Source organism: Molothrus aeneus (assembly GCF_037042795.1).
Source record: "Molothrus aeneus isolate 106 chromosome Z unlocalized genomic scaffold, BPBGC_Maene_1.0 scaffold_55, whole genome shotgun sequence".
In the NCBI taxonomy this organism is placed as follows: Eukaryota; Metazoa; Chordata; class Aves; order Passeriformes; family Icteridae; genus Molothrus; species Molothrus aeneus.
This window is the reverse complement of record NW_027098762.1, coordinates 433,266-502,127: the sequence shown is the minus strand read 5'-3', so window position 1 is coordinate 502,127 and position 68,862 is coordinate 433,266. Positions and strand designations below refer to the sequence as shown.

The 68,862-nt window shown below is 54.7% G+C and overlaps 3 protein-coding genes across 4 annotated transcripts; 2 read left to right on the top strand and 1 right to left on the bottom strand.

Moving 5' to 3' along the window:
* Window positions 1–23,135: 23,135 nt before the first annotated feature.
* ST8SIA3 (ST8 alpha-N-acetyl-neuraminide alpha-2,8-sialyltransferase 3) lies at window positions 23,136–30,887 on the top strand. The gene is made up of 4 exons (XM_066569916.1): window positions 23,136–23,363; window positions 24,197–24,319; window positions 26,110–26,667; window positions 26,862–30,887. Exons 1-4 carry the CDS (start codon window positions 23,185–23,187, stop codon window positions 27,142–27,144), a joined length of 1,143 nt encoding a protein of 380 aa, XP_066426013.1. The 5' UTR covers window positions 23,136–23,184; the 3' UTR covers window positions 27,145–30,887.
* A 3,369-nt stretch (window positions 30,888–34,256) lies between these two features.
* Window positions 34,257–43,999, top strand: ONECUT2 (one cut homeobox 2). Of its 2 annotated transcripts, XM_066569924.1 has the most exons (3): window positions 34,314–34,418; window positions 34,485–35,403; window positions 43,365–43,999. In XM_066569924.1, the coding sequence occupies exons 1-3, from the start codon at window positions 34,314–34,316 to the stop codon at window positions 43,649–43,651; spliced, it is 1,311 nt and encodes a 436-aa protein (XP_066426021.1). In that variant the 3' UTR covers window positions 43,652–43,999. The 2 variants fall into 2 exon arrangements, with proteins under 2 accessions (XP_066426020.1, XP_066426021.1); XM_066569923.1 differs by having other exon boundaries at window positions 34,257–35,403.
* A 14,744-nt stretch (window positions 44,000–58,743) lies between these two features.
* FECH (ferrochelatase) lies at window positions 58,744–68,646 on the bottom strand. The gene is made up of 11 exons (XM_066569909.1): window positions 68,568–68,646; window positions 66,045–66,150; window positions 64,606–64,725; window positions 64,146–64,294; window positions 61,858–61,992; window positions 61,527–61,633; window positions 60,730–60,828; window positions 60,515–60,622; window positions 60,018–60,182; window positions 59,560–59,619; window positions 58,744–59,309 (listed from the first exon to the last, which is right to left on the bottom strand). The coding sequence occupies exons 1-11, from the start codon at window positions 68,614–68,616 to the stop codon at window positions 59,175–59,177; spliced, it is 1,233 nt and encodes a 410-aa protein (XP_066426006.1). The 5' UTR covers window positions 68,617–68,646; the 3' UTR covers window positions 58,744–59,174.
* Between the last annotated feature and the right edge of the window lie 216 nt (window positions 68,647–68,862).

The window sequence follows — 68,862 nt, the reverse complement described above, 5'->3', positions numbered from 1 at the left end:
CAGCTCGCCCGAAGCTCATCCCCGATATCGAGCTCACGGAGGGCAGGTTTCCATCCAAACCAGCCCGGCCCGTCCCTGGCATCAATAATGGATGGAGGCGGAACTGCCGCGCCCGAGGAGGAAACACTTCCAGGAAAGGCGGCAGAGGAGCCCCCGGGGAGCGGCGCGGAGGGAGCGCGGCTGTCGCTCCCTAACGGAGCCGAGCAATTAGCGCGGCTCTGCCGGGAAGGGCGGCGGCGCTGCCAGCCCTGCCGAGCGCGGGAGGGGCTGCCAGCCTCGGGGGGCTGCTGGGGACCTGCCGGGACCCCGGGGCGCGCAGGGCACACAGAGGGACCCAGGGCACTCAGAGGGAGTCAGGGCACCCCGAGGGAGCCAGGGCATGCAGGGCACACAGAGGGACCCAGGACATGCAGGGCACCCCGAGGGACCCAGGGCACTCAGAGGGAGCCAGGGCATGCAGAGCACACAGAGGGACCCAGGGCACCCCGAGGGAGCCAGGGCATGCAGGGCACTCAGAGGGACCCAGGGCACTCAGAGGGACCCAGGACATGCAGGGCACCCCGAGGGACCCAGGGCACTCAGAGGGAGCCAGGGCATGCAGAGCACACAGAGGGACCCAGGACACTCGGCACTCAGAGGGACCCAGGGCACCCCGAGGATGCAGCCGTGGATGAAGCAGCACTGGCAGAGCAGCAGTGCCGTGCTCTCCCCTGTTCCCACAGCAGGGACCGAGTCCAGCCCCAGGCCGAGCTGTTTGCCCTGTTTGAACACGGGCCAAGGGGTAAAATGCAGATTTGTTTATTCTGGTTTAGCCCCCAGAGGAAGGGGAGGGAATAAGGAGCACATTCCTGGCTGGGAGGGCGGGCAGGCCCTGGCACAGGTGCCCAGAGCAGCTGTGGCTGCCCCTGGGTCCCTGGCAGTGCCCCAGACCAGGCTGGGACAGTGGGAGGTGTCCCTGCCATGGCAGAGCTGGCACTGGATGGGCTCTAAGCTCCTTTCCAACCCAAGCCATCCCAGAATTCTGTGACTTGCAGCACAGCCCACAGGCTGGCAGAACATCACCCCACGGGGAGGGTGCTCCAGGAGAGACACGGCCGATCACCGAGCTCGTTTTCCATATGGAAGGATCCATACGCCGGTGACATTTCTAGGACACGCTATTTTTGCCTTGTGAGGGGGCTGGAAACATCAGAGTGCCTTTCAAGAAATGAAAGCACCCTATTTAAGCTGAGAAAATTGTTCTTGCTGATTAACCTCGAGCTTTTCCACAGTGTCTCTGGTGACACAATCCCACAGGATCTAAGGCAAGGACGGGTGTGGTGGAGCTGCTGGGATATGCAGCGGGGAAGGGTCCAAATGGGGTTTGGAAACCTCTCAAGCTGCTCCATGGGGATGTGTTGGGGTGCTGAAAATGGTCACTCTGAAAAGTAACCCCCCAAAACTGGGGGTCAGAGGCTGCTCCTCAGCAGAGAGCAGTGGGACACGACAGCTTGGAAGTTACAGAAGTAATTCCCTGATGGAAAGCAACCACAGATTTAGGTGGGCAAAGGGACAAAAGGGCAAAAAATAAATTCCCATAAACTTATTGTACTTCATTTGCTCCAGAGTTTGCAAAATTTCTCAAGTTCATTGACTTTTTTTTTTTTATGCAGGAAATGCCATGAAATTTATGACAATTCTAGGAGGTGAAAACCAGCACATCTCTGGGGGCGTAGATCCAGTGGGGGGGATTTAGCTCTTCCAGCCTAGAGACATACCAACTGCAGTGTGGAGAGGCTCCCAGACTTTCTTTCCCTTTCTTTTTTCCCTTTTTTCTCCGTGGGGATAATAATAACAGTGTCAAGGACACCATTCAAGCTGATGCCTGGAGAGCTATTCAGTCCAGGCCTATTTACGGCCATTATAAAATGCCTGTGGATAGTTCAACGACCGATTTTCAAGAGTCTTTCTCTACCTTTTGAAGGCTTAGGAAAATCTATCAAACTGCAGAAATTAAGCTATTTTTCTTCAGGGGAAGAGAAACAGAGCAGGGAGCTTCTCACATTAAAATGCTGCCGTAGATTCCCGATGAATGAAAAATTGCCCGGCATAATAATGAGCTGGGAGATGGATTTTGAACCAGCTTAAAGCTCTGTGGCAGCAGTGCTGGGGATTTGGAGGTGAAAGATGGCCCATCTCTGGGAGCTGCTGCTCCCACATCCATCCAGGGCGTGAGGGTGCAGCCAGGCTCAGAGCACCCAGCAGGGCACAGGGATGGAGGATGGGGCTGTGCAGGACAGCCCTTGGGATCAGTGGTGCAGATTCCCTGGCTGTGCACCCACAGGGACAGGGAGGCTGTCCCTGTCACACATGGCTGTGCACAGGTGTCCTAAAGGCCCAAACCCACTCAGGAAGGGGCACGGCCCAGTGCGTCCTCACTGTCACCCTGATTTCCTCCTGCCTGCTCCAGCCACTCACCTGCATCCCTGGAAAACAGCACATGGAGCAGCTTGCTCTGGAAAACGGGGCGTTGGAGTGCTGTGTGCTAATTCTCACACAACAAAAGCAATCCGTGTGCTGAACAAGCAGCTCTCCCCCAAATGAGCTCCCAGCACGATCCGGTTCTCAAAGCCATCCCAAAGCCACAAATGGAGCCCACTGGCTTTTCCAAAGCCTCCAGTTACATTTCACTGAGTGGGAAGCACGTTTATTTTTCCCTTACAAGATGCCAGCTCCCTCTTGTGTGTAACCACAGAGCATCATCTCCCTGTCCTGCAGGCAGAGCCCAGCCCACTGCCCACTGGGAGGGGAGGGCCAAACAATCCAGGGGCACCTCCTTGCCTTGGGGAGCAGCACGTGCTCCTCCAGCTCTCCTCCTGCTCCTGTTCCCTGGGAGCAGAGCCCGATGCCTGCCCAGCTCCATCCTGCTGTCAGGGCGTTGTGGAGAGCCAGGAGGTCCCTTCTGAACCCCCTTTTCTGCTTGTGCCCTCTGGAGCTGAGGGGTGGAGGGGCACTCCAGGGCGGTGGCACATCGCTGGCAGCCTCCGAGGGCCCCTGGGAGCTGCCATGGTGCCACTGCCCTGCCCTGCTGTGCTACACCCCAGCCATGCCATGGGGGATGCCCTGCCCTGCCCTGCAAGTCCCTGGACAGCACATCCTGCTTTCAGGGCCTGCTGTGCAAGATCCCCTCCCTTCCCAGCCCATCCCAGGTTCCCTTTTTGTGCTCTCCATCGACTGTGTCTGCCCGAGCTCCCAGTCTGTACACGGGAATATGAATAAATAATGCCCTGGGGATGGAGGGGATTTGGAGCTGCCACGTGCTCCTGGGGTAAAACCCTTCCCTTCCAACAGCCTGTGCCACTCCTGCATTTTCTTTTCTGCTGCCGAGGCTTTTGCTTCCCGTTAGAGCAGGAGCTGTGTCCAAGGCACTCCTGAGGGACAAGAGCTCGGCTGCTGAATTTCCAGGGCTGACTCGATGCTATCAGTGCTCCAGGACCCTCTGCTGTGGGGTGGTGCTGCGAGGCAGGGGCTTGGTTTTCAGCAGCAAGGAGGGATTTGGGAAATGCCGAGTCCCTCTGCTGGGGGAGCATGCCTGGGGCGCTGGCTGGGGGTTGTTCCTTGCTGGGGCACAGCAGAGGTGCCCAGGAAGGTGCCAGGGGATGATGGGACACACCTGGGGCACACCACACGGCTCAGAGCTTCCAGCACCTCTGAGGCCCACACTCCTCTGACCCGGAGGGACAGGGAAAGCCCTTGGAAGAATGTCACTGTGCCCAGGAGCTGCAGGAGCAGCCCAGAATGTCACTGTGCCCAGGAGCTGCAGGAGCAGCCGGGGCAGCCCGCAATGTCACTGTGCCCAGGGAGCTGCAGGAGCTGCAGGAGCAGCCGGGAATGTCACTGTGCCCAGGAGCTGCAGGAGCAGCCGGGGCAGCCCGCAATGCCACTGTGCCCAGGAGCTGCAGGAGCAGCCAGGGCAGCCAGGGCAGCCCGCAATGTCACTGTGCCCAGGAGCTGCAGGAGCAGCCAGGACAGCCAGGGCAGCCCGGAATGTCACTGTGCCCAGGAGCTGCAGGAGCTGCAGGAGCAGCCCGGAATGTCACTGTGCCCATGAGCTGCAGGAGCTGCAGGAGCAGCCCGCAATGTCACTGTGCCCAGGAGCTGCAGGAGGTGCAGGAGCAGCCCGGAATGTCACTGTGCCCAGGAGCTGCAGGAGCAGCCAGGGCAGCCAGGGCAGCCCGCAATGTCACTGTGCCCAGGAGCTGCAGGAGCAGCCAGGGCAGCCAGGGCAGCCCGCAATGTCACTGTGCCCAGGAGCTGAAGGAGCAGCCGGGGCAGCCCGGAATGTCACTGTGCCCAGGAGCTGCAGGAGCAGCCCGGAATGTCACTGTGCCCAGGAGCTGCAGGAGGTGCAGGAGCAGCCCGGAATGTCACTGTGCCCAGGAGCTGCAGGAGCAGCCGGGGCAGCCCTCGCTCCTCCTCCTCGTCCCAGCGCAGCGGCGCTGCCGGAGCCGGCGGTGCCGGGCCGAGGCTCAGGTGTGGCCGCGGCGCCCCGGGCCCCCGGCAGCCCCCGGCAGCCCCCGGCAGCCCCCGGCAGCCCCCGGCTCCCGGCGGGACGCGGCAGGACGGGACGGTCCCCGCGGGCAGCAGCTGCCCGCTCCCGTGGGAAAGGCGCCGGGCCGGCCCCGCGCCGCTCCCGCCGCCGCAGCACTTTGTTCTTTGTGAAAAGCGGGAGCTGCAGCCGCTCTTTGTGCCGCCGATTTGAATTTGACCCTTTCCAACACCAAAAATCGATATTCCCGGGGAGAAGCAGTGGGTGCTATTTTTTCCAAGCCCTGTTTACAGCGGAGCGGTCCTCGAGGCAGATGTTATCTCGCGGACTTTACCAAATTTTACAAAGCATTTTCTGAGCACATAATGACAGTATTATCTTTGTCCACCTGCTGAGAGGAGCGGTGGGCTCACAATAAATATCGGCTTCCGAGACGGGCGAGTCGGAGTCCGTCTTATCTGTCCAGATGGGGGGAAAAAAAGGCCCTAATTTACATCCCAGAAAGCAGTGGGGTGTGACAAAGGTCATCGGCTGACACTGTACCCTCGACTGGGATGAAAAATATATGAGTCGAAGCTGCATTGTGTGAGGGGGACCCAGTCCCTTCCCGCGGCTCCTGCCCGCTGCTCTGCTCCTGCCCGCCGCGCCACCCGAGCCGCGGCATTCCCTGGCTGGCAGAAAGCTCCTCCGGGTTTCCCACCACGGGCCGGGCTCACGCAGCTCCTTACCCCGAGGAAGCACCTCCCCGGCACTCTCAGCGAAGCTGGGAGCGCGTCCACGGCTTTGGGTCCAGGTGCCACCTCCCACGGAGTCTCCTGGCTGGGCGACTCCCTGCTTTCCCTCCATTTCCAGGATATTTTCTGGGTTTTACAAATACCCCACAATTAGTGAGTTAATGAGCTAATGAGGGAATTCTAGCCAGCTTCCCTCTCATCTGAGAGCCCACGGGATCCTCCCTGCTCAGCGTCTCAGCAGCAGATCCTGGCTCATCCCGGGGGGCACAGCCCATTACGGAGTGACAGATTCCTGGAATTAGCCATTAGATTAAGGTACACGGCCCTGGAATTAGCAAAGGCACGTGTGATGCTGAGCTGGTGCCACAGGAGCTCAGTCAAACCAGGGGTGAGTGCTCTGCTCCGAGGGGCCAGGGAGGCTCTGGCCGCTGGGGTGTCACCGTGGAACCTGTCCCACTGCCCTGCCAAAATGACAAAGAAAAATGAGTGGGGAATATAAAATCATTAACACAGTGCCTAATACAGTGGGAGAAATGTCAATGGGGACGCTGAGCTAATGGGCTGGTCTCCTCCAGAATTTTATTATCTCTGAAGTTTTAAATAATGCATCACGCTCGGATCCCCCTGTCCCTCCTGCCGTCAGTCCGTGATTCCCCAGCCCAGCACAAGGAAGGGGGAAATCAGAGACACTCACCCTTGTCTACACGTTCTACAGGTAGTGATTGAGCCAAGACTTATTTATTAGTCAGGCTGTGATTGATTTAGAGGAGATTTGCTGGCTGGAGTTAATTACAAGCAATAACTGGCTGCGCTGGCTGCCGCTGCAGGGCCATCCTGACCAGTGCCTGCTCTGACCAGGCTGTCCCAAGCTGTCCCCCAGGCTTGGCACAGCTACCTGGGGCAGTAAAGCCAAGAATATTCCCCTTGATTTGAGCAATGGCCTATCCCTGGAAGTGCTCGAGGCCAGGGGGAACAGGAGGCAGGAAAGGGAGCAGAGGAAGGGCCGCGCTGCCCATGGCCCTGCCGTGGGGCAGCCACCGCCTCCAGGGCCCGCAGCTGTCCCTGCCCTGTCCCCAGGAGCGTTCCAGGATGTCCCTCCCTGCCCTGAGCCTTGTTCCGGAGCCAAACACGCTGGGGCACAAATGGCTTCTCCAGTGGAAAAGGAACAAACTACTTTAAAAACCCCAAACAAGTCAAAAAACCCAAACAAGTAGAGAACCCAAAACAAGCGCTTCAAATTTCATCTCCCAAGGCAAATCCTTTAACGTCAAGCGTCAGTCCCAGGTTTTTTGTGCTCATTATCACCCTGTAAAGCCCCTGCTAGAGGGATGTTTCCTGCCTGGCACTGGGGTTTGTCGTGGAACAGCTGACCCAGCCAGAGGGAGCTGGGAAAGCATCCTGCCATGAGCATTCCAGGGGCACTGCCTGCGCGGTGCTGGCACGAGTGGCACACCCCAGGAGTGGCATGTTCACAGCCACCAGTCTCTGCCCCTCCGCCGGCTCTCAGGGTGTTAATTAATTAATTAATTAATTAATCAATCCTCTCTCCCTCATTGGCTGTTTGGGTCAGGCTCCCTGCGCCCATCACAGTGAGAGCACCCCGGGGAGCCCTTTGTTCCACAGAGGTGAAAAATTGTACCCACAAAAAGAGTTCCCCCTGCGATCAATTCCCTCTAACAACTTTATTGATTAGCTGCAGTAACATCTCCCATTTATTAATTATGAAGAAGATGTTCCAGTGATTGCTTAAAGTTAACTGTTGTGCTTTCCCTCTGCCCTCAGGCCCCAGCCCAGCCAGCACTGCCCAGAGTAGCATCCCCATCCCTGGAGGGATTGAAAGCTTTGGGGATGTGGCACTTGGGAACATGGGGCAGTGGTGACCCCGGCAGTGCTGGGGGAATGTCTGGTCTCAATGAACTTGGAGGGCTTTCCCAGCCTGTAGGGACTCTATAATTCCTCTGTGCCCTTATTCCAGAATGCCAGAGCTGGCGCCTGGCCATGGATTTGTGTCCCTGCAGCACTGGGACCAGAGGGGTGCTTTGTCCCAGATCCTCTGCGCAGGGAACAACCAGGATGTCTCCATGGCTTTGGCTGTTTGGAATTACTGACAGCAGAGGTGACAAATGCCAGCACTGGGACCAGAAGTCCTTTACACACAGGGAAGGGATGTTGGGGTGGTTTCAACAGCCCAAAGGAGAGATTGTCCACCTCCTTTGCTGTGGAGCTTTTCCAGGCAAATCCAGCCTGGCAAGGGGCTGCTCCCACCTCTGCTCCATCCTCAGGAACATTCCACCCCAAAACGCCAATGTCACCAGGGCTGAGGGGGCTCATAAACCACGTTCACACGTGAATTAAATGAAAGAGTCAAGTGAGGGCAAGGAAGCCCAGGAGCAAGCTGGAAGCAGGGGTAAGGAAGGAAAAGGAAGGTCAGAAAGAGGGTAATTAAGGAAATGCAGCAAAGAGAAATTATACAAGAGAGGATTAGAAATGTACAATTGGTGTCGCTACCCGGGGCCATAAATCACCCGCGGTGGAAGGAGCTGCTGAAGGAAGCCCAGGGTGATGCTGGACTGATTATGAGTTTGAAATATGGCACGTTGGCAAAAAATCCACGGCGATTTATCTTCTGTCACCAACCATCCCAGGAAGGTGGCAGCCATCCCCACACAGCTCTTCTGAGACTGAAACTCCACTGCTGAATTGATTTCTGAGCCTGCCAGCCTGCATTCGTCTGAGCGGGTAACAAATAACACAGGGAGGGAAAAATTGGGAAATCAAAGAGATCACAGTCACGGCAAAACGAATGGATGGGGGCAGGACAGGGATTTGGGTACCTCAGACTCTATTTACACCCTGCAAGCAAACAGAACCCCAAATAAGCCTTTAGCATGGTGTCCTGGATATGTAAAGATTTAATAACTCAGATTTGCAGTCCTACCCACACAGAGTGATTGCCAGCCTGAGAGAAGGGTGAAAATCTATACTTTTAGTAAATATCTAGGTCTAAAAATAAGAGGGGGATACAAATCCTAGCAACGCAGAGGGGTTGGTTGGGAGGTGAATGAAATCCCTGCATTAAAACATGTGCTGTAACTACAAACCCGATCCCAGGCTCCCAAGCCCCTCCATGGGCACAGGGCAGCAGCAGGGCTGGGAGCCTGCCAGGAGGGCCTGGGGGGGCTGGAGATGCTGCAGTGCCAGTGGGAGGCAAGGCAGGAGACGGAGAAAAGCTCCAGAAGGATCTGCTGGCAGGAAGCATAAACCAAAAATAGGCAGTGGCAGGAATCAAGCCGAGAGTGGGGAAAATGGAGACGGCGATCAATACCTGGAGACCAGAAACACAGAGAATGTGAACAGGTTTTATTCCTGACCTGTGCTACCAGGGGCTGAACTGAAAACCTGATTTCTCTTAGAGAATTCACAGACACAGTTCAGAAATTACTAAAAATGAAGCATGTAAATGAGGGCATTGACTGCAAGGTGTCCCTGTGCCTTTAGCACTCCTGAGCTGCTCCCAGAGGCTGGATGGGGGTCCTGACACAGGGAAAGGGGACCCGGGGGCATCTCTGCCCGACCACAGGGGCACAGCCCAGCTCAGGGATCAGGGAATGTGCCTCTGTCCCCAGACAGTGACTGCCTGCTGCTGCTGCTGCTGCCCTGAGGGTGCTGGAGGGGGTCTGGGGCATCCAGAGTGGATGGCAGACATCCATTCTCCAGCTCACCCATGGTGAGAATGGAATGAGCAGGGAAGAGCTCAGACCTGGAGATGCATCGTCCCGCAGACAATAATCCCAGCACGGGGCTTGCTCCTGAGCACCTGGATCAGCCCCACTCGCAGGGCAGGCCCAGACCTCCAGCCTGGGATCCACAGCCTCTCCAGGACACTTCACCACCTCACCCCTGGGAGAACTGCCCCCATTTCCTAAAAATATTGACCTAATTGGCCCTTGCACTGCGTTTCCCCATGAGAGCCCAGCAGCAGAGCAGCACCGCAGCTTTCCTGCTGCCCCACTTCCACCCTGGGACACAAGGAGGTCACGGGAGCAGGATGGCCACGGCCTCACTGCCATGGGATTAGAGCAGGGAGTCTCAGGGCTCAGGGTCCTCCCCTAAGCACCGGAGTCCTGCTGGAAAACAGATGGTGAGGAAAATGATTGGAGGAGGAGATTAATAATAACACTGATAGAAAACCAGATCGAAGGGATCAGGGCGTAGCAGAGGGGCTGAGCGATAATTTGGTGCCTTGTGGGAAATGAGGGGGACAGATGCTTGCCTAAATTTGGGGATTAGATTTTGTAGGCTAAAGAAGATAATAAATGAAATGATTATGGCATTAAAGGGCTGGTCCCTGTGGACAAGCAGGCTGGGAAGACCCTTGGCATTAAGAGCCAGGGATGAGGGGACGGGTCAGTTTTAGGGCACCCTACCAAAGGTCATCTCCTGACTGCTGAGAGCTGCTTTAGCCCAGGGGAAATTCCTCCTTCAGGGGATCTATGGAGCACAGGACAAGGATCCTGTGGTCACAATTTTCCAGGAAACTTTAGCAAAAAAACCCACTTTTTTTTTTTTTCTTTTTAGCTGGCTCATGCACTTATTTGGGCTTTGGGAAAATCATGGCATTTCAGTGGGACAGAGTTCCAGGGCCATCTTACTGGGGCGGCTGGGAGGGCCAGGATGAGTACAGCCACCAAGCCCAGGCTGCACTGGCAGGGGCACCTCAGCTCAGCCGGCTCCACACTCAGAGCTGCCCTGAACAAAGAGGTGCTTTTGTGTGTTCTGGGGATTTCCCCTGGCTTTTGTCCCCAGCTCGGAGCCCGAGGGGCACCGGGGCTGACCCAAGGAGGGACCCCGGCCCGTTTAGGGCTGCCTGGGGCTGCTGGGGCCCGGGGGCTCCCCCGGGCGCGGCAGTGCCGGGGGCGGACGGCGCTGGCCCGGCTCCGGAGGGACCATCCCTTGATCCCCGCCTTGCTCTCCCCGGGAGGGTAATTGGCGCTCGGGCTGAGATGAAGATCCGGCGCTGCCTGGGGTCCCTGCGCTGCGGCCCCGCTGTTTATCCGTGCTCCAGTTAAAGAGTTTCCCATGGAGAAATGGCTAATGATGGCCCGGAAAGATGAGCAGGGAGGAGGAAATGCAGGCGCTCCTCGCCGAGCTGCAGCCCCTCTGCCGGAGAGGGAAGCGGCGTGGGAGAGCCCCGGAGCCGGGGAGGAGGAGGAGGAGGAGAGGGAAGTGCTTTACGAGGGGAGCCTCTCCTCTCCCACACAAATATCTAAAAACTATTAATTTCGAGCAGCAGCTAGGAAGATATACATGAAAGGGAAATTGATTTCTATTTAAATGGTATGTTTTCATCACCTTTTTTCAGAGCATGAACATTCATCTCTGAGTACCTGTGCTAATTGATTTCAAATGCAATTCAACACAATCACTGTAGAATAATAAATCTGGGGGCCAAGAAGGGGAAGGAGGGAGATCAGCACGGCTGGGAGAGGGAGAGCCCGCGGGCACAGGGAGCAGGGGAGGAGGCGCATCCAGCCTGGAAAAGGTGGCACAATCCCATTAGAGCCGTCCCTGGGGGATCAGCGAGGTTTACGGATAACACAACGGGACCTGCTAATCCACATAAACTCTCGGAGAGAGAGATTACGAGGGAGATGGGACACAAGCCAGGAGAGGAGCCAGGGCTGGGAGGGACCGTACAGACAATCCAGCCCCACCCTGCACCCTGGAAAGGGACACCTGCCACTGGCGCAGGTTGCTCCAAGCCCCATCCTGGACGGCTGCAGGAATGCAGGGAGCAGCAGCAGCAGCAGGCAGAGGAGCAGGGGACGCTGGAGGAGCTGGGGGGCACCAGGAAAAGCTGCAGCTGGAGATCCAGGGTCACCTGCCACGTCCCCTGGGGGGACACCGCAGAGGAGACCGCTCCGGGAGCAACAGCTCTGAAAAACATCCAGCTTTTAGGTGTTTGTCCTCAAATAAATAATGGAACATGATACCCAAAAAGCTACTGTGGGAAAATGGGCTAATGGAAGGCCTGGGTAAATGCAGGTGAGGCAGAGGGGAGCTGCTCCTGCCTCAGCATGAGGCACTTGTACCCAGATATTGCAGTGCTACAGCCTGTTGTGGTACTCAGGGCTCGAGAGGATGCTGGAAACTGGGGAGAGAACAGAAAATAGCCATAAAAATTACCTGCAGCCAGAAAGACACTGCACAGCAACCAGCTGAAAGAGCCTGACATGTTTAGCTCATCAAGGAAAGAGGGGAAAATGCCCTGATAGCCGGATATGGGAACTTGTGCAGGAAAAATGATGGGATAACAAGGCACCTTTAACCTGAGGCTGCTCCATAAGGAAAGAGCCCCCAGACTGGAGCTGGGGGAAGCTGTGCAAGCCCTCCCCACTGACACAGGCACATGCTCTTGGGCATAAGTAGGATTAGGGAGTGAAATTCCAAGGCCTCTGGTAAATGAGCAGTGTATGAATTCAGTGTGGCGCTGTAGGATAAAGCTCAATAGCAATATTCATAGGGAGTTAGCCCCATTTACCCTGGCTGGTTTGGCTCCCAGCTAATCTGAGCCATTTCACATACCGCTGGGAAGGAAAGGGGACGGATGTGGACACTGCCCAAAATGGAGATGATGCTGCAAATGCTCTGTTCTTTTGCTCTCTCCACTGTTGGGACAGACACAGGCATTTTTGCTGGACTTCTCTGAAGCAGTTTTTATGGATATCATCTTTTTCCAGGACATGTAACCTTGCCAGGGAGAGGGTTCGAGCTCCAAACCCACCTCCAAACCACTTGGAGCTCTTATATTGATGCAGCTGGGACTGTAAGCAAAATAAAGCCAGTGAAATAATGGCCAGTGGACAGGCAGAGACCGTGGAAAAGATATTGATTGGAACAGGGTCTCTTTTCTGCACAGCACACTGAGCTCCGGAGGGCTGAGCTTCGGGTAATTTCTAGCAAATAATGTGTTGTACACTGTTATTTGTGGATCCTGGAAATCAAACTGGAGCATCCGGGGCTCTTGTCTAACAAGTCCCTGTAGCTAGAGCCAGTAGCTGGGGCCTTGAGAGAGGAATAAAAGCAGCAAATCAGAAATAAATGGGAATAAAATAAAACCCAGCATGTTTGGCAGCGGTGGAACACCGGGTGCACCCCCAGGCGGCAGCACCGTCCCTGGGTCCGTATGTAAAGCACCCAGGAAAACCCCAAGGAAGCTGAATGGGATGAAGTTTTCCAGGTGCGGAGGTGCACGGTGGGATGGGACACGCGGCCACAGGCACGGGGGAGAGCCGGGAGCAGCAGTCCCTCCCTGCCATCCCTGCTCCAGGGCCGTGGAAATGGATGTATTTGTTTGTAACATTCACTCGAGCTGCCAGCCCCTGCTGCTGAAGGATTTGGGGGCACAACACAGCCGGCCGTGGCAGAAGGGGCATCAGGAGCCCTGCCAGCCCCGGCAGCGAGCCCGGCTGGCCTCGCTCCGCCTGCCTCCTGCACGGGTAACAAAGAGATTGCAGCACCGGTTCAGAGGTGGGGAATTTGATAAACTGGCTCATATTTTTAAATGAACAAATGACACTTCATCGTGGCCGTGACAGAGGGCTCGGCGCTGCTTTACAGTAATCTATGCCTTCTTTAACACACGGCTGCGATCCTGGCCGCCGGCAGATGAGGGATGGAGGAGCAGGCAAAAGGTTAATAGAGCATTGGGCCTTTTTTAATTGAAAAAATGACTGAGGGACCATGTAGCAGAGCGAGCAGTAATATTATTACAGGCTGTAAGTACTGTTCCAGAGACTTACTGTTCATCTGGGAGCAGAGTAATGAGCACAGCCGGGCTGCTCCCGCCTCGGCCGGAATGCCGATGGCTCCAGCAGGAACTGGCTGCCTTGGGAAAGGGACAGGATCGCCTAAATGTTTGTGTTCCTTTGCAAACTTTCAGATTCTCCAGGAAAAAGTACCCTGGGTGGCTGGCAAAATTGATTCCTCCACAAATTCATTCCTCCACATGATGCCTCAGCATCGGCGTGCGAGGGGCTCCAGCTGGGCTGGGATTTGTGGTTCAGGAGAGAGGCTGCAGGGAGCTGATCCAGCCTGTGTGGCACAGGGTAAACCAGCACAGCCGTGTCCAGCTCAGGAAGGGACAGACCTTTACACCTCCATGGATGGGCCCTGTGCCCTTCCCTGGCACCGCTGGTGCTCCCTGCTGCGAGTCTGGCACAGGGCACAGCATGGAGCATCCCTGTGCTGAGCATCCCTGTGCTGAGCATCCCTGTGCCAGCTCCTGCACTGGGGCATCCCTGTGCCAGCTCCTGCACTGGGGCATCCCTGTGCTGAGCATCCCTGTGCTGAGCATCCCTGTGCCAGCTCCTGCACTGGGGTATCCCTGTGCTGAGCATCCCTGTGCCAGCTCCTGCACTGGGGCATCCCTGTGCTGAGCATCCCTGTGCCAGCTCCTGCACTGGAGCATCCCTGTGCTGAGCATCCCTGTGCCAGCTCCTGCACTGGAGCATGCCTGTGCCAGTTCCTGCACTGGGGCATCCCTGTGCTCCTGCCTTGGGTGCCCTGGTTGGGATTTACAGCACCGACCTCAGCACATCCCGGGCAGCTCCGTGAGCCCGCGGTGCCATCTGCTCCAGAGGTCAGGAACAGGGATGAACGGCTCATGGGAGAGCCCGCAGGAGAGGGAGCACGAGGGGGAGGAGGGTGTCCCGGAGAGGCTGGCAGACAAGGGCAATGGCCCGCAGCCACGGAGGGAAGGCATCCTCGCAGACAGGGCGATGGCAGCAGTGCAGGGAGGCCATCCTCGGAGGAGCTTTATCGCGGGGCAGGGTCAGTGCCCGGCTCAGCCGAGCGGCGGCGGGGCCCAGCGGTGCCGACAGGGCTAATTGATGAGGAATTGCCAGCGGAGCGCTGTGTCATCCCGAGGAGCTGCACTCGGGGCCGGGGCAAGCAGGCTGTTAAACAGGCTGTGGCGGCACTTTGGGCTGCCAGGATTTATGCTCCGGGGGAGCAGCTCTATCTGTCATCTGTGAAAAGCCTCATTTACAGAGAGACTCCGTCAGGAAAGGCAATCAGCCTGGAACCTGCTATGCTGGGAATTTATAACTGCTGTGCCAGGAGAGCTCATCCCTCCCTTGGGCAGGAGCTGGGGGAGCTGGCCTGTGCCTAGGAATGGGTGTTTGCTCCCCCAGGGAATCCCCCAGCACCCTCAAAGGGCTCAGGGTCTGAGAGTGACACGGTGATGGGGACACCCATCTGTGGCACAACTGGAAACGCTTCTGGTAGGAATAGCAGACCTGTCTCTGATGGGCAAAAGGGAATACTCATGGAAAAAAAGCAGGGGAAAGGAGGCAGGTTTGGCCTCACCTCTGGGCCTGGTGATGCTGGGGCTTTGCCTCTGGTGTGGAGGAGCATTCCCAGGCATGGGAAACCAGAGAATCCCAGAGTGGTTTGATTTGGAAGGGGTCTTAAAGCCTATGCAGTGCCACCCCCTGCCATGGGCAGGGCCACCTTCCCCTAGCCCAGGTGGCTCCAAGCCTCTCCCCACAGCCTGGTGTGGATGTCCTCTGCTTCCCAGGACCCTGGGAGCCCAGCAGGGCACAGCACTGGGGCATCTGCTGCAGTCCCCCCATGATAAAGGACCTCAGAATAAAGGCCCTGACCGAGGGATGGATGGCTAACATCATCATTTGCACTGCATTTTCCTCTCCTGGGGAGGATGAGCTCCAGTTACTCCCATCCATCTCATTCTTTCAAGTCATCTTCATTCTGCAATTTCCCCTCACCCCGAAAAGAGCCAAAGATCGATCAATTTCTTTCCAATTTCAGCTGGGAGAGGGAAGGAGCCTGAGGAGAGGCAGAGGATGCCTTTTGCCTCCCCCAGCATGTGCCTGTCCATGTTTCTCCACGTTCAGAGTGGGAGCACGGCTGGCTGGGTATTGATCCCTCCCTGGGAAGTGCTGCAGCCCGTGCCCTGACCTCCTGCTCACCTGCCAGAGCCAAAACCAGTCAGCTTTGTGTCTCTGCAAGCACAAAAGGAGTTTCTCCCTCAAAAAGGCGAAGGGAGTCCCAGCCAGGACAGCAGCCACTGCCGCTGTGCAGCAGCACAGAAAGGAATAAATCCTGGCAGGAGGAGGGTGAGCCCTGCCCACATCTGCAGAGCTGTGTTTGCTCTCAGCTGCTCTGCCCGTGGCCAGGTGGGACCCTGAGGATGGCAGCAGGGGATGTGGCACTCAGACACCCACCCTGAAACACGACAGACCCGAACATCTCTGCCACAGCAGGGTCACTGTCCCACTGAGCCCTCACTCCAACACCGCCCTGTTGAGCCCCTTGCCATGTCTGGTAACAAGTGTGATTTTAGGTGTCATGCAGCAGGTGTTTAATTACCAGAGACAGGGCTTAATGGCATTTGTGTCCCAGCAGGGAGTAGTTTGGATGCAGTTTGAGCCTCCAGTGCTGCCTCCCAAACTCCCTCTCTGATAACAGGTGCTTTTACAAACATTGTTAAATGAGATGGATTCAAAATAGGCCTGGTTTTCCCACCTGATCAATAGATCTGAAAGGAACAATGCCAAATATCTGGAGTTATTGTGCAGCACTGATGGCTGTCAGGACAACGGGCAGAGCAAAGACGAATACACACCTTTGCCTGGGTTATTACTTTAAGCCTGTTATTATCATTATTATGGGTGATTAAAAATCCCATTAATCAGATGCTAAACAGATTAAGCCCTATGAATTAATTTTCTGGAAATAACTAAGATAAACATTCTGTGCAGAGCTCATTTAATGAAATAGAAGCTGTTTATCTGCAAAATTAGGGCTTGAGCTTCAGCTGGAAAAATCCACTGTGGTGTGGGCATGGCGGGCACAGGCTGGAGCCAACGCCGATTTTTTACCCATTCTAAGTAAAAGAAAAATCTTGCTGTAAGTAATTTATGATACATTACACAAAGAGCTCATTAGTGAGAGCTACAAAATAAAATTACAGTCAGTTAGGAAATAATTCCTTGATTTAGTGTATAAGGAGAGGGGGCTGAAGGGCAGAGGCCCCATGTGCTGCTCCTACTAGCAGTTAAACAAGAGGGTTCTTACCAGCTTTGCCATTAATGATATAGGAAATGAGCATTAATTGATTTTTCACGACCCTCTTTCCCTTCCACAATTATGGAGTTGCCTCTGAGAGCAAAATATTGGAACCAATGGGGTAAAGCAGTTTCACTGTGGTGAAGTAAATACGAGAGCTGTGCAGCTGTGGCAGTGCCCTCATCCTGAAATTATCCAGCTGTTCCTGCTGCTATCCCAGCCCTGGGCTGCCTGACATCCCAGTCTCCAGGGCATTGCTCTGGTTCCTTTTCTGTTAAAAGGAGCTTCACATCAGTATCCAGCCCCTAAAGTGTCACCAGGGACAAGTGGAGCTTCCCTTTGCATCCATTTACAGCCTTCTCCAGAAATTGCCTGTGGAATTGCTGTTTCTTGAGTCTGTTTTAATAAATGGGTGTGTTTGCTATTGCTGTTGAAAGTTCTGTGTTTGGCCTTTTTAAGTCATTTGATTAGGAAGTAGAGAGAATATTTTAGCAGCAGAGAAGGCTCTCGCAATCAGCACTAGGAGGAATAATCCAATTTTCTTGGCAAAGAAGGGCAAGGGTCCTCCTAGGAGGTCAAAGCTCCCTTAGCACAATTAGAACTTTAATTGATGAAATTGGTTGAGCCTCCACCTGCAGAAGCAGTGTATTTGTCGAGCTCTGGGAGTGGAGACAGCAGCTCCCTGCTGGCTCTCCTGAGCACACCCCAGGCCCCCAAATGCACCCAGACCCCACCATGCATTCCAGAGATGCAACTTTGGGGCTCTTGGTTGGACGTTAAGAGCGAGATTGGCCTCTCCAGCAGCTCTGTGAGGAGCAGCACGACTCACCGTGTGTCCTGCTGTTCAGACATGCTGTCTGCAATTAATATTGCATAATGGCCTCCTGATTCCTAAATTATGTATTTCTTCTTCTCAGCATCGTGTGGTTTTTTTACAGGGTTAATTATTTTCCATCATTCTGCCTTTAGCAACAGTCGTCTTAATTAAGGGGGCCAAGTTCCGCTCTCGTTGCTGCCTGGCAGATCCTAATGAAATCAATGGAGCCGTGCGGTGTAAATGGGAGGGACGCCAGCCCTCCAGTAAAGTAAAACGTTCCCTCTCTTGTTGATTAATGCATAAAATTAACCCAGCCTTAGTGTCCAACTCCTGACTGAGTGAATCACTGCAGAGCCCCCTCTCGGGCTGCTTTTCCACCAGCAGTTCTGACCTTGTTCATCCCGTGTGCAGTGCTCTGCCAGCAGTGCTCTGCCACCACAGCAGCACGTCCCGGGTGCCCTGCCTCTGCTTTTGGGTTGGAGAAACACGGCGCAAGTCTGCAAGCAAGACTCCAAGTGACTGTCACCTCTCCCTCCAGTGGCTCCAGACAGGGCTGAGCAGGTGGTCCCTGTCCCTTTGATCGGGTCCAGGGCTCCCCCAGAGCCATGTGCTGTTCTCTGCCAGGGATCAGACTCCTGAGGCAGGGATTTAACTCAGCCCAGAGCCCCCTCCCCTGGCTCACTCCCTGCCTCTCCCCTCCCACCCTCGCCTGCTGGCACCAAAAGGGCTGATCCCCAATTATTCCTCCCTGGGTTGCATTTCCTGACAGCCCAACATTAAACCAGGCCCAGGCAGCCATGCAGGGGAGGCTCCAATAAGTGGATGCACATGCAATATTCATGGATGGCTTCAGAATAGTTACAGATCCATCACACTTGGCAGCGGGATGGGGATGGCGTGCTCTCCTAATGCTGGGCTTAAGCACCTTCTTGAACCTGAGCCCTGAGGATGGATGAGCGCCTGGAGCCGGGGGTGCCAGCATGGCCCCGCTGCTGGCGTGTCCCCGTCTGTCCTGCCACAGTCCCCTCCCACCTCGGGGGGGACAGCCTTTGGGACCTGGGCCTGCGGGCACCCCTGGCCACCCCATGATGCGCTGCTCCTGCACCCAGCTGGAGCTCGGGGTAAAGAGCAGGGAAAACAAGGGAGCCACTGGAGCTTAATGCCCTCGCTCTGGGAAAGGTTTGTTTACCAGCTCCTGGCCAGCACCATACTGCAGCTCCAAACCTGAGCTCATCCTCCAGGATTAATTTTTACACAATCATTCCGCAGTCTATGATAATCACTCCATAAAAAAATGAAGAGATTTGGGATTTTTTCCAGCGCGGAGGATTAGGTCTAAAGACGAGTAATCTGCAGGAAGCTCAGCTGCATGCACACCACTAATCGCTCCGCACTCTTCCCAGCTTTAGCTCTTTCATTAGGATTTTCCACAGTGGGCTGGCTGTCCTTGCTGGGGCCGGATGCCACAGACAGGCAGACACATCCCGAGGGATCCGGCCGTGTGCCAGCCCACGGGGCCACAGCAGCAGCCTGGGTGAGTGGCAGTGCCACGAGTCCCTGCGGTGCCACGCATCCCTGTGCTGCTGCGCATGCCTGTGGTGCCCTCCAACCCCACAGTGCGGGGCACGCCTCATCACCTCTTTCTCCACTACAAACAGGAGCCCCTGGAACCCGCTCCCCACTCTGGCATCTCTCCAGCTTCCTTGGGAAGGAGGTGAAGCAATTGGCACTGCAGACATTAATGCAGCGCAACAAACCAGGTGGTGGGATGGTTTCAAAATGTAATAAACTATTAAAGAAATAATCAGCTTAAATCTGAAGCCTTTAGTAAATTCCTGGTGGTTTAACCAGGTGCAGAGTGAATAATAACCTGGAAAGTGGCAATTTCCCTGTTCCAGGAGCAGCCATGTTCTCCTGAGCACCCAGAAACCTCCTTTGGCAGCCGGCCTGGCCAGGCCTGGCTTAACTAACCCTTGTCCTGCACTAAGAGCAGCAGTGAGTGCAGGAGGTAGCAACACACACCCCAATCCCTACTCACGGGCACACCAGGACTATTCCCATTGTGTCCCACTGAGGCTTGAGACTGAATTCCCAAAGATTCCTGATGGGATGTGACCCCATGCCAGAAGGGTGAGAGCTTACAGGATGAGAGAAACCACTGCATGTTTTAGAGTCAGGAGGAGAGACGTGCCCGTTGTGCCCAGCAAGCATTTTTCCAAATATAATTAAAATGAGTACATCTCTACGACGTCTCTGACCACAGGGATAAGGATGCAATGCCAGGTTTTTAAAACAAAATAACGTAAGCACTTAGAAAAGGACTCGAGCAGACTTTGGGTACTTATGTTCAAAATAATTGTCCCAGGAAACCCGATTCAGCAGCCACCCAGGCTGAAAGCACTTAGGCACACGCGGGCAGGCGTTCAACAAAGCATTTAGTGACCCCGGCGCTGCATCAGCAGGAACGCGGGGCTCCGGGCAGGGAGTGACTCAGGGAAACCGCGGGGCTCAGGCGCACGAGGTCCCACCTGGATCCCCTCTGGGTCCCACCTGGACCCTGACTGGCTCCTGCCTGGGTCCCACTATGGTCTTACCTGGTCGTGCATGGGTCCCACTGGGATCCCACCTGGTTCCAGCCTGAATCCTGCCCAGCCCTCACTGGGGTCCCGTTTGGCCCCAGGCATGCACGGCAATGTCCCCTCTGTGCCCCGTTTGGCTCCTGCCTCCTTGGCTGCTCCCACTGCCTTAAGGGCCGGCCTGTGAGGGTTCCTCAGCCCAGCAGGGTGTCCCAGGAGCTGCAGGAGCTCACTCCTCACACCCTTCCCCAGGGAGTACCTTTGTGGAGCTGCTGTAATCCAGCATACTCGTGGTAATAAATACATGGATCTTCACACCCCAGCAGGCTGACAAGCACCTGGTCTTAAAGAGACTTTAAAACCACTTGGAGAGCTGTGAGGCAGACTGAGACCCCCTTATGCTTGGAGACCCCAAACACCAGCTTCAAAGGAGGGAGGGAAATTGCAAAGATAGCCTGGAAAATGTGGATTTCAGGGGGGACAAATCTTCAAAGCACAAGTTTCCTGTGCTGTTATAAAGACCGTGTACCTTTTGCATGAATAAGTCAAAAGTGGGAACCTTTCCTAAGCACTCACCCAACCTGACAGGTGGTTCCTCTGCTGGGCTGTGAAGTGATCGATGCTCCAGGATCCTTCTGTTCTTCTCCTCGATGGGAGCCATCCCTCCTGCAGTGCCCGGGGACTCTGCCCCAGGACAGGGTGTCCATGGGTCTGTCCTGCTGCCCAGCTGAGGGCTTTCACACACGAGGCACATTGGAGAGCCTCAGATTTCAGCTAACCAGATTTCCTGCCTCTGCCACTGCTGGATTTTCCTGACCTTAGGGCCGATGTTTCTCACCAGCTGAGGGCTCGGTGTACCTGGGGCTGTCCCAGGAACTGGTGGGAAGCTGCTGACAGCCTGGGACACGTCCTTCCAAGCTGCCCCTCGTCCTCAAGGCATCTTGCAGAGCAGCCTGTGGCCCTCTGGCTCCTGTGGAGCTGCCCCCAGCCCCGAGCTGCCTAATTGAGGCGGGAGCGGTACCTGGGCCTCCCCGCTCCTGCCGCAGCCTCCGGCGAGCCGAGCTCTGTGTCAATTACAGGAAAATCAATGAAGATACTGTTCAGGACTCCTTTTCACCATTCAGCACGGATGATATCCTTCACTTTCTAGCACTGATTCATTTACTTTCGGCCTCTCCAGGGGCTCCTGACATATTGCTATCTCTGAAGAATCTGAAGCAAGAACTGCCTTTGTTTCCACTGCAACTTGTTGGTGGGGCTGGAGCTCACTGAGGGTCAGGGGAGAGGCTGCAGCACACGGCAGGGTTTAAACATTTCTTACCAAAACACCTTCCCAAGGTCCTCCCAAATCTCTTTGGCATGGGCAGGATCAGGGGAAAAATGGGTCCAAACACAGGACCAGAGTGCCATCAATGTCCTTGCTCTGGCTAAGCTGTCCCCAAAAGCGGTGACACTGCAGCAGTGCTGCTTCTCTTGTTGGCCATGTTGGATTGGAGCAACCTGGTCCAGTGGAAGGTGTCCATGGCAGGGGCTTGGAACTGAATGGTCTTTCCCAGTCCAGCAGCTGCAAACTCTCCTGCAAGAGAAAAGCCAGGAGAGTGAACAGGACTGTGACACTAGGGCTTCACAGTCTCAGTCTGGGGTTTATTCCCACCCCCAGGACTCAAGGTCAGAAACTACAGGAGACAATATTAAATGTTATAGAGCTGATTCCTAAAATATTTAAAGCAAAAGTCTGCAGTTGGTTTATCCTGGGAAGCCTTGGATTCCACTGGGACAACACTATCCATGTTGAAGCTGGGGACACTGTGCGCTGGGTGGACAATAAGGGACGTCAGGTGACAGCCACATAAAATGCCTATGTCCTGTCTTAAACCACTGATATCTTCTGCATTCCCAGCCTTTCCTCTCGCTCCACCAAAGCCACAGGCATCCCACAGCAGTTGGATATAGACCTCAGGCTGTACTCTGACCCAACTCCCACTGCAGGCAGAAGAACCTCACTGATGCAAACCCCAGCCCTGTGAGCTCCTCGTGTTCCTGCTCTTCAAAGAGAGCTCCGTGCATGGAGAGCAGTAGGAAATAGCCCAGAGCAAGGACCGGGCTACAAAGACAGGATCTATTATTTATGAGGCACTTCAGTGAACTCGAGGCTTGGAGGCAGAGTGGGCTGGGGGGGGAGACCTTTGTGAGGGGAAAAATGGAGTTTGAAGAAACACTGAGAGGGATGCAGCATGAAGGGGTCGTGCTCATGACAGACATCCCTGGGAGTGCAGAAGGCTCTCTTGGAGTTCACATGGGATTTGCTCTGTGGTATAGGGGGCAGTTTAATGACCCATGCTCCAAACGCCAGGCTTTTAAAGAGCAAGGGGTCTTCTGAGCCAGCTCAGAGCATGCACTGCCCAGCATAGGCTCCAACAGCTCCGTATGTGCCACCCGGGATCTACGGTGTCACAGGGAAATGGGAGCTGGGCATGATGTGCACCCACCCAGACATGGGTCCCCAGCAGAGGCACAGGGTCCCCAGCAGAGGCACAGGGTCCCCAGCAGGGGCACAACGTCCCCAGCACAGGAACAGGGTCCCCAGCAGAGGCACAGGGTCCCCAGCAGGGGCACAGCGTCCCCAGCCGAGGCACAGGGTCCCCCAGCAGAGGAACAGGGTCCCCAGCACAGGAACAGGGTCCCCAGCAGAGGCACAGGGTCCCCAGCAGGGGCACAGCGTCCCCAGCCGAGGCACAGGGTCCCCCAGCAGAGGAACAGGGTCCCCAGCACAGGAACAGGGTCCCCAGCAGGGGCACAGCGTCCCCAGCAGAAGCACAGCGTCCCCAGCAGCCTAGGCCCCCCATGGCTGAGCCATGCTCAGCCCTCATGCATATTTGGGGGCTCCGTGGGCTCCAGGGGTATGCCTGTGGCTGCCAGAATGGGACACACAAGGCTTTTGAGGGGGTCATCTGGGCACCCCAAGGCAGTGGGAAGGGTGGTCTGGGCACCTTAGGGTTGCTGGGGAAACAGTGGGGATGTCAGGGTGGGCACAGTGGGGAGGGAACTGCTGTGGAGGACACCCCGGGGCTGTTGCAGGGTGCTGGGGCTTTCCGGGTGGCCCTGGGGCTTTTGAGGGCACATTGGGGACGTTGGGGGGAAACCTGGTGCTGTCGGTGGGCCCGCTGAGGCTGGGGGTGGCACAGGGCCTCGACGGGGGCTCGCCGGGCCTGTCGGGGGTCACCGGGGCGCCGGGCTGTGCCCGAGGCCGTCCCGCCGCGGCTGCCGGCGCGGGGGGAGCGGGGGGGCCGTGCGGGCGCTCCCGGCTGCCATTTCACCGCCCCGTCCCTCCATTTTCCTGCGAGCGCGGCGGAGCCGGCCCGGCCCCGGCCCCGCCGCCGCCCCCAATGTAGCGGCGCGGCCGCCCCGCACCCGCCCAGCCGCGGGGCCGCCTCCGGCATGCGGAGCTGCAAGATGGTGCGGGTGGCCAGCGTGCTGGGGCTCGTCATGCTCAGCGTGGCGCTGCTCATCCTGTCCCTCATCAGCTACGTCTCGCTCAAGAAGGACAACATCTTCGGGGCGCCCCGCGCCGCCGGCGCCGCCGGGCCCCGCATGTACATGTTCCACGCGGGATTCCGGTGAGGCGCGGCCCGCCATGGCGGCCCCGGGCCCGGCCCGGCCGGGCAGCCAGGGGGGCGCGGGAGCGGGGCCGCGGAGCGCCGGGAGCGGCCACCGCGCGGGCCGGGCTGCGGGGCGGCGGGCGGCCGGGGGACGCCGGCACGGCCACGGCACGGCGGCGGCGCCGGGCGCTCTCCGTGGTGCTGATGGCGGCGGCCGCGGGGGCGGGTCGGGCACGGCCGGTAACGGGCTGCGGGGCTGCGGGGCTGCGGTGTGTGTGTGTGGTTTGTGTGTGCACGTGTGTTGTGTGCTTGCGTGGGCGTCCTCATGGGTGCTGCATGGATGTGTCTCTATGTGTCTCTATGTGTGTGGGTGTGAGTGTCTCCGTGTGTCCCCGTATCTGTGCACGGGTGTCTCCATGTGTGTGCACGGGTGCCTCCATCTGTGTGCACGGGTGCCTCCATGTGTGTGTGTGGGTGTCCCCATGTGTGTGTGGGTGTCCCCATGTCTATCCGTGGGTGTCTCCATGTGTCTCCACGTGTGTACATGGCTGCTTCTGTGTCTCCATGTGTCCCCATGTGTGTGCATGGCTGTCCCTGTGTCTCCATGTGCGTACATGTGTGTGCATGGGTATCTCTGTGTCTCCATGTGTCCCCATGTGTGTACATGTGTGTCTCTGCGTCTCCACGTGTGTACATGTGTGTAAATTGCTGTCTGTGTGACTCCACATGTCCCCTGTGTGTGCATGTGTGTCTCTGTGTCTCCATGTGTGTACAGGTGTGTAAATTGCCATCTCTGTGACTCCACGTGTCCCCATGTGTGTGCGTGTTTTGGTGTCTGTGCCCACCTGCAGGTCTCAGTTTGCACTGAAGTTCCTGGACCCCTCGTTCGTGCCCCTCACCAACTCCCTGGGCCAAGAGCTGCAGGACAAGCCCTCCAAGTGGGTGTTCAACCGCAGCGCCTTCGCCCACCAGAGGTGAGCCAGCACCTGGGCAATGGGCAGGGCCCAGTTGTGCCCTTCCCAGCAGCAGCTAAGGGAATGCAGCACCCTGCTAAGTGCTCTGAGCTCCAAGGAATTTGCCAGCGGCAGAAGACAAAGGCTGAACCAGAGCTTTCCCCCAGACACTTGCAGCTGTCCCGAAAGACTTGATTATTTCAGAGCAGGACACCAGGCTGCAACACACATTATTGTACTAGAACGTGACCCAGTTTCCTGGTGTGCAAGTGGAATTGTCATTACTCCAGGATAAATAGCTGTGGTTTAAGAGTGGAAACATTTGGCCTGTAACAGCCATGAAAGGCTGTGTTCATGGAGGCCGAAGGCACACAGAGAAACTTCCCAGCTGCTGGCAGTTCTGAGCAAGTGCAGTGCTGCTCCTGCCTCCAGCTCCGCTCCAGCTGCGGGGGCAGGCGCAGAGCTTTGTGCTCTTTATACATACATCTATTTGCTGATTGCATATATTCAGCATTTCTATAAAAGAAAATAAAACCATGTAGCCATTTAGGACAGCTACTGCCATCTTGGACGTAATTTTGTCCTGCCAGATGCCTGCTGTTTTAGGGGCTGCCTCATGGCTCTGCTCACATGTCCCACCTGGGGAGCAGGAATCTGGCTCTGTGGCCAGGCAGGATGGGGCTGCTGCACCTCTCAGTGCAGGGTTTGGGCTCTTCTCCTCCCTTCAGGCCGCAGTCCAAGGACAGCAGGACAAGTACTTCCCTTCCAGTGCTGCCACACCTGCTCTCAGGAGCTGTGGGCTGCAGCGAGGATGGGGCACTTAGTCCCATCTTTTTCCAGGACCACCCAGGCTGTGTGACAGTGACAGTGGCCACCCTCAGCGTTGCTCCATCCCTGGCACCAGCAGCTCCATAGGCCTGCTCCTGTGCTACCCCTCCGATGATTTTAGCTGATGCCTCAAGGAGCTGCCTTTGCACTTGTCCGCCAGCCAGAACCCATAATTAGGGCACCCAGTGGGACTCCATTAATGCTCAGACATTGGAGGATGTGAGCTGGAGGAATGGTTGTTTGTTTTCCATAAACATAAGTAAATAAAGTCCTATTCAGTTTCTAATTTTATGCCCTGCAAGGGAAATTCCCAAGCAGGGTTGGTTTTGTTTGCTTTCTAAGTATCCCTAATAACCCTCTTAAAAGTGCCGCTGTGCTTGCCCAAATATGAATTAAGGAACTATATTTGCATAGATGGAGACAGTGACTGTCGCTTGGTTTTGTGATTGGAAGCTTGTTAATGAAAACATAAATATATATATATATATATATATATATATAAATTGTCTCCTGTTAATTCAGTTGGATATCCTGGGTTTGTTTCACGTGCCTTGCGGCTGCACCAGCAATGAGAGGCACAGACAGCCCCAGCAGAAAGCTGTCCCTACGCTGTGTCACAGCCCAGACAGGGCAGTGCAGTGCTGGGTGGCTGTGGGGGTGTAATGCGGGCTGCACCCCTTGCCCTAAGCAGCCAATCCCATATTTTAATCCTGACACTATTCCAAGAGGCACAGGCACAGCCTGAGCTGGCATCAGTAGGGACCAGCCGGTAAATCCAAGTGGAGCTCTAAGTGAGGAGCCAGCTCCCTCATTCCCATCTATTTATATTGATTGAAAAGCCACTGCATCATGTTGCTCAGGAAACTACTTCAGTACACTTTAAATTAAAAAAAGGAAAAATATAAGTCTAGGTGGAAAACAAATCCACTGCAAAAAAGGGCAATTAGAACTCCTTGTTTTCTGTTATTTTGCTCTTGTTTTAGGCAAGAAATCCTTCAGCATGTTGACGTCATCAAAAACTTTTCTCTGATCAAGAGCAGCGTTCGGATCGGGCAGCTGATGCACTACGATTACTCCAGCCACAAGTATGTTTTCTCCATCAGCAATAACTTCAGGTCTCTGCTTCCTGACGTGTCTCCCATCATGAACAAGCACTACAACATCTGTGCTGTGGTCGGCAACAGCGGGATCCTGACCGGGAGCCAGTGCGGGCAGGAAATTGATAAATCGGATTTTGTCTTTCGCTGCAACTTTGCTCCAACCGAGGCTTTCCAGAAAGATGTTGGAAGGAAAACCAACCTTACCACCTTCAACCCCAGCATCCTGGAGAAGTATTACAACAACCTCTTGACCATTCAGGATCGCAACAACTTCTTTTTAAGTTTGAAAAAGCTTGATGGGGCCATTCTTTGGATCCCTGCTTTTTTCTTCCACACATCGGCAACAGTCACGAGAACACTGGTTGACTTCTTTGTTGAGCACAGAGGGCAGCTAAAGGTCCAGCTGGCTTGGCCAGGAAATATCATGCAGCACGTTAACAGGTGGGTGGGCTTGCCTTGCATTTAACTGGCCAAATATATCTCCTAACTGATTTCCCCCTCGTGCCTGATGTGGGAGGCACATCTGGCTAGTCAGGACCACTTCTTGTCAGAGCCACTGCCGTTTTGTGGTTGCTTCAGAACAGCCTTCAGCTACTTCTGAGCAGATTGGTTCTGACTCCCTCTTGTCTTCCCAGGTACTGGCGGAACAAGCACCTGTCCCCGAAGCGGCTGAGCACAGGTATCCTCATGTACACCCTGGCTTCAGCCATCTGTGACGAGATCCACCTGTACGGATTCTGGCCCTTCGCCTTCGACCCCAACACGCGGGAGGACCTCCCGTACCACTACTACGACAAGAAGGGAACCAAGTTCACCACCAAGTGGCAGGAGTCCCACCAGCTGCCTGCAGAGTTCCAGCTGCTCTACAGGATGCACGGTGAAGGACTGGCCAAACTCACCTTGTCGCATTGTGCCTAAGAACCTAAATCTTGAAGTGCCAAACAATTGTCTAAAAAAGTGCCCAAAACCAAATTAAACATTCTTCAGATAGAATTCTAAAAAGGAAACAAACACACCCTAGAATCTTTTCCATAATTTAAAGATGCTTTTTAGCTACTGCTCATCCAGGGTTTCAGTGTATTTAGCGGTGCAGAAGCTTTTATCATGTTCTGTGGATGCGATTTGTGCAGCTGCAAAGTTGAAACATTTTGCATTTCTAGATAAGCCACTCAGTATGTTTTAATATCTGTTCATATTTTAGCATTCTGCTAAACACCCTAAATAATTTTATTGTTCCTTGCCATTAGAGCTAGAAATGCTACTTTTAAAAGGTTTTGCTTCTTTTGTATCTGTTGCTGTCAATAGCTCAGCGTTGCCGTGGCCGCTGGAGGAAGCCACTCGGAATTGCAGCGCGTCGTCACACGCAAGTTCCTCAGTGTGGATCCTGATTTCCACCGCTTGGGTATTTTCCTATTTACTGAATTTTACATTTTTTAAAGAATAACAAGAAGAAGGTCACAAAGTGGCTCATACCTTAGCTAGGTGTTTATATCACTCTTGGAATACTTCAGTGTTTTAATTCCTTTCGGGACAGATCCTAGTCCAGACTAGACAGATGGAGGCATGTTCATTCCCATCCAGCTGATGCTATTCTGTCATTTGATTTTAAACTTAAACCACCACAATACATGGAATTAGGCTTCTCTGGAGACATGGTGAGAAAAGCCCCAAACCTCATCCCTCTGCTTGGGCAGGGACTGGCAGGATGGGCAAAAATGGAAGCCAGGTGCTGGGATTTTTAAAACCAGTTTTTGTAGGGAAGTGAGCAGAGCTGGAGTGCAGGGAAGAGGCAATGCCATGACCAAATGTGCCCATTTATGTGTGTAACTCACCAGTCAGCCAGCTGGAGCAGTGTCCCCCTTTTCCCATCACCAGCAGCACTCCAAGGCAGACAGGGCAGCTGCTTCCTTGGCACCACAGGAAATCCAGCTGTCTGGGGACAGGACAAACAGTAGGGTCGCTTACAGTTGGGAAGTGTTGGCCAGTACGTCTCAGGATAAAGGAGCCTGGGAAATAACTGGGTTTCTTATGAGTATGCTGGCAAGTATTTAACAATTTTTTACTGTTCTAACTGAGAACTGACCCCACAATGACAGAAGATGCAAAATCCGGTGTTTAAAATGGCACAGGTTAATTTTCCTTAGCTTCTTTACCTGTGATCAGACATAGGAGATGAGGAAGGAGATCTCCAGCACAGCACCCAAGCTGAGCAGCCCAGGCATGTCCTGGTGCCCATGGTGCCCACTGTGGCACTGCAGCTCTGCTGGCCCTGCAGCCAGGATGGTTGTCCCCCCACACCCCTGGGTGGAGAAGGAGCTGGTGGCCTTCTCCTTCATTGGAAACATCCCACATTTCCCCGCCTCGCTTTTCCAAAGGCTGTTTAGGGCTGAGCTGGGGCTTGGATCACCCCCTGCTGCCCCAGCCACTGTTGCTGGGGCTCTGGCCAGTCCTGTGCTCCTCACACTTGCTCAGCAGGGTCCAGCTGGAGTGCCTGTGCTCCTGGAGTCACAGTGGGACAGTGGTGATGTCCCCCCAGTGCCAGCAAGGGCTGTGGGATCACTGCCTCTGCGAGCGGTGGGGCTGGCAGTGACCGGGCACCACGGGTCCCAACAAAGCCTGCAGGGACCCTTCTCCACGTGCTGGAGCACACAGATGGTTTAGCCCCAAACTAGAAATTGCACAGGGAAAGAAGAGCTCTGCTCTGGGCACTAATGAAGTGCAGGAATGAATAATTTCTGACATTGTTTCCTATGGAGCTGTACAGCAGCCGTGCTGGTCACTGAGGTCCACGGTAAAGCGGTGCCCAGCAACTCTAATCCTAAAGACAAAGAGCCCACGGGGGCAGAAGGGTCACCCCAAAGCCTGAGTGACCCTTCTTGGCTTCTCTGAATGCCAGATATTTTTATCAAGAGGCCTTTTACCAGTTTCCTGTGGGGACCCATCACTTCTCCTCAGCAAATTCAAGAAATGAGAACTATTATCATTATATTGGCATGAAAGCGGGGAGCAGTGTGCTCCATACAGTTTCTGGAACCTCCCATGGCCCTGAAGAGGGGCAGAACCCCCTGCCAGTCCTGGTGTCACCACCAGAACTTTCCAAAAGCACAAAGAGGCACCAAATACAGAGAAGGAAGCACAAAACTGACTGCAAATATTTGGAAATGGGAATACAGAAAAATTATTGACAGAACGCCATATTACATCATTGATTTTTAAGCAAAACTCCCCATCGATGCTCCAGACCCACACTGAACATTTCAGAATCATTGATTTTAATGGGGAGTTCTGCCCCGTGATCGATGGCACAGCACAGCCCAAAGTAAATTGCTTCTTAGTATCAATATTCTTTTGCCCAAGCTTATGCAAGGTGGAAAACCATCTCACAGTGTGCAGCTCTCGTTTTGCCAGGTGGGGTCTGAGGGAGAGGTGAGGATGGCAGGGGATGGACAAGACAGTGGCTGAGGAGGAGAGGCTCTTTGGGGCTGCCTCTCTCCAGCACAAATGCCTTTGCATTAACAAACAAGTATCTTTATTATTTATTTAATAGTTATTTATAAGGTGCTGGGGCTGCCCTCCTTGCTCAGGACAGCCAGTGGCCCCTGCAAGTGGCATCACCTCAGCTGGGCTCTTCCTTCCCTCTCTTTGGCCCCAAACCTTCTGCCTGAATTCCTGATGGTTCAGGGAGAACTCTCCTTCCCATGACTGAATGTCTGGACAAGCCAACAGAGCTAATGCAGCGTGGTCAATACCTGTAAGTACAAAACATTTGAGGCTCCAAAATCCAGACAAGTCCTCCTGAGCAGCTCCCTCCGTTGGGAGACCCTGCTTGGCCCTGGGCTGCCAGGACAGTATCCAGTGGCAGCCACATCCCTCTCCAGCCCCTTTGCCAAGGTGCTGGGGGTGTACATAGGACTGGGAATACGTTTCCTCTCTTCTTTTATACATCTTGGGTCTCTATTTTTGTTGCTTGCATCTCCTTGGTGAATGGTAGCAAGGCACACGAAAACAGGCATTGGGCTACCAGGTTTAATTGTAGGACTAAGCCAAAAAGCAAGAGTTTGTGAAACAGAGCTACTGTGAATGGAGGCTGCAAAAACAGAGCAAACAGGAAAAAGCAGGTTTTCTGTAAATGAATGTGTCTTTATTTCAATGGCTCTACAGTTCAATGCCTGATGGAGTTGTTTTCGATAAAAAAATATAAACTTAAAAAAAAAAGAAAAATGCCATAATTGTAATAAAGGTTTCATTAGTAAGGGCCATACTAAAAGCATCATTTATTTTTAAAAGGCTGATGTTCATAAAGGGCCAGGGCACCTCTCAGGTGAGTGGCGGGAAGGATGCTGCACGTGGAGCTGCTCCAGCCCCATGACCACGGAGAGCCTTGGGACAGGGGCAGGGGCTGGCACCAGGCTGTGTGTGTCCCCAGGGCTGGCACCAGGCTGTGTGTGTCCCCAGGCTGTGTGTGTCCCAGCCCAGGCTGCAGCGTGCCTGCACAGCCCTTGGTGCCCTGGCTCCCCTCAGCACAAGCATTGGGGCTCGGGAGCTCTCAGTGTGATCCCGTGGTGTGATGTGCCTGCAGCATTGACTCATGTGCCATAACCTGATATTGAATGCATTGTTTTTAAATAAAATGGTTTCTTGTGCATTGGGAGTCTGTAAAACTCCACTGCCTCTGCCTCTTCCTTATTATTATTTCCCAAACTGCTCAGGGCCACTGATAGGTTTTACTGGAAAACTTCACCAGAGGAGTTGCCAAAAGTGATGCTTAATGCTGCCTATATTTAATTATGCAGCGCAACAAGCTTGGTGTGATGGATCAAATTCTGCACTCCTGTAAAATACGTGAAGATAAAAAGTGTGGGAATCTCGGCACTGATTGGCTCAGGGTGTTTGCTCATTAAGGTGAATTACATCCCCAGGAACATCTTACAGCCCACTGCTGTTTCTTGTTCCAGGTGACCTGCTGCTTGCTCCAGCACTGCAGTGTCCTCACTGGCAGGAATTCTTGTTTTTAGGAGTTCACATCAACTCCCAGGACAGAATCCCTCAGGCTGGCAGGCACAGGAGCAGAGCCATGCCAGATCCTCAGTCTGTGCTGTGTGCTTCCCACCACTAATACCCACTACAGCTCATATATTTATCCTTGAGACCATCCTGGCAGAGAGGCAGGGATTTATTGCCCTATAACCCAATCTGGGGATGGGGATGGGATAGGAAAAATCCTTTCCTTCCTCTGCCTCTGGTAAATGTGAGGAAGGCTCTGCTGACCATGGGTGCTGGGGCTGGAGGGTGCCAGTGGCCAGCATGGGTTGAACCCCCTGCCCCATGTCCAGCTCTGTCCTGAGGGGCTGAAGCTGCTCCCTCTGCAGAGAATGCACTTGTGACAGCAGCTTCAAAATGCCAAAGAAAACACTTGCAATGTTTGTTTAAAAGCAGGTGAAAATGACAGGCCCTGGCCAGCTGCTTTAGAGGAGAACTCCCTGTGCCGTGTCCTGCACTGAGGAGTCACCCTGGGGTCACCCCTTCTTTCCTGCATGGTTTGGGTCAGGTGCCAGGTGCGGGTGCTGCAGGACACTACAGAGAACCCCGGAGAACAAAAGAGGAGAGGAATTAAATTTCATATTCCCAGGGGAGCCACAGCCCAAACCAGAGGGATGCTGGGCAAGAAAGCTCAGCCAGGCCAGGTCAATGTCCAGGCTTGTCCCAACCCACCATCCCTGGACACCCCACCGCTGCCTCTTTGGGGGGAGCAAGGGCTGTGGCAGGGGGAGGCCCAGCTGCAGGCAGGCAGGAGAAGGAAAGCTAACAAAGAAACCCCCTCCTCCCTCCCCCAAGAGCAGAGGGAAAGCCTCTGGCAAAGGCAGCCATGCAGGCAGGGAACGCTGTCCCGCTGGGCAGCCCAAGCTCGCTGGGCTGGAAGCAGCAGCAGCAGCAGGCACCCGGCTGTGGCACTGCTCTGCCCACCGTGCCCAGCTGCCAGCTCGGCTGCGCCCTGTCCTGCCTGGGTGACAAAGGACACCCGGCACCCTCCTGCCTCTGAGGCAGGCACTGCTCCATCAGAGCGGTACAGCTGCGCCACACAGGGATATTTACACCTTGATTCCCAGGAAACTTTTGAAATTAACTTGGAAAGACACCAGACTTAGACACTACGGTGTGTAACGAAACATCCTCAGGGGACACAGCCATCGGGTGCAGGTTTGGAAAGAAAAAGTCAAAGACCTGATGAATTTGTTGGAGAAGGAGAAGGCAAGGCAAGAGAAAAAGAGAGGAAAAGGGAAGAATAGAGAGGAAAAGGGAGGACACAGACACCAGCTCATCTGCGGCACCAGATTCCCATCAGGGCCTGCCCACCCACCCTCCTCCCGCCTGCCCACAGAGGCACCTCCGTCTCAGGAGCGCTGCACTCGCCTCTTTCTTCCCCAAATCAACCGCAACTTTTGCCTTCCTTTAGGAAGGACAAAAAGATTTCACGCCTAAGTTGCCCTGAACAAAGGCACCTCACGCCAGAGCTTTCTTTTCTGTCTTCCTTTTTTTTCCCTCACCACAAGCTGGCAGCGGGAGGAGTAGCTGGGGTGGGGGGAACTCCACTTTATACCCGCCTGATAGTGCTAAAAAGCAGCTCAGAAAACATCGTGAGCTCCAGAGATGCTGTGATGACAGCATGGGAAGAATTGATCATTATCCTTTGGGATCTAATCTGTAGGGAAACTGGGTGCTGTCATACACAACCTGTTTGCAAGGAGATACCAGGTGCTCTGGAGAGTGAGTGACCTGATGATCGAGGGTCCAAAAGATGACATTTCTCCCCACTTCCCTCTTTTAGTTAGGAAAGACCCAGTGGAGGTGGGACTTCCACAAATACGGAGACGGTTATCAGAGCCGAGATAAGGACGATACAAAACTCAAGGACACTCAAGGCTGCTGTTGCGGCTGCTGATTTAAGGAGCGGGGAGAAGCAGTGAACTGCACAGCTGGGAGCAGCGGGCACAGCCCGACCCGGTGTGTCTTGGCACGGGTGCCCCGCACGGGCTGCGCCATAGCAGGCAAATCCCCGCTTGCCAGCGACATGCCAAGGTGTGCTGTCCCCTCGGGGCCCCCGTCCCTGTCGGCTCCCATCCGCCCTGCCCCTGCCCACAGAGCCGCGCTGCCAGCCGCACGCCCTGTGCCCTGCGGAGCTGTGCGCTGCCCCTGCCAGCCGCGGGGCTGAGGGGCGGCCCGGGGAACCGGCCCTTCCCTGGGATGAGGGGAGAACGCCTGGCCGTGTGTGTGTGCACCGGGAGCGGGACCCCACAGCCGTGTGCCAGCGGGGTGGCACGGGGACGGCGGGCTCCTGGGACTCACCATCCACCCCAGGGTGAGGTATGTCCATCGCACCTTATTAATGAGCCCGAATTCAGCCGCTTTTAAGGCAACTAATAACCAATAACCAACAGCACAGATCAGCGCTGTACCTTGGTTTGCAGCAGGGCCGGCTGTGAGCAGCGGGGCCCTGGGAGCCGCCGGCTGAGGGCTGGGCTGCGGACCGGGGGATGCGGAGCCGCTTGCCAGGAGGAGAGCCGTGCGGCCGCCGCGCAGCCGGGACCGCGGATCCCCGTGGCGGCGGTACGGGAGAAGCCCCGGCCGCTGCCGGGGCCGGTTCCGGGCCGATCCCGGGAGCTCCCGGTGGCACCGCACGTTACAAAGGGAGCGGAATCTTTAACGGCCCCGCCGTCCCCTCACGTCCCCTCACGTCCCCTCACGGAGGCCACGCCCCCCGACCCTCAGCCCACCAATGCTCCCGCGCGCCCGCCTTTCCCGCCCTTCCCGCCGCCCTCACGCCCTCACGCCCGCCCGCCCGCGGCTCAAGCCCGGCCCCGCGGGCGCGGCCGGGGCGGAGCGGCCCCGGACAGCTCCCGCCGCCCGCAGACGGCGGCGGCGGCGGCGAGGCGAGGACATGGCGCGGGGCCGGCGCGGCGGGCCCGGCTGAGCCGCCGCTGCCCGCGGGGCGGGCGGCCCCGGGCCGCGGCGGCCGCCTCCCCGATGAGCGGATGAGGAGCGGGCGCGGCGGCCGGCGGTGCCTGGGCGGGGAACCGGGTGCGTGCGCCATGAACCCCGAGCTGGCGATGGAGCCGCTGGGCAGCCTGCACGGGGCGGCGGGGCACGAACCGGAGATGATGGGCAGCCCCAGCCCTCACCACGGCGGCCGCAGCGCGGGGCCGCTCCGGGTGCCGCCCCCCCCGCCGCCGCCGCCGCCGCCGCCGCCGCCGCACCAGGAGCTGCCCCCCGCCGCCCGGCCCGCCATGGTGCCCAGCATGGCCTCGCTGCTGGACGGCGCCGCCGAGTACCGGCCCGAGCTCTCCATCCCGCTGCACCACGCCATGAGCGTGCCCTGCGAGGCCTCGCCGCCCGGCATGGGCATGAGCGGCACCTACACCACGCTGACGCCGCTCCAGCCCCTGCCACCCATCTCCGCCGTCTCCGACAAGTTCCACCACCCGCATGCCCACCCGCACGCCCACCACCACCACCACCACCAGCGCCTGCCGGGCAGCGCCGGCGGCGGCTTCGCGCTCATGCGGGACGAGCGCGGGCTGCCGGCCGTCAACAGCCTCTACGGGCCCTACAAGGAGGTGCCGGCCGTGGGGCAGAGCCTCTCGCCGCTGGGCAACGGGCTGGGCCCGCTCCCTGGCTCCCAGCAGGGCCTGCACGGCTACGGGCCGCCTGGCCACGACAAGATGCTGAGCCCCAACTTCGAGGCGCACGCGGCGATGCTGGCGCGGGGGGAGCAGCACCTGCCCCGGGGGCTGGGGACTCCCCCGGCCATGCTGCCGCCCCTGAACGGCGCGCACCACCCCGCGCCCCCCGGGCCGCCGCCGCCGCACGGCCCCGCGCTGCCCGCCGGCCGGGAGCGGCCGCCCCCCGCCGCCGGCCCGCAGGGGAGCGGCGCGGGGCAGCTGGAGGAGATCAACACCAAGGAGGTGGCACAAAGGATCACGGCGGAGCTGAAGCGCTACAGCATCCCGCAGGCCATCTTCGCCCAACGAGTGCTGTGCCGCTCCCAGGGGACCCTCTCGGACTTGCTGCGGAACCCCAAGCCTTGGAGTAAACTCAAGTCCGGCCGGGAGACGTTCCGCAGGATGTGGAAGTGGCTGCAGGAGCCGGAGTTCCAGAGGATGTCTGCCCTGCGGCTAGCAGGTAGGTGCAAGCCGGTGCCAGGCGGGGAGCGCAGCGCGCCCCTCGGAGCGCAGCGCCGAGCGGCCGGCCGGCCCCGCAGTGCGTCCTCCGCCGGCCCGGCCCGGCCGCTTCCCCGCTCCGCCGTGAAAACCGCGGGGCTGTGCGGAGCTAGCCGGTCCCCGCAGCACCGCGCACCCCGGCTGTGTCCGGCTGGGCGGTGAGGGGCTCGGGGGCGGCGGAGGGGCGCGCTCCGCTGCCACCGCCGGGCGGCGGGGTCGGGGCTGCTCTCCAGGGCCGGGTGCTGAAGGTGCGCACTCCGCACCGCACCGCGCTCTCCGTGAGCATCCTTCCTGCGGCTGCCGGCGCTGCCGGGCGCACCGGGGGGGTCGGGCGGGGGCTCCGCGTCCCGGGACAGGCGGGGCCGGTGGGAGCGGGCGGGGGCCGGACCCCGCGCAGCCCCCGCGGCCCCGGCCCGGCCGCATTGTCCGCGGAGGCCGCGCGGGCGCCCCCTGGCGCGGTCGCGGAGCGCCGCAGCCCCCATTGTTCTGCGGGGGCCGCGGGGGGGGGCGCGGGCAGCGACCCTCGGTACCGACCCCCGGTACCAACCCCCGCACCGACCCCGCACCGCCCCCGGCGGCGCCCGCACCCGAGGTGAGCGGCACAGACCCAGCGAGAGCTGTCCCTGCCCTGAGGCCGTGCGGGGCGCGCCCGCGGCGCGGTGCGTGCCCGGTGGTGGCCCCCCGGCCGGTCCCGCGAGGGTGAGGACCGGGCCCTGCCGTGGAGCACGGCCGGGGCTGCCTTCCCGCTCCCCGGAAACCACGATGCCGTGGACGTGGGTGAAGAAGGACACGGGGGACTATGGCACGGGCAGAGACGCGTGGGACAAACCGCAGCATGGGGTGGGGGCCAGGGGCCGGGGCGCTCTGCTCTGACAGCGACGAAAATCCCGGGATATTTGTGCCACCGAGTCCGCCCTTCTTTTAGTTCAATTGATCCCGACGAGGGCAGAGCGTTTCCCAGTGGGCAGGTACACAGCGGGCTGTTCCCAGGGCTGCCCGCCTTGCCGGCACAGCCGGAGGGGTCTGAGGGGCCCCGGGGGTCTCTGCGGTGGGGAAATGGGCACAGAGATTTCCCTCACAAGGGCAGCTGCCGGAGAGGCTGGGATGCGGCGGAGCAGGGCGAACAGGGGCCACGGATGATTGATGGCCCTAATCCCTGGCCGACCTCTAACCAGAGGTGCTGCGGGTTAAACACCCGCGGCCTGGGGTCTCCAGAACCCCCGCGGAGAGTGCTCGGGCTTTCCTGAGGTGCGGGGCAGTCCCGGCTCGGGAGAGAGACGCAGATGCCCTGCTCGGCTCTAACGCCGACTGCAAACTCGTCTGTCCCTTCCAGCACCCGCGGGCATCCGGCTCTTCTGTGCTTGCAGCCAAAGGAAGGTGCCGGGGTCTGACAGGGGCCTCGGAGGGACACAAGGGGTTCGGGTATTTTGCCGAGCACGCGGCGATGTCGCCTTCACAAGCAAACGTGTATCGAGAGGGAAATCGATGCAGATAATGTTTAGAAGATTAAAAGAGCATTAATGCTGGCAACAGGAGCATCAACGCGTGGACCCAGTTTTCATTGATCTGGAACCTGAGCCGGCTCATTTCCAGTAACGTGGCTGGTGCTTTTCCTTCCCAGCACTGGTCCCGGGTGGGGGTTCCCCGTGGAGTCCTGCATATAGAGCAGAAAATCAGGAATCACAGCTGCATGCAGAGTTATGCCTGTATAATTCTGGGTCTCTGCTTTACCAGGTCCCCTGAATGCCTCTGCATCCAGGAGTAAAGTTTGGAGAGAGCTCAGGTGCTAAGTGGCCATGGACTCCCCATGGAGCGGGAAAGACCTTTGCAAATTACCTTTCCCTTCAGGAAATCGATTATTTTAATTTCCTTTTATTACCACGTGTGAATATGCGGCCCCATCGCCTCAGTGCTTCCTTCTCCCCCTTCGCTCGCTTGCTTAAATCCCTCTGAGCATGGGGAAAAAGCCACAAGTATTTCAGGTTTTTAAAAACAAAAAATACCCACCAGCTACCCACCCCAAGTGTGGTGCAAATCTGCCGTCCTTGGAGGGAAATCCCCCTCTCCTGTGGGAGCAGTAGCAATGCGGGTGTGATCAGTATTTTTTCTTATTATAGAAGATATATAGTGTTGCGTATCCTATTCTAACGTCATCCAGTGTAATGTTATTATTTCTGTGCTTGTTGTCTTTTCTCGGGGGTCTGTCGGAGTCCTCTGTCGGGGGCGGCGCTGGGGGTTCTGTGCAGGGCAGCTCCGCGGGCACCGGCCCTGCCGGGCTCCCCGTGCCCGTGCCTGGCTGCGGCTGCACCGGGACAGCGGGGCCGCCCTCGGGACCCTCCCTGCTCCCTCCCTCGCCGCCGCGGGGAGGTTCCGGGAGAGCCCCGAACGCACAAGCCCTGCACTTCTGCGGGGTCAGCAGAGCGCTCCGCCGCCTCTTTACCTTCTGCGGTGCCTTATTGGTGATTAAACACTTCTGTACCGAAGCACCGTCCGCGGCTCATTAGCGCAGAGCTGCCCGATCCCCGCTCCGTGCTCTGCGCTGTCAGTACCACGGAGAGCGGCGGAGAGGGGCGAGAGCAGGGGCGGAGGGAGGGAGGGGAGGAGGAGAGCGGGAGCGAGACGAGGCCGCGGAGTCGCCCGGCGAGCCGTGGGTGGCAGTACCAGGAGCGGGCGGCGGCAGTGTCACATCCCGGCGCTGAGCCTGCACCCCCAGGTGCTCCAGCCAAGGAGAGGGGTCTCGCAGTGAGCAGTGGGCTGCGCACACTTGTCCACCCATCCTCTGCCTCTTTGTGCCCTACCAAATGTTTCTTCCCTGGATTTGGAGAGTTTTTTGTTGTCTGCATCCCCTAAAGTTAAGGCATGATAACATCTGTATCAGGCACGTCACCTATTTATAAAGCTATTTCTTAGCATTGAACTAAATATACAGGTATGTAAATGTTCTTTGAAAGGTGCTTGGTGGCTTGAAATATTGGTGCTCTCTTCAGCTATAGATTAGTGGTTGTGTTTGAACAATCCATGCGGTAAATTGTGGTGCTGGCTGATAAATTGTATTTCTCATGTACCAACTTTCCGAAATCATCCCCTGCCCCAGCTCTTTGTTCCACATCATTTCGAAGGCATTTCTGCCACACAGAAATCTGAATCCTGTTTTTGCAAAGCAAATGAGTTTTATCAGTTTCTTGATTATTTGATGAAGTTCATTCTGAGTACATTTTGGCTTAAATGCATTTCTGTATTTTCTCCCCTGCTTTTTAAAAGAAACAATTAATTGGTCATCAAGTGTTACTCGTTCTGAAGCTGTTTTCCTTAGAAGAGTTTTCCCCCTAGCATCTCTTTTTTTTCCCTGTACCTCTTGCCCATCACTGTTTGAACCTAAATATGCCAATCTCAAGTATTCCTCTCTGGCTGAAAATTGCCACAATTTATTTGTGGCGAGGGGAGAACATTTTTGCCAACAGGATTATTTCCCAGTCACTGGTGTCAGTTCTTCCCACCCACCCTCTGTTAGGAGCGTTTTTGCTCTGCGCTGTGGCCCTGGGTGCTCATCCTTGGTGCTCCTCCCTGGTATTATTCACAAATCCTTGTCCTGGACGTTGCTGCCATCCAGCAGCTGCAGGAGCTTTTCCTTCCCTCCCAATTAGCCATTACAGGGAGATGACAAGCTTCCTGCAGTCCCCAGCGCGGCTGTGCCAAGCCTCGGAGCACTAAAGCAGCCGCCTGCTCATCAGAGCAGCTCCCCTGGAGCTGCCTTCAGAGTGCACACGGGGCTCTGCAGGCGTGCAGAGAATGGAGTGCAGAGGGAAGGCAGGGCTGAAAGGGACTGCAGGCCTCACTTGTCCTGACAGTCTGCCCCCTTCTTCAGGATCTCCAGAGGGGGATTTTTTACCTAAGCGATCTCTTCCAGGGCTTACAGGTACAAAAAAACCCTTAATGACTGGCCTTAATCTCACTTTTTGTCTTTTAAACCCTTTGCTTCTCATCTTATCCCCACTAGACACAGCGAAGAAGAGCACTCCCTTCCTTCTGATAGCAATCTGTTTGTATTTAAGGCTCCCATCCTGGCTCCTGTCTTCTCTGGAAAAAGCCCATCATACCTGGGCAATGAATATGCAGAGAAAGCACTATATCCAACGGGACAGATAATACATCTCTTTTTCCAAGGTAAAAGATTTTCTATCCAGCTCTATCAATCTTGCAGACTTTTACATAAAAGGCTCTCTGATTTATAGAGGGGTTTTCACACAGAAATCATACCAAACAGACTAATCTCAAATGGGTTTGGTGATAACATCAGCCAGACAACTCGCTGATGGCAGAGAGAAATGCAATCAAAAAAGAAATTGGAGCGTTTTGGGGTTGTTTGGGGGTTTTGAGCTATAAAATCAAACTGCTCCGTTGTGAAAAAAGGGACTCAAACCACTGGTAAATGCTGCTCAGAGGAATTATTAGACAAGCGATAGAGGCTGGCAGGTTCTCAAAACACAAATTGTCTCCAAGACCAAAATATCTCTCAGTAAGCAGGGAACATATTTATGAGCAGCGGTGATTTTCCAGCAGTTCTCATCCCCTCATAATGGGATGGGAGCACGGGGCCTGTGCCGAGGCATTAAGCTTTGGCAAGCAGCACTGGGCTGCAGGAGGTGAAGGGAGAGCAGAGCAGGTCTCCTTGGAGGGCTTCCCACACACCTTCTCCTCTGTGTTGAGAGGGAGAAATCAGGGGGGTACCAGGAGAACACCTTCCTGGCTGGAAACAGCCAGCTGTGAACTCCTTTCTCAGAGCATTGCAGGGATCCTGCGTCTCCAAACAGGGAGCACCTCACCATTGCAATGGATGAGCAAGCAGATCTTCCCTGGAAGAACAGAATTAACTTTGTGCTGCGCATCCAATCTGTTTTTCTGGATAAATGCCATCAAGGGCATTCCTAGGGTTTCAAAAATTAGGAGTTTGGTGTGCGTGCAGCAGCAGAGATGAGCAGCACTGGCTGCCCACCCCGACAATGTGATTATTTGCATCTTCATTCTGATTGCTCCTTGTTCCATAATGATTTTGTACACAGCGGAGTACTTAACCTAATTTGTATTGATCTCAATCGCTCTCATTCGTGCATACTTAATTCAGAGAGGTAATCAAATTGATTTCTGAGGCCTAGTTTTTAAAAGATTGTAGTAACAGGGATATACAAGGGGTTGCTTTAAGTGAATCACAGCAAAAGAAAACCATTTTAAATCTTTAGAAAATGTTTTGATGGTCATTTCATTGTGTTCAGTATTACCAGAGTAATTACATTTCCCTCACATTGAGTCCTCTCCAAAATCGAATAGAGGAGCAGTTTTAGTTCCATCAGACAGATAACTGGGTTTGGGTGACTTTGCACCCACACAAGCCACACGGGCAGGATCAATATTCACCGCTTGTCCTTAGGAGCAGTGGGGACTGAGGACATACTGCTGGATTAAGGGAACATCGGTCTCTGCTTGGCTCCTTCTTAGCCCCTGCTCTTTGTTTCGTGGCTGCAGAGTCGCTTTTGCTGCTGGTTAAAGCACCCAGGGCCAGAGAGGCACCGGAGCTGTGTTGGTGATGTCTCCAGTATCCCGGCACGTATCCCGCTTTTCCTGGGGCTGCCTGGGCACTGCTCCACCCCCGGGACCCCTCCTGGGCCTCTTCCTCCCTCTGATGCTGGTGACCTTCGTGTCCTCATCTCTGTCTCCCTCCTAGGAGCTGATGGGGGCTCCGGAGCATCCCTGCCCCATGCCTGAGGGCTCACAGGGTGGGACTGGACTGAGCACTAGAGCTTCTAGGCATTTTTCAGGATTTCTGGCTGTTTGGAATGCCTGGGCTGGCTAGGTTCCTCTCCTATGGGGAAGAAAATAGCAAATCAGAGTTATTGTTGCAGAAAGTCAGGCAAATGGACTATTAGTAGGGAAATTCAGTGTGATGATACTCAGGGTGTCACAGTGCAGCGTTGGGTCCCTGCACCCTCTTAATGCCCTTCAAGTTGTGGGGCTCCACTTTGGTCCATGCCAAGGGAAGCAGCACTGACCCCAGTTCTGAGCAGTTCCTGTGTTGTTTCTATTGAAGAGCATCTTTAATCCAATGCAGAAGAAAAATATTTTCTTTTATATTTTTATGTATATTTTTTTCCACAGTTATGGTTTTCAGTTCTTGCTGGTTGTCCATTTTCTTCCATAAGATATGTTCAGGTTTAACCACAGCTAATAAATCAAATTGTGCTTAGAATCCAGATGGTCTCTTCCCTTCCCTCTGCTGTTAAAACCTTTCTCTTTCTTCCCGGAAAATCACTTGATTTTATTAGAGTGCTCACCCCATTTTTCTCTGCTGAGAGATGCACGTCAGGTGCAGCGTTTGCCTTTGTGGGGCCTTTTCAAGAGCAAACTCAACAGTTCAAGGAAAGTATTTACTGAATGCATCAAAAAGCACATACCTCTGCATTATTTATTATCAGATACCAATAACTGTAAAACGCAGAGTATCTCAGGACATAAATTAGTGATGGTAGGAAACACTCCACTCGTCCCAGTGTCCCGGAACCGATTAGGAGCTGCAGCAAAGATGCTGCTGCTCGTCATGTCCCCAGCACCAGGGACATCACCTCCTGGATTCTGGACACGTGGCCAAGTGAACCCAGCTTATCATCTGCTTTTTCAGCTCAGACCGGCAGCTGGCTGTTATCTGTGCAGCGTCAGGGGTGCAGTCAGAGAGCCCAAACCCTCCCCTCCTGCTCCTCTGGGATAATGGCCTCGGAGAGGCGGGTCTGGCCACTGGGGCCAGGTGCGGGCTCACCTCGGTGCTCCCAGGAGCACCCCTGCTGCTTCCTGCTGCCGCCGTGGCTGTGCTGGGAGCGTTCACCACAGCCCCTGTCTGCGCTCAGCCCGGCTCCAGGACCAGCCTTCTCTTGTGCCTTGAGGTCTGACCTTCACCTCCCTCCCAGAGGCAGCTCTGCTGCAGCCCCAACTGCAATTTGGCAGCTGGGAGGGGTCAGGGTCAGGCACCCCAAGAAAATAGCCCTGTTTCCTGCAGAAATGCTGTGAGGTCCGGTCCCTGCACAGAAGGAGACAGTCAGTGCCACAGTGGCTGGGCCAGGTTCCACACAGGTACAGCCCTGACTGGGTTAATCACAGACATTTCCACAGTCTGACTTTTACTTTTGGGCCAGCCTTATTTCACGTTCCAGACCTGCAGAATTATTTAACAGGGCTGCTTAAAACCCGCCCGCTTATCAATTCTCTGGGCTCATTTTGTCCCAGCACATTACCTAACCATGTCAACATATGGATTTTCTCTCTGTGCCCGCTGCAGACAGCCTGGGCAGGCTATTTTTAAGTGTGGGTGTGCTCCGGCAGCGGTATTGGTTTCAGCACTTGCTGTTCTCTCTCTGCTAATAAATACAGAGCAGCTATTAATACGAATGGTGTTTAGGATCCATTAGCAGGGCTCAGCAATGGCCCAGCACTGCTGCCCTGCGTGACCTGAGCTCTGAGGCTGGCTTCACCCTCGGGACATGCCCCGGGATGGGGACAGGCATGGGAGCGGTGCCCTGGGGCGCTGCAGGGGAGGAGCAGGGCAGGGCCGGGTGAGCCAGTGCCTGCTCCACCAAGGAGCTCCCCGGTGCTTTTTCCCCTTGGTGCTCACACAAAGTTGCTGCTACTGGAGCTTTGACTGGGGTTTGCTTTGGAGTGTACGTACAGCTGTTATTCCTGGCTATTGAGAGGTATTGGGGATGTAGAAGCAATGCAGCCCCTGGATTCCTCTGGCAGCTCTCCAGTCCCAGTGCCAGCGTGGTGCTGGCTCAGCTGGTGACATTGCCTGCACCGTGTGACAGTGCCTGCCATCGGGGTGGCTGGCGGGCTCTGTGGGCACCACCCTGACACTCTCTCTCTGTCTCTGCCACCCCCTCCCAGCCTGCAAACGCAAAGAGCAAGAGCCCAACAAAGAGCGGAACAACTCCCAGAAGAAATCCCGCCTGGTTTTCACGGACCTCCAGCGCCGAACGCTTTTCGCCATCTTCAAGGAGAACAAGCGTCCCTCCAAAGAAATGCAGATCACCATCTCCCAGCAGCTGGGCCTTGAGCTCACCACCGTCAGCAACTTCTTCATGAACGCGCGCCGGCGCAGCCTGGAGAAGTGGCAGGACGACCTGAGCTCCGGGGGCTCCTCCTCGGCCCCCAGCACCTGCACCAAGGCGTGAGGGGCGCGGCACGGCCGGCACAGCGCGGAGAGAAGCGCGGCCCCTCTCCGGCGACTAAAGCACAATCCCCCGCAACCAAGCCCAGCCCAGCTGGTCCCGAGGACATTCCTACGGCTTCTCTCAGTCTTGGCAGGCGCAGGCTCCACTTCAACCTCTCTCCACACAATACTATGCTCAGGACAGGCGAAGCAGGTCTGAAACGTAGGGGAGTCGTTCTTGAGGCAGGTTTCTCCTGAGCCCCAGGTTTCCGTGGCCGACGGGAGCCGCTGCCGGCCCGGCAGCCTCCCGTGCCCGGCGCCTGCCGTGTGCTGGCCACACCACCCTGCGGCCACACGACAACGGAGCACAAAGTCGGATACTAAAAACCCAAGACCCTGTTTTTAAACTCAGGCATGGTTTTTTGTTAAGTGTTTTAGGGAAAAATCAGATTTAAGGTTTTTTTGGTCGGTTTTTTAGTTTAATTTAATCAGCTTGTTCTTGGATCAGCAAAGTTCAGTTCTCTTGAGCTCAAAGTATCAAGCACAAAGCCGGTAGCTGCAGCCACGGCCCGGCCCTGGGCTGCCCAGGGCGGCTGTGCCAGCTGCAGCCTGACATCCTGGGAACACCGCACGAGCCTCAAGCACAGCTGGCAGTTCCTCACAAGCTCTGTGCTTGTACCTAATGCACACTCAGGAGGTCGATGGAACTGCTACAGTTCATGGAGCAAACACAATGTTTTGGAAGACGTAGATTAATTTACCTTATTACATCCTTTTTAGTTTCTGGGAATCTGGTTTCTCCTTGGCAACGGCTGTTACCGAAACCTTTTCAGCGTTCAGTGTATTTTTGTTCATTTTGTCAGTATTTTATGGTACTTTCAAGCAGGAAAAGAAACAGAAACAAGCCCTTCAGATGCCACTGACCGTTTCAGATGTGCCGCGTTTAGCTCTATCGCATCCCTAAGTTCCTTTTCCCTGCCAGCTCCCCGAGCCGGCAGGAACACAGCACACCAAAGAGACAGGATTTCTGCAAGCCAAAGATGTTTATACCTTGCCATTTCTCCTTGTGGTCGCTGGTGCGGGTGGTTGGCCGGCGCCGGGGGAGCCTGCGAGCCCCACGGCCTCTCTCCAGCTCCGCGCAGCGGAGCCGCCCTGGCGGCGGCCGCCGGCTGCCGACCGGCCTGCGCGGCCGTGCTCCGCCACAGACACTTGAGACTTTTTTATGTACTACTTAATCGAAACCAAAGAAACGTTTTCTGCACCTACTTCTTCTGCAACAAACTATTCCATTGAAAGATAAAATTAAAATTAAAAAAAAACAAAACAAGGAAGCATGTCAGGAAGCAAACGAGTCCCCACACTGTGTTCTACAAACATCTCGGACATTTTCGGAAGCAGATCTCAAAGAAAGGGTTGGCAAGAATGAGAATAAAGCAAAGCCAGTACAATTGCTGCTTCATTTGACAACTCAAGTCCTCTTAAAGTTGAAGATTGTCTTTAATTTGTGCCTATGCAGTTTTTTCAAAAGAACAAGGAACAGAGCAACCAAAACCTCAACAGCTACAATACCAAAGATGAGGATTCTCACTACTTGTGTTTCAGTTTGTTTCTCCTCTTGCACGACTAATGCACATAACCCCACCGATCTCTGGACAGGTAACCACTCGCGAGTCTCTGTGCAGCCAGAAGGGTGGGTTCATTTATGTTTTCCCTCTTTCTGCCCCACATGGCACCTCTCAGAGAGCTGCATGGACTCCAAGTGCAGGATGTTGGGAGACTGCCCTGGTGCATCTCCTCCCTCCAGGAAACACTCGTGGGTTGGCTGTGACGTGTGTGTTGGTCTCCTGTGTGTCTGGAGCCGTGGACAGCCGCCCTCCTGCACATGACATCGGCCCAGTGACCCCCACCCTTCTCTCTCCTCCCCAGGGATAAAGCTTGCAATATGTGTGTTCCCATCTCTGTCACTGTGAGTGCTGAGCAGCCCCGCAGCCCGGCTCCAAACCTCCACCTGAACCAAACCCCAGTAGTATTCAGCAGTTCCTGGGGCACTTCAGGAGCTGCTGCTGACATATTAGCCTTGTAACCTTCTTTGATCCAGGTCATGATGATCCAGATCATGACTTGTCCAAATTTATCCTCAGAGCTGGAGCACATCTTGCTCCTCTCTGCCTTTAAACATGGGCTTCGTTTTAACTGCTTCACACAACTGCTGCAGTCACTTTCCAATTAAAATAGAAAAAAAATCAAGAAGCTGCATCTGCTCAGGACAGGAAAAGTTTCTGGAAAGCAGGTTCAGGATCCTCACAGCTAAATTGACAGCATGTGCCTGCTCTGGGGATCAAAGGATCCTTTGGCAGATTCCAAGGAGATTTGGAGAATCCTTGTAGCCAGACATGGAATAAAGTTGCCCAAAAATGGTCCCAATCTGTATGGATGTATCCTGAGGGCTTCTCACCCAAATGCCAGATGTTTGAGTGCAGAGTTTGGAGCCAGCAGGCTGTGGAGCAGGGCCCAGCTGAAGTTTCACTTTCATTCCCACCTGAGTGTCCATCAGACCAGCCCCTGGTGCATTTTGAGCTCGGCTTTGCCCTCAGGGGAGCTGTCCTATGCTGAAGTGTCCCCCTGCAGTCTGCAGTGGCAGGGGATGACACAGGACCAGTGAAAACCCCAGTGCTCCTTCCTCAGCTCCCCTTCCTGCTGTGTATCCCACAGGGAATGAGCCCCAGGCATCCTCTGAGCTGTGGGACACCCCACTGAGGCTCATCTCACCCGAGGGACACTCCCCTGAGGGCCATCCAGATGGCCACAGCTCTGCCTCCCACCTTCCCCGGAGCCAGCGGGAGCTGACCACAGCTTCTGGCGGAGCCTGGGAGCAAAGACCTGGCCTTTTTCCTCCTGCTCAGAGCTCATCCAATGGCCCCAACACAAGGGAATTTAGATCAGGCACTGAATTACTTACAAATTTCTCCTCAGTGAAATTCTCTCCAAATTGCGCAAGTGCAGCATTAGAGAGGAGCAACAAAACGAGGCTTCTCTGGGCTGGGGCCTCAAGCCTATCAAGTCCCAATGCATTTTCACCCGAAGATCCTGCTGCATTTGTTATCCCTGCATCTCTCCTGGCCCTGTGTGTCTTCCATTTCACTGTCCACTCCCTTAGGCCTTTATGTAGCAGCTCCCTGAGACGAGGAGCGTGGCAGCCAGACTGCGGTGAGGTGTTTGTCCTGCCCACACCGCACCAGACCCCAGCAGTTGTGTTCCACCTCCGGGCCCTGTGCTGATCAATATACAGAGCTGTGTCATGTAACTTGTTGCTTTATTTATTGTGCTGCCAAAGACTCGTGTGTACAGAGAGTATCCCAGCATCTTCTGGAGCAGGAACTTGGAGCCACAGCCTTGGGCACAGCCAAGATGAATTCAGCTCTCGAGAAACCTTGGCTATTGCCGGGTGTGCCGTGCAGGAGCAAAGAGTGTGCCCACTGACTTGGGTTGCAAAGCTTTCCTGTGGATCTCTCGTACCTACAGCTGAAGCCAAAGAGCTGCGAAGCGCTCGGCCGGCAGAGCTCGCTCCGCCCGCCGGAGGGCAGGGCTCTCCTTTCCCCAGGGAAGGCGCGGCATCGCCCGGACTGCAGAGCGGGCTGGCTTCGGACCCGGCCGGCGCTTCCCTTGCTTGTCACAATTCCCGAGTATTTGTATGGGATGGGGAAACTTTCTACTTGGCCTCCTTTATATTTATTATAGGGAATTTTTATCGTTTAAAATTTTTAAGAAGGCAAAGCTTAAAATGGTTTTATTTTTTTCCAGACACCTGTGGGTTTTAACCCAATATATTATCTATCAATAATGTAATTTATTTAATTTAGTCTTAGGGCAGGTCCTGAGATCTCTGTTCAGTCTGAATCGCATTGTGTTTCGGTTTAGCTTTTGGAGTTTTGCCTGAATGTAGATGGGGGGTCAGGCTCTGGTCTTAGCCATTTGTGTCTATTTAATTCAGCCATTTGCGAGTTCATTTGGGAGTAACTTTGCTTATTTATCTGCAGGACTATTGTAGCGCATCGGGGATGCGAAGCCTGTTAGTAAATACACTTCAGAGCTGCTACTGCTTTGTAGAGCAGCCAGCTTCTGTCACGCAGGGGAAGAACAACTCGTTCCCTTAAGGTCTAGTTTAAGTTCCCTCTTTTAATTCATTTTATTGTTTAAATATCAACGTTTAAATTATTTAAGTTATTCTCTTCCCTCCTTGTTAGAAAGTGTGACATACCTTTAGTATGGCACATGAAGCCTTCATAATATAACTTATTTATTTAACTTATTCATCGTCACCCGGGGATGCCCTTGTAGAGTTTTTATTTTTTAATTAGAGTTATCTATAAAGCACTACAGCTGATTTCCTGTAAGAGCAGCAGAGTGAACTTTGAGGACAAGCAATGAATATTCAACCTAAAACTGTGCGTTCAGAAAAATAGGGGGAAAAAAAGACAGTGGGATACTTTGCCTGAACTTTGTGGCTTCTTAAAACTTAAGCTGGGGGGAAAATAATCCATGCCAAGCAAAAAGAGAGAAACCCTTAAACTAGCTGCTTCCAAGAATGAACTTCTGTGTGTGGAAAAAAAGAAGAAAAAGGAAAAAAAATGAAAAAAAGAAAAAAAAACAGAAAAAACCTTTCTATTTCTAGTGAGAACCAAAGAGGCTACCTCACTGACTTTTCCATTTGTAATTTTAATCGTGTTGATGATACCAAAGATACCAAAGATTTCTTTCTCTGTGCGGTCTGCATTCTGCTTGTGCTCTCTGATAACTCCCACTGTTCTCTCCTACACCCAGAAACGTCCAGCAGAGCCCAGATTCCCAAAGAAACGCTACCCTGGAAGCTGCCAGTTCTGGTGATGCCCTTTTCTGTGTTCCTTTCTCCTTCGTGCCAGCCGCAGCCGTCCGCAGCCGTGGAGCGTTCCCACCCAGGTCCCGCCGGGTTGTGTGGAGCTGGAGGTGATTCCGGGCTTTGTCCACCCGCACATTCCCCGGGGAATCTGCGGGCGCTGCCCGGGCCGCTATGGGGCGTGTTTGCAGCAGCAATTAGCATTGCTAATTATTATTATTATTCTCGTGCTCGAGCAGAGCCCAGGGCCGCTGTGGGGCCGCAGAGCCCGGGGCAGGGGAGGAGTTCGTGCACACATCCAGGCGCTGCTCCCTCTCCTCACCTTTGCTTGTTGTTTACAATTACCGTTTTCAGATAAAAATCAATTAATTACTTTTCTCAAGTTAGCAATGAAGTGAGGCTACATTAAGCTCCATTAGCATCACGTTCCTGAGTGATTACTTCCAAGCTGTTTGGTTGTTTGGTTGGGAAATGAGCGGTGCCCTTTGGCACTTGGGTTTGAGCCTGTTCTGTGCTGTTTATGGGCTGAAGCAATGCTCTGAGGAGCCGAGCCCAGCCCTGGGCACTGCTCCTGCCCCGAGCCCCAGCCCAGGCTGGCACAGCTGCTGCAGGGCCCGGGCAGGAGGAATCCTGAGGATTCCCTGAGGAATCGCCTGGGCCGTGCCCTTGGAGTCACAGAGTTACCGACAGCTCCACACAAACGCTCCGCTTCAATTACGTGCTGCCTTTTATTTTGTGCTTCTTTGGGGGTTTAAGTCTGTGTTGGAAACGGTAGGACTTGACAAGTGTGCTTTTCTCTCAGTCTCTGTGTTCCTTCAATACAAAGCTATAATAATTCTCAGGATGCCTTCTGGGCGGGGGTAGCCGGTTGTCCCTGTGCCCTCGGACACAGACAGTCCCCAGAGCTGGCAGGGTCCCCGCGGCCCCCCCGACTCCTGCTTCACTTGCAAAGAGTGATGTTACCACGGGACGAGTGCCTTGCTTGAACCAAAGCAACGATTTTGCCAGTCTAGACCTCTCTGTGCTTTTTTTTATTCTTCCTGTGAATACCTCAGCTTCGACTGGGCCGCCGAATCGTTCCTGGTGGGCTTTTGTACTGTGGTGCTTTGCAATGCAGCCCTGCAAAGAACAGACTCCTGATAATACCAAAGGCTCTCCTCCTCCTCCTCCTCCTCCTCCCCCCGTCCCTGATCTCTCTTTCTCCATGGTTCCAAAGCTTTATTACGAACTGGGCATGTTGGCAACGCAGACCGTGCAATCCCTTACCGAATTTTCTCAGATATACCTCATAGAGAATAGCTGTTTAGCGTAATGTTATTATAGCGTATGTAATAAATTATTCACTGTTTCTTTTTGGTAACTGTGATTTAAAAGAAAAAAAAACAGAAGAAGAAGCTTTATATGTTTTAGGTTGTGCTTTTGTACTAGACGGAGAAGGTGCGCTTAAAAATGTACGTCGGTCTTTCTTCCCATTGGGTTTTTTTTGTTATTATGGATCGGGGAAAAGTTGCAGAATGAGCCCAAAGTTTACAGTTTCATATTTTGCTGAAGAAACAATCTGTGTTCATTTGCTCTGTTGGAAAAAAAAAAAAAAAAAGAAAAAAAAGAGGAAAAAAATTATTTTCTACATTTGTGCTACTTGGTCTGAAGAGCTGATTGTCCTGTGTGACGGTGTAGTATTATAATTAGCAACTGCCAATCAGCGCTCCCATGTTTATGCATGAGGCAAACCCTTAGCAGTGTGATGCATCGTGGTTCTTAATGGCAACTTCTTCCTTTGGGTTTGGGACGAGCTCTTTGGCTTGGTGGTGTTTATTTATGCATGGAGCCTGTTAGCTGTTCGCAGTCGTGGCGCAGTTGTGTTTGCATTTACGCTCTGAAATCACGCCCGGGTTCGCCCCGCGCAGCTCAGCACTGCTCGGGGCGGGTGTCCAGATCAGCTCTGGTCTGTCCCTGTGCTAAACAGACCCAAATTCAATTCCAATGAAATTGCCATCTGGGGAGAAGTCTGGCCAGCTGGCAGCTTCTCCCCAGCGATTCGATTCCCTCAGTCCCCTGGCAATACATGCCCTGCTCCTCTCGGAGGCTGCCGAGTGTTTTTCCCAGGGTCGGGAGTTCCTTTGGCTTTATGGCAGGCCCTGGGCACAGCAGGGACCACCCTGTCCCTCACCTGCTCCTGCCCAGCCCAGCCATCGCAGCTGTTGTGCCAGCAGGGGCAGGGCACAGAGCCTGGGCTCGGCAGCGCTGTCCCAGCCGTGCCACCTGGCCCGAGCCCATCCGAGCACTCCAGCAGCCCCTTGCCCACGCCCTGCCCTGGGCCAGGTTGGTGGAGGTGCTTTATCCCCCTTTGATTTGTCCAGATTCACACTTGAGCCCCCTGTTTAAGGATGGGTTGTGTTTTCTCTCCGGGTCCAGCTTCGGAGCCCGACGTGCCCTGCTCCCAGGCTGTGCTGGACATAAAGCCAAACCAACTGCTCCATGCCCCGCACTCTGCGTGGAAAAGCAGGCCTGGGGAGGGGCAGTGGCAGTCTGCTGAGGAAGCCTCTGAGTGCTGATATGGTCTGTCATTAAGGGTATTTTAGAGATGTGCTCTCATTAGTGCAAGGAGACCTTTTCATTTGGCCTTACTCGGTAGGTTGTGATAATAATGGAAGCTGTGTAATATAGCCGGGTTATTTTCTCTCCTGATTTCTCTGCCAAAGACAGTAACAGACACAAGAACTTTAAACAGGGGTTTTTGTAAGACAGTTGATGATTGTAACAGTGGTTCATCTTCCAGAACTTTCCACGTTGTTCCGCCATAAGCAGAGCGGGATGTTGGGCAGAGCCCTGCTGGCAGATGCCACCACTCCTCACCGACACGCAGTTGTTGTGACCCAGGCCGAGTACACCTGCATTCCTCAGCCCAGAGGCCACCAGGGGTATGGGAGGCCATGGCAAGGGCACGGCGGGGCTGCCACGAGCTGCTCCAGCTGGCTGGAATTTGCCAAGGTACTTGTATTATGAAATTTAAGGTCTATTTTATTATGTCATTTTATGTCATTTTTTAACTTTGTGGAAGGTGGTATGTTGAACTGAGTGTAAGCTGAGTTTTTCAGACAAATAAAGTAGCTAAAGAGTGAATGTTATTTTATCATTAAAGGGTTTTTACTCACTGATTTGTGCCAATAGATGTCCTTTATCTCAATGACAAGTATTACATTGCTTTCAAAGTTTTATTTATAGCTATTGATGTAAAATCCACACACACATATTATTTGCCAAAGTTCAATAAAGGAGGAAAACAATGCTTTTGCTTCCTTGTGCGATCAAAAGTTCCTGATTTTTCCCCAGGGTTTTTTCCACCACAAGCCCATCCCACAGCAAGGGGTGCAGTGGAGCCAAGGGGGGCTCCGGCTGCTACAGCTCTCAGGGCTGAGGAGAGCTGACCACAGGCCCCAGGGTCAGACCACATCCCAAAAATGCCACCTGGGACCAGGGGCCTGGCCAAGCGTGAGCAGCAGCACTTGGAGAAGGATCTGGCACCTTCTCCCACGAGCACAGCCTGTGTGGCTGTGATATTACAGGAGAAACCACTTCATGTTTGTGTAAGTCATGGAATTATGTGATGCAATGTAATTACTGTAAAATTATGTTAGTTTTTGCACTTTCTTTCCCTGAAGCAGCTTTATGGGAGGAGGCAGGAGGTTCCTGGAGCTGAAATTCCATGGCAAGGAGGATGTAGCAGGTTTTCCTTCATTCAGTCAGTCAGTCAGTCAGTCAGTCACTTACCCTAGCTGTGGACAAATCTTGTTTGTTTCATTTCCTCGGAAAAAAGCAAAACAAAGTGCACAAGAAAAGCACTTTGTTGTATTTGTGCCTTTAAAAACCAAACAAAACCAGCCCTTTCTGGCCCTAACTCACTCCTCTGACCACCTGGAGCAGGGTCAGCCCGGGGAAGGCATGGGGGGCCCCAGAGCCCCCCTAGCACCATGTCCCAGCCCCAGAGCAGTGACAAGGCCCTGCCTTGGGGTTTATTGGCTGGGATCTAACCTTGGCACCAACGTCTAACCTTGGGGTTAATAAACTCACTGAAAAATTTGTTTTCATGCTCATTCTCTTTGTGTCCCTCTCTCGACACCGAGCCCGATTCTGCCATTAATTAAATTTACACTGCTTCATTTCACTTTGCTGAGTGGCCATGGGCGCAGATAAAGGCAGAGCTGCCTCCTCAGCACTTTGTGTGACAGAGCCCAGGACGTGGCTCTTGCAGCCTCCTTTCCTTCTCCCTCTGCTGGGGCGGGCTGCAGAGGCAGTGCCACCAGGCACAGGAAGGGTAAAAACCCTTTAACAGCAAAGAGGCGAGAGTGGTGACACCGAGACTAATGCAGCCACGGCAGGATTGTTCCCCCGGGGATGCATTTTCCAGGCACTTAGCAGTGGGCACAGCTGGAAGAGGGAAATGGGACCATTTCATTAAGCTGAAGGATGAGCTGGGTGTGTGGGAGGATTGCAGCCGGGCTGGGATGCTGCATCAGCATCAGCTTTTCCCAGTGCCAGGCTGTGCCCCTGAGCTCGGCTCCAGGGCCAGCTCTGGACCCATGGAGCTCATTCCTCAGCTCACGGTTTCCTAACCCTGCCAGGAATCACAGCTACCCCAGGATAAAGTGCTGTAAATCCCCCTCGGGAGCAGACACCGCTCCGTCCTCCTCCTGCTCCTCCTCGGGCAGTGCATCTGTCAGGATGAACTCGGCAGTAATGAGCTGCCATGTGGGACCCGCCCTGAGCACAGCACGGCTCCCTCCCGGCTGCAGATGAAGTGCTGGCAGCTCTTCTGATCCCAACACTCCGCAGCACTTGAAACCCTGCGGGAATTCCCTCGGGAAACAGCCCGGCATGCAGCCTGCAGGGAAAACTGCACTCCAACAGCAAGTCAGGGTGAGGCAAGTGGGTTTCTTTTGGAGGAAAACAGCAGGAGCTTTTGCAATGCCACTGATTTTCAGCACTCGTGGGATGGAAGTGCTGAAGGAAAACAACCAGGACAAAAATACCACCTTGGAATAGGCAGCGTGGCAGGATACCACAGTGGGATCATCAGGTGGGAACATCTGTCACCAATGCCCACGCACAGAGAGAACAAGCCAAGGCCGGCTCTGCCCGCCACAAGCTGCACCCACTGGAAGCTGCCTTCAGCCTCTGCACACAGCAAACCTCCAGGAGCGACTCCAGGGTCCAGCTCAGAAAGGGATCACGGCAGGAAGCCATAAGATATTAAACCAGCAGATTAAAACATACAAGACCACTTTGGGCCATGTTACACCTCCCTCCCCTCCTGCCTGACAGCACAAGAACTCCAGGGCAATAAAAGAGAACTGTAATGGCCCAATAACTGCGGGATAGAAGCGCTGGGGAGCTGGCTGTGAGGAGCCCAATAACTGCAGGACAGAAGCAGTGGGGAGCTGGCTGTGAGGAGCCCAATAACTGCAGGATAGAAGCAGTGGGGAGCTGACTGTGAGGAGCCCAATAACTCTGGGATAGAAGCGCTGGGGAGCTGGCTGTGAGGAGCCCAATAACTGCAGGATAGAAGCAGTGGGGAGCTGGCTGTGAGGAGCCCAATAACTGCGGGATAGAAGCAGTGGGGAGCTGGCTGTGAGGAGCCCAATAACTGCAGGATAGAAGCGCTGGGGAGCTGGCTGTGAGGAGCCCAATAACTGCGGGATAGAAGCAGTGGGGAGCTGGCTGTGAGGAGCCCAATAACTGCAGGACAGAAGCGCTGGGGAGCTGGCTGTGAGGAGCCCAATAACTGCAGGACAGAAGCGCTGGGGAGCTGACTGTGAGGAGCCCAATAACTCTGGGATAGAAGCGCTGGGGAGCTGGCTGTGAGGAGCCCAATAACTGCGGGATAGAAGCAGTGGGGAGCTGGCTGTGAGGAGCCCAATAACTGCAGGACAGAAGCGCTGGGGAGCTGGCTGTGAGGAGCCCAATAACTGCAGGATAGAAGTGCTGGGGAGCTGGCTGTGAGGAGCCCAATAACTGCAGGACAGAAGCAGTGGGGAGCTGGCTGTGAGGAGCCCAATAACTGCAGGATAGAAGCACTGGGGAGCTGGCTGTGAGGAGCCCAATAACTGCATCATAGAAGCAGTGGGGAGCTGGCTGTGAGGAGCCCAATAACTGCAGGATAGAAGTGCTGGGGAGCTGGCTGTGAGGAGCCCAATAACTGCAGGATAGAAGCAGTGGGGAGCTGGCTGTGAGGAGCCCAGCCTGGGCACAGAGCCCCCCCGAGTGCTCCCAGCATTATCCCTTAAGTGCTCGTTTAAGCTTCCTTGGAAATGCCCCTGCTCGCTGGAGAAACGCAATTAGGCCTCAACTGTGGGTGATGTTCACACGTTATGGATCATCCTTCAAGATGACAGGAGACTGCAGCCTCTGAATTCCCTCTGCGTCATTCCAGGAACTGCCAGGCTCCAGATCTGCATCCCTTTCCCTGCCCTGTGAGCCATGGCACACAGCAGCACCTCCAGTGACTCACAGCACCCCAGGCTGGCGGGAATAGAGCTTGAAGACATCCCAGGGGCAGGGACAGCTCCCACCAGGGCAGTGCTCCAAGCCTGCTCTGCACAGCTCTGGTGGGAAGCAGCAATTCCTCCTTCCCTCCCCACCTCGTGGCCTGGTGCTCTGCTGGCCTTTGGGGCTCAGGTGTCACCAGAGCAACCTCTGAGCCCAGGGATCAAAGGCTGTGTGTGTGGAGATGATCCCTCTCTGGACAGACAATCCATCTCCAGAGTCATGGGAAGGATGCTCGTCAGCCAGGCCAATGGACTCAAATTAAATAACCTCTTCCTGGCACTTACTGCTGAGCACAAATTTAGTAGGAAGACAAAAGGCAGGTTTTAGACCTGGCCCAAATTTGCAAATCCCTGTCCTCTGCAGGCAGAAGTAGAACCTGCTCCCGAAGGCTTGAAATGCTGATTGACAACTAAATCCCTCACCCAGGATGTGCTGTGGACACAAGTCCTTCCACAGAGCACAAGAGACGCAGCACAGCCCATACATCCTCGGGAATTTGCTCCTGGAAACACAAAAACACCACAGCCAAGCAGGAAAGCAGTGGAGAATGAGCCCTTCAGAAAGAGGGAGGGAAGGAAAAGTGCTTCCACAATGTCAGAGATTGTTCTGGATTCAAATATGACATTGCCAAAGTTCTGCCAGGCTCACACAGCCAATCCCCACTCAAAGGTAACCCAGCAAAGCCTGGACTGAGATTCCAGAAGAACAGAAGCACCACCACTGCTCTCCTCCACATTTCCCACCTTCCATTGTGCTGGGTTTGCATCCCGCTCTCTCCCATCACAACCCAGTCACAAGAGCTCACTAATGGATCAGCTTAAGTATCCAGCATCTCCAATCCCTGCTCTAGAAAATAATCAATCCAGCACTTAATTAGCAACATCAGCAAGGAGCTGCCCAGAGACCGCTAACAGGGAACAGAATAAATTATCCAACAGGTGGGATCCCACACCAGGGCAAGTCCCTGATTCATCTTCTTCTCCAGTCCTTTCAGGGGGTGTCACTCACCCCAGCCTGACACCAGAGGTGCAGAGAGCTGCAGACACCAGCATGAGGGCTCTTACAAAGACACACAGCTCAGGTATTTCCTCAAAAGAACTTTAATTGGAATTCCATCCTTATGGCAAATGACACACAGAAGGAGTATCCAAATTTGCTGTGTTACATCAAATGGAAGTCCTTGGTCGATCTGAAATGCATATGTTGGGCCAAAAGCAAGGATCTGTACACATCTGGCATTAACAAAACCAAAGGAGCTGCTCTGGCTTGCAGCTTGCACTCCAAGGTGATCGTGGTGGGAAGGGAGAATTCACAGAGCTTTCAGGTACTCCTAGGGAAACCCTGGCCCCGCTGAACTCAGCTGTGCCCTCCTCCTCTCCAGGGGACAGCAGGAGGCCAGCTCTGACACCACCCACACCCCTTTGGTGTCACAGCACCTTCTGGAAGCTTCCACCTTCTCTGAAATGCAGCAAGGACCGAGGGACAGGTTAAAAAGAAACTCAAAAAGAAAAGTTCACTCAATAATGAAAAAATAAGCCAAACTGCAGAGTGTTAAAGCAGGAAAACAAGCTCACCCCTTTCCTTCCCATTTCTTCCCTCAGGACACCACGGGCTGTTCGTAACTCCTCAATTTCCAGTCGATACCCTGAGGCCAGAGCTCCACAGTGCTGGAAGCTCTGGGGGCAGAGCCTGTGCCCTGCTCACTGCTGGGGCAGGAGCAGTGACCCCTGCCAGCCCCACAGGCCCCCACGGCTCCAGCCCAGCTCAGAACACCTGTGGGGCAGGGTGAGCTGCCAGCGCGGAGGACACAGCACTGAGAGGGCTCGGGAAGGCACCTGCACCATGGATCCATCTCTCCTCAGGGCACACACTCACCCAACCGCTGGGCATTGGCCTGGGAGATGAGGAACTCCTCAGAAACCTTGAGAAAACTACCCTCTGACAGCAAACAGCACCACCAGCTCTGTGAGACAGGCTCCATCTGCTAAAAGCTGGAAAATTAAGTGATTTCCACATGATGGTGTAATAGCAGCAACAGAGTAATTATCCTGCTTGTGGTTAGAACACTCAAAAGTGAATTTTAAGTACCTTTTATTACTGGGGACAAATGTAATGCCTCAGAATCAGTGCCAGCTAGTATTTTCAGGACTCTCTCCAGTATGAAAATGAAAAGCCATCTGCATTTATAATACCACAAGGTTCATATGATGTTAACCTTTGCTTTCCACACTTGTAAATGTGGTGGTCACAGCCTGGACCACCTGAAGGTCCACGTTCCCTCCAGCTGTGAGGAAACAGGAGTGGGCAGGAAGATTTGACAGACCAGACTGCTTTGCACTGATCCCAAAGTGTCACGCAGAGGAGCGAAACAAGGAAGTTCTTTGTCCAAGGAGAGGTGTAAGGCCAGTGTTCCCAGATATCCTGGACATTTGTGCTCCTTTTCCCTGCCCAAGCAACGAGCAGAGCCCAGGGAGAGGGAGAGGAGGGAGAAGAGAAGCTCCTGGCTCCCTGCCACTGAAACAGGCACAGGCATGAAGGGTCAAGGAAGACTTTCTGTGGGGAACAGGGTGCTGCAGGAGGTTCTGGCACTGGAGGAATCTCAGTGTGTCTCAGCCTGGGAAGCAGGCATGGCAGTGGAGCAAGCAGCTCTCCAGAGGTATTTGGGATTTACAGCACTCCATGGGTGCTCAACACGGGATCCATCCGTTCCTTTAGTACCCCATCCATCCTTAATTCCAACAACCAAACAGAACGGGACAAACCCCTGACACACCACAGGAGGCCTCTTCTCTCTTTAAACATCCTGTTCCCAAAGGACCTGAGGTCCAAACTGCTGAGCAGATCAGCCTGGCTGAGCAGCAGGGCACCTGCTTCCCAGCCACCAGCAGCTCCCAGGAAGCAGCCTGCAGTGCGCAGGTCCTGGCATTTCAGTGCTAAGGACATCAAGTAAACGTGTGCCCAAGGGGGTGCCAGCGGGGCCGCCACACGAAGGGCTCAGTGCCACTGTCACAGCTTTGCTCCTGCCCCGGCAGGCAGGAGGGGACCCTGTGCCTCGGGGGCACAGCCGGTGCCAGGGCCCTGCCCAGCACAGCCCTGCTGAGCGCTGGCAGCCTCCCAGGAGAGCCCCAGCACAGGGCTGCCTGTGCTCAGGCATCTGCAGCGTGAAATCTCAATCCCCCCTGACTCATCATCTCCGTTTAAACAACAGCCATTGAGCCAGACCAGTCCTACCTATGGCACTCCATAGGTACCCCACAAAACCACAGTACTGTGGCACAGTAGAAAGCACAGAGTGGATCTATAACCCTCCTGCAGAACAAGCCTGACTTCCTAAATTTACTTCACCAAACAGAAAAAGCCCTTTTTAAATAAAAATAAGAAGAATTTAAAAAGCCATTCTGCTTAACAGATAAGCCAACATGTTTCCACACATGCTCCTGCTAGACTGGAAACACACAGTTTCAATGGAGCAGATTCTCCAGTATGACCCAAGCAGGCTAATTCCTTTCAAATTATGCTCAACAAATACTTTCCTGCAGATAATGAAAATGTTTTTCCTAGAAAATGTAAACAAGTTTTGTGCATTCTACTATTCCAGCTAAGCTTTCACAGGAAGTTTCCAGCAGGAGAAAACTAAACCAAACCAAAGCCTTATCTTTATGCTCTAAAAAAAAAAAAAAAAAAAAAAAAAAAAAAAAATTTACATACACACCTTATTAAAAAGCATTAGAAGTAACCTGATCTCCAAAGTCTCCAAAGCCAGCTGCAAAGTCCCTCTCAGAACAGACAACAGACTGTGCTGGTCACACTGCACCTCAAGCAAAACAAAAATAAGAGTACCTTCAACCTGGCCAAGTTAAGGAACTCCTGACCACCCTGCACACAAGTAAATCCCTGCATAGAAATAGAAGCTAACTGTAAAAAAGCTGTGTAGGATTTTCAGTGCGTCCTGCTGGGCTCACACCAAGTCCCATGGGGGTCGGATGACAGGAGATCTCCTCACACTTGACAGGATAAATGCCCTTATCTCCCTACTTCCTAGGACTCTTGTCAAGCAAAGAGAACAGCAGAAGGATCCCCCGAGCCAGGCCGCGCGTGCCGAGGGGACGCAGCCGCGCTGGGCTGCTCACAGGGGCTGGCTGCTGAAGAACGCCTTGGTCTCCCGGCACACGGGGTTGACGCACAGCGGGCAGCACAGCGTCAGCTGCCGGGAGCACACCTCGTTGGACTGCAGGTGGGAGCACACCAGGTCTGCCAGGGCCTGCGGGGAGGGCGGGAAAGGTCAGAGGGAGCAAATCCAGCTGTGCAATCCCCCCAGCCCAACCCGCGTCCCCTTCTGACAAAACCGCACAAACTGCGGCACGACGAACCCCTCAGTGCTGGGCAGATCAGGTACAAAGGGTTCCATTTCTGCTCTGAAACTCAAAATGCCTTAAAACCACCTGAAAACATCCACGCTCAGCAGGACACGCAACTGCAAACCTGTACAGCCACTGCAACATAGGAGATACCTTGGAGAACAGTGGATTTCCATTGAGAGACTCCGCTCTTCTGATGTTTTCAACTCCACACTGAATCAAAAATAAGGAGACAAAAGTTAAACCTGTTCATCTGATCCTTCACTGAGTAGCCTCCAAAATCTTCCCACTTCATTCACCCCAAAATGACAGGATTAAATGCAGTATCACAGCAAAAATTACTATGGGGCAACATTACATTTTGTTGCCATTCATTCACTGAATGAATGAAAATGACTCGTTGTTTTTGAGCAATATTTGTAATGGTTTAATTACCTAAATCTAGAAAGACAAACTCCCACCCATTTTGTAGTTAAGGCAATTCAGATTAATTTTTGATTTACAGGAAAATAAAGCTAACCCCAAATACTATTGCAAGAAGCAACTACAAAGCAAACTGGAACCCAGGAGAAATAATCTCAGAGCAGGGACCAAACCCACAGAGCACTGACCTCGTTGGCCAAAACCTGGGCATACTCGATGTCCAGCTCATACAGAGTCTCAATGTGGTCACTGGTAAATGCTATTGGGACCAGCAGCATGTTCTTCTTCCCTCTCTGGCACAGGCCCTTAATGGTCTCGTCTGTCTGGGGACCAAGCCAGGGCATTGGCCCAACCTGGAACAAAAAAGCAGAAAAAAAGGGAAAACACTCATTAAATCCTTCTTACAAAGAGCACCCACATTTCCTTAGGCAGCATGACAGAGCAGGTTATGGATGGGATACAAACAGTTATTTTTATTTCCCTGCTTCTGGTTGTACTTCTCACTTTATCCATTGAATGTTTAATGAAGACACACTTCCCACCGTTACATCTCAAAGGAACAGAACCTGGGCTGGCCTGAACAAGACTGAAGAAAATAACCAAAAATGTAAGTAAAGGTGTCTTTTTTCCAGTCCAGTGAGACCCTGCACAGGCTTTACCTGCTCAGCCCCCACTGAGCACTTACCTTGGACTGCCACACCAGCCTGTAAGGGTTGGAGTAGTTGAGCTTCTCCATGACCCTCTGGACAGTAGCTCCCACTTCCTGAGGGTAGGGATCACCACGGTTCACCACCTGCACCAAGCACAGCACACCGTTGGCATGGGGAACACCCTGGGCAGGACCAGGCTTGCCTGGCACGTTCACAGCTGTGTGCCCACACCCTGCCCTGGGTAACTCACAGACATGGGCAGCGAGTGGGCTGAGAAGAGGATGACCACCTCTTTCCTTTTGTCTGGTGGGAACAGGTTCAGTTCCTTCTGGATGTGATCAGCAAAGCACTGCTCAGGGAAACACAAACAAAGCCCTGAGTGGGGAACGCTGCAGGCATCCCTGCTCTCAGAGATGCACACAGGCAGCTCCCATGCCCCTGCTGCCTTAGGCACTCCCAAATTGCCTCAGTGTGCACCACACTCGGGCAGTGTGTCAGGAGAGTCACCAGCACAGGCAGCCCCTCCCTGCCTGCCCTTGGTGCTTTCTCACCTGCTCAGCACACCACAGAAACTGCAAACCCACACAAAAGCTCCCTCATAAAGACCGAAGAGCCACTTTCTCTGGAAAGAGAGCAGCACAAAGCTTCCCTTCACTGCTCCTGCCACAGCCAGGAATTACTCGGTGCTGCCAGAGGGGAATCTGACAAACCAACATAATCTGTGTGTGTGCTGGTCACAGACCTGCTCTGAGAAGGAATTTGGACTAATGGCCTGTAGAGGTTCCTTCCAGCCACCACCATTAGGGTAACATCCCCCAGCTTTTAAAACAGGAGGTGCACAGTGGTTGCTTTCACACACTATCCTGCCAAAGCATGGGGCATGAAATAATTCTCCTTCTCCTGCAATTTCAGACATGGTAGACAAGACCCATTTCATCACACAACTAAAACGCACCCTCAGATTGAAGCCTTCCTGTTATCCTTCCTCAGTATTATTTCAATATTTTAAAAGAAAAAGTATAAACCCCAAAGCCCTCAGATCCACACCTGAATGAGAAGGGGATGTGTGGGCCATCGGTCAATTATGCTCCACTTCATCTTTGGCTTCTCCCCCCTCTGGTTATAGTAGCGATAAATGGCATTTAAACTGCTTCCTGAAACAGAGAATTCACAACACAAGTTCAGCCAGGCCACCAGCAAGCTGTCAGACTGGAACAGCTCTGCAGCAAGCTATAATCATATTTTAAAATGCTACATAATTAAAGCACAGCTGTAAATCAGAGCTGAGAGTCTCCAGTGGGAACAATTGGATCGCAGCTCACACGGCACTGCGGGCTGGTCAGAGGTCCCCTGGCTCAGCCACGCTCCCAGGGCTCACCTGTGGTGGAGCAGCTGTACTGGGGGTACTGGGTGAAGGCGATGGCCCTCTGGATGCCGTCCCTCTCCATCTGCTCCACGGCCTCCTCGGTCAGCGGGTGCACGTAGCGGAACCCAATGTAGTACTTGTGAGGGGCTGCCACACGCAGCAGGGCAGGCACAGGGAGAAACACAGCAACACACCATGCGTGTCAAACACACAGAACAGCCAGGCTGAACTGCTGAAACTAACTTAACTTGCTGGTATTTTCTGGCTGCTTTGGTAAAGCTCTGTCATGGAAACACATTCCTGGTACCTCACTGGGCTGTGATTAGAATTTAAAAGTGATTTATATTATGGTTTGCTTCTGCAGGAACATCACTTGCCTGCTTCTCCTGCACTTAGCAGAGGCACAGCTCCCAGCCTGGACAGAGCCCCAGTGTCTCACTGAGCAAGTCCTGATTTTAAGGACATAAAGGTAAAAAAGTGTCACTAGAAGCAGAAGCTAAATGAACACCCGGATGCCCTCACAGCTCCAGCTGCCCTCCCTGCCCTGCACGCCTGCTCTGATGGCACCCAAGCCCCAGGGCCAGCACTGCTGTCTGGGGCAGCGGAGCAGTGAATCAGGGACACGTGCTCTCCCATCCTGATTTTGGAGGGCTTTTATAAAAAGCTTCATGGCTTTAACACCTAATTCTGGCAGCAATGTGATTCTCCCTGAGGACATCCCAGGTTCCTCCTTTTTTATTTCCAATCTTTTGGGTGCCAGCTTTGGGAGCATGGCTTGGTTAGGGGGTGGGAAGCAGGCGGGGAGGTTTGCTGTTTTGTTTTTTAAGTGGAGGACAGAGGTTCTTAGGAGAACAAAAGCAAATTTTCTTTGTCAGGGTTTCCAGGTCAGTGGCTCTGAACTAACATTTAGCAGGTTTCTGAAGGAAGCAGATGTCCCGTGCTTGGGCTCCACTCTGTACATTTGTGCAGGATTCAGAAAACAGGTTTAGTCAGCCCCAGTTCTCTGCAGGAGGCAGAGGAGCTCCCAGCTGGGAGCAGCAGCAAATAAAGACCCAACTTCAGGAGCCCTTGAGCCAGTAACCTCATTAACATCTCTGAATGGCACCAAAGACAGAAGTCTGACCGACCTCAGCAGGGACTGGAGGAGTTTAACCTGGGAAAGGACGTTTTGGGAAGAGCACAGCCAGCCTGGAAGCAATACCCTCCCAGTGCCAGGTTTTGTCCACGGCCATGGGCAGCGAAGAGAGGTGCTGGTGTCTGGACACAGGCTGTTTAAATAATAGTGCTCAGCACATTCTACTGTTAAACTGCAGCTGCTTTCAAGTCAAAAAGCAGCCTCCAGAGGACTTATCAGGTGGGACAAGTGCCCAGAGAAGGGCGTGACTGCACAGAGAGTGGTCACCAAACAAAAGCAAGTGGGAGCGGGACACTGGGAAAAGCAGATAAACCTTCCAAGCCTTATCTGCAGAACCTGCTGCAAGGCTGACCCTTCAGGGCTCCTGCTCCAAGAGCACTCCTGCCTTGGGTGACACAGCAGGCCTCTGACTGTACCTGCAGGGCCCACAGCAAACTGATGGTACCCGGCAGAGTGGCACAGGCTATCCCATACCAGCCAGCACTCCCTGCTGGGAGGGAATCTGTGTCACAGACACAGGGGAAGGAGGCTGTACTCACGTTTGAAGGTTTTCCATCACAAAGCACTGGCAAAGAGAGCATCTCCTTCCCTGCCAGCCAAGCTGCCCAGCCTTATCTCCTGCTGTGCCCCCGGGTGGGGCTCGCTGCTATCGCTCAGCCTGCCCTGCACTGCTCATCTACAAAGCCTTGGCTTTTCTCCAGCCGTGCTCCTCTCAGCACAGCTGCAGCAGCTGCTGAGAGCCCCCTCCCACACCCACCTTAGTGCTCACATGGAAAACATTCCCCTTTCCTCCCCTCTAGGCCTCAGCCACTTGTCCTCAGTGCAGGCTCCCTCAGGCCCAAGCAGGGCTCACAGGGCAAGGCACGGTGCCTGGCAGTGCCACACACCAAGGGACACTCCTGGCACCTGAAAATAACACACTTAGTCTGCCACAGCCATCTTCCCATGATCACAGGAGAGACAGAGGTGGCTCCCTGAGCCCAGCCTTCCATAGCAACCTTACAATGAACGGAATCCCTTCTGCACTGTCTTTGCCATGAGATTTCCCAGCAGGGAGGGAATGCACACCGCCCCACAAGGGAAACCAGGCAGCCAAAGCTGCTCTGCAGCAAACGGCCCCAAGGCAGAGAGCAGAAGCAGCCGTGGGGGCCGAGCAGAGCAGTACCAGTGCGAGGAGACATGCTGTCCAGCAGCTTCACCATGCCCTCTCCCTGCAGCGCCGTCCACTTCTTGATGGGGGAGCCGCCGCCGATCCTGCTGTACTGCTCCTGGATCTTGGGCGTGCGGCGCCGGGCGATCAGCGGGGCCAGCTTGCTGCAGCGGGGCAGAGGGGCGCGTTACCAGCACAGCCACACTCCCTCCCCAGCCCCGCTCTGCAGCCTCTGCCAGCTGCAGCCCAGCAGCATGGCTCGTCTGATGCTCTATTCCACCACCCTCCCACCCCTCGGCCTGCAGTTCCAAGAGAACTGCCACGGCACACCCAATCCAGAGGGCTCCAGCACTGTCCCCTGCACTGGCTGCTCCCACGAGGAAGCACTCTCGGGGAGTGCTGCCCTCCACAGAAGCAAATATTTACAGCAACACCCAACACCGCCGGTACCGCAGGAGATCCCAGTGCTCCTCACTTTTGAACAGGAAGGGTCATCAGATCCCTGTCCAGGAAGAGACGCAGCAGGAAATCGTGGACGTCGTCCAGCCGCTCCGGGCCTCCCATGTTCAACATCAAGATTCCTGTTTTAGGTTTCCTAGAGAAGCAAGAGACATTTCAAATCCTAGTGACCTACTGCTTGTATTTTTATTACAGTGACCAAACAACCAGCTCACCCTCCCACATTTGCCTTTTGCAAAGGCAGCTCCTATCCCAAGGCTCCTCCTGCTTATGTAAACACTTGCACTACCAACAGGAATGGCCAGACACAAGTATCTACATGATCTTTGCTTTTTTAAAAGGAAGCCGCTTTGTAACACAAACTTTAGCTGGAAACACGCTAAGAAAGCTGTCTCACAGCTGCTGGCTCTAAGGGAGGTTATAAAACAGGGTCTCAGCTGTGCATTCCAACCAAACCAAGCAGCAGCTTCCCCGGAAAGCAGATGAGCCACTCACACAAGTCTTTGTCTTCATTACTGTGGGGACACGTCTCATCTCCTGCAGCAGTGACAGCAGCATGAAGCCTTTCTACACACAAATTCATTGCAGGGCCAGTTGTGTTTGGGTTGGGTTTTTTCAGAATGGATTTTATATCTGGGTGCAGGTCTGGCACACTGCTGTAAGGATAACGTCCCACAGGGCACAGCAGCACAGATGGTGGTATCAGCATTTACAGAATGGGTGAGAGTTGTGATCAGCAGCCAATTTCCCCATGGAATTGTTTCCCCTGCCCAAGGGAGCCCACAGACCAGTCCCTCACTTCCCCAGCAGATGGTTCAGGTTGCACAGGGAGCTTTGCCCTTTTGTTAAGGCCAAAGTCTCACAACAGGCCACTGAGAGGAGCCCAGGCCTGCCCCAATGTTTCAGGACCTCAGCTTCCATTTCCTTTCTGCTGGAGTGTGTATCAGCAGGCTGCTGAATGAAACCCAGGAAGCAGGATGATAATGAACTGTGATGATAATGAATGTCCCTGCAGCACCTCGGGCCTGACAAGGGCCTGGCTCAGGGGCTGTGCAGGACACAGGGCTGTCCCTGCCCAGCAGGGTGAGTGCAGGCAGGCAGATACATAATCACACACACACAGCAGCCCAGCCCGGGCTGCCCCGCAGCTATCGGGACGGGTAGGGCCCGCACACACACACACACACAGAGGGTGCACACACACACACAGGGTGCACACACACACACACACACACACAGGGTGCACACACACACACAGGGTGCACACACACACAGAAGGTGCACACACACACACACACACACACACACAGAGGGTGCACACACACACACAGGGTGCACACACACACAGAAGGTGCACACACACACACAGGGTGCACACACACACAGGGTGCACACACACACACACACACACACACACAGGGTGCACACACACACAGGGTGCACACACACACCCACCGCTCCTGGGGCTGCTCCCGCGGCCGGGCGCTCTCCGTCACCGCCGCCGCCGTGGCCTGGCCTCTCCATCGCAGCGGCACCCGCAGCTGGCTGCAGCTCCTCAGCACTGCGGAGAGACACAGCCCTGCTGATCCCCCAGGCACACCACACAAACCCCCAGCACGGGCAGCTCCCCCAGGCACACCAAAACCCAAAGCAAAGCCTTGCTAATCTGTGAGTTCCAATCATAACTCCAAAATAACCAGTAGAAACACGGGGCTGACCCTGAGGAATAAGCGTCAGACTGTGTCACTCCTCGTGGGTGAGACACACCTGGGCTAATCCCAGAGAGGACAGGATTTCCACACCGTGTCTGCAATATAGGTTAGACATCTGCTCCTGTTTGAACGCCGAGCAGCAACTCCAGAATCCGTGCACAAGTCTGCGCACATCCCCCTCCCTCTCCAGCTCCCCTGGAGCCCCTTTAGCCACTGGAAAGGGCTCTGAGGTCTCCCTGGATCCTTCTTGTGTCCAGGCTAAACACCCCAGCTCTCCCAGGCTGGCTCCAGAGCAGAGGGGCTCCAGCCCTGGAGCATCTCCATGGCCTTCTCTGGACTCACTCCAGCATCTCCTTATTCAGCCCTGCAGCTGAACACAACTAGATTATCCTTAAGGCTCCTTCCAACCCATTCCATACAGTTCCATACAATTCCATGCTGGTTACAGCCTGCCTTTTCAAGAGCACACTTCATTCTCCTCGGGAGTTCATCGTCATTACATGGTATTCTTTTAGTGCAGAAATAGTGTGAATTGCTCACGGTGAAAAGAAAAATAAGGTTAAGTTCTGCATCCCCGTCCCTCCGGCAATTGTTCAGTGCGACATTTCCCCTGTCAGACCACAGGAGCTCAGCAGCAATTGAGCCCCAACAGCACAGAGCTCCTCAGCAGCCGACCCACCCGCTGGGAAGAGCATCGTACAGCTCACAGCTCTCTAATAACCTCCTGAACAGATGCTGAACAGCCTCAAAACCCGCTGAAATCAATGGCAACAAAACACATCCTGCAAATCCAGCCTCTTACTCGGGATTACGAGTGCCTAGCTGTGGACGCCTGCGTCTGCACTGATACAAAAGGCTGCAAACTAAAGAACTTCAAGCATCGCTGATGCCTGAAAGGTCCTTTGCAAATAATCATTTTTTTTACTTCCAGTTCTGGGGTTATTCCTTTCTGAGGTGCTGGCACTATATGCCAATTATAGAGAACAATAAAAAGGGAAGTTTCAATGGCTGCATTGATACTTCTGCACAGTAAGAACTTTTGTTCTTGGCCCAGAGGGTAGCTGGGCACGGGCCAGGCTCCCCAGGGAATGGTCACAGCCCCGCGGCTGCCAGAGCTCCAGGAGCACTCGGATAACGCTCTCAGGCACAGGGTGGCATTGCTGGGGTGTCCTGCTCAGGGCCAGGAGCTGAATCAATGACCAGGAGCCCCTTCCAACTCAGGACATCCTGCAAGTGTCTGACTTAGGCTGAGGTTTAGGCACGTTTCCACCTGCATCATGAAGGACACAGCGCAGAGTGAGACGTGCAACGAGTACGTTCCCAGCTTGATGGAGCATTGATAAAAGCGTTCTTTCACATGTTTTAGAAACGGCACTACGGTATCAAAGTCTAAAGCGAGTAGCGGGGTGGGTAAGCCCAAAGTGCCTCCGGGCAGGGACACAGCGAGCGCTGCGCGGCCGGGGCTGAGCAGCGGGAGGGCAGCGCTGAGCCCGGGCTCACAGCGCGCACCGGCCGGCAGCGACCGGCACCGGCAGCATCTCCGCACGAGCCCCTTCAGACAGACGGGAGAGCGGCTGGCTCAGAGCGCGGTTCCGCGGCGGGCAGCAGAATGAACCGCACAGAAAAGCCGCACAGGAGAGCGGCTGGCTCAGAGCGCGGTTCCGCGGCGGGCAGCAGAATGAACCGCACAGAAAAGCCGCACAGGAGAGCGGCTGGCTCAGAGCGCGGTTCCGCGGCGGGCAGCAGAATGAACCGCACAGAAAAGCCGCACAGGAGAGCGGCTGGCTCAGAGCGCGGTTCCGCGGCGGGCAGCAGAATGAACCGCACAGAAAAGCCGCACAGGAGAGCGGCTGGCTCAGAGCGCGGTTCCGCGGCGGGCAGCAGAATGAACCGCACAGAAAAGCCGCACAGGAGAGCGGCGGGGCCGGGGCCGGGGCGCGCTGGCCTCGGCCGGACAGAGCCCTGCGGGGTGCCCGCGGAGACCCCGCGCCCGCGGCCCCCTCAGCGCAGGGGGAGGAAGCCGCCATCACCGCGCGCAGCCCCGCGAAGCCCTCCCGCAGCCCCGGTAAGCCCGCCGGCCACGCGGCCCCGCCGGCCCCAGCGCGGTCAGCGTTATGAAAGGCGCCTCTCGGGCGTTGTGTAACGCGGTGCCGCCGGTGCCGCGGCGCTCCCGCCCGCGCAGCGCCCGCGGTGTCCGGCCGGCCCTTAGGCCGCCCGCTGCCCCCGGCCCCCGTTCCCGCCTTTGCGGCGGCGCCCTCACACTCACGGTGACGTCCGGCAGCGGCGGCAGCGGCAGCCATCTTGGCCGCCCGCATTCCCTCAGACAGCCCCGCCGCCGCCCCTCGCCTCACACCGCCCCCGGCACCGCCCCGGTACCGCCCCGGCACCGCCTCGGCACCCGCACGGCCCAGGGGGAGGGCCGGGGACAGCAGGCGGCGGGCCCGGGGTGGGTGTCCCGCAGGGGGCGCTGCCCCGTCTCCCCTCAGTAGCCCCCGTGGAGTCCTACGGCACAAAGGCGAGTGATCCCCGGTTTGAAGTGACGCTCTAAACTGCAAAACTGC

Bases quoted from the DNA above. Each gene is read 5' to 3' on its own strand.
- ST8SIA3 (XM_066569916.1), top strand. From the start codon at position 23,185: ATGCGGAGCTGCAAGATGGTGCGGGTGGCCAGCGTGCTGGGGCTCGTC. The intron at 23,364-24,196 runs GTGAGGCGCGGC...GCCCACCTGCAG, and splicing joins ATGTTCCACGCGGGATTCCG to GTCTCAGTTTGCACTGAAGT. The intron at 24,320-26,109 runs GTGAGCCAGCAC...CTCTTGTTTTAG, and splicing joins AGCGCCTTCGCCCACCAGAG to GCAAGAAATCCTTCAGCATG.
- ONECUT2 (XM_066569923.1), top strand. From the start codon at position 34,257: ATGAGGAGCGGGCGCGGCGGCCGGCGGTGCCTGGGCGGGGAACCGGGT. The intron at 35,404-43,364 runs GTAGGTGCAAGC...ACCCCCTCCCAG, and splicing joins GTCTGCCCTGCGGCTAGCAG to CCTGCAAACGCAAAGAGCAA.
- FECH (XM_066569909.1), bottom strand. From the start codon at position 68,616: ATGCGGGCGGCCAAGATGGCTGCCGCTGCCGCCGCTGCCGGACGTCAC. The intron at 60,829-61,526 runs GTGTGGATCTGA...TTCCCTGAGCAG, and splicing joins CACATCCCCTTCTCATTCAG to TGCTTTGCTGATCACATCCA. The intron at 59,310-59,559 runs GTATCTCCTATG...CCCTCCCCGCAG, and splicing joins GAAATCCACTGTTCTCCAAG to GCCCTGGCAGACCTGGTGTG.